The sequence below is a fragment of the Symsagittifera roscoffensis genome, chromosome 8 (genome assembly GCF_963678635.1).
Source record: "Symsagittifera roscoffensis chromosome 8, txSymRosc1.1, whole genome shotgun sequence".
Taxonomy (NCBI): Eukaryota; Metazoa; Xenacoelomorpha; order Acoela; family Convolutidae; genus Symsagittifera; species Symsagittifera roscoffensis.
The window spans coordinates 25,051,434-25,112,381 of record NC_087069.1 but is presented as its reverse complement, the minus strand read 5'-3'; the positions used below and the strand labels follow the sequence as shown (position 1 = coordinate 25,112,381).

Here is a 60,948-nt window from a genome sequence, read left to right as displayed (position 1 = left end):
AGTGAATGAGTGAATGAAAGAATTACTAAGTACCTGTTGGTCCAGTTTTCTCTAATTGGATCAATTTTATAAACTTATTTTTCCTTTTTTTCTTATTCGACTGTTGCCTTGCTCGTATAACTTTTTAAGAGTCAGTGAACTAGTAAAGACTCTTATTAAGATCAGGATGATTGTTTGTTGATAATTTCAGAAAAAAAAGAAGTTTTAAAAAATTGTTCACACCAGTTTGATTTTCACGGTTTTAACAGCAAAAGTGTAAAACACAAAAAAATGTGGCTGATTTCTAGTTTCGAAAATCGATAGTTACAATCGACTTTCGAAATTAAAAATGAGTCAATCACAATTTATTGAGAATTTTACGTTTTGCTGTAAAAACCGCGAAAATCAAACTGGTGGTAAAATTTTTTCAAACTTTTCTCTGAAATTAAAAACAAACAAAACATCAACCCGACCTTTATAAGATTCTTCACTATGTTCATTGACTCTTAAAAAGCAGCTCTAACACGGCAACATAGTTAAATCAGGAAAAAAGGGAAAAATACGCCTTGGAAAAAAATTGCAACCTGTCTGCCTCGAACATCCGACCTTGAGATTTTGAGTATCACTTCCTCGCATCTGCGTCATGTTTTCTCGAAGCTTTCAAAAGACTAGCCGTCGAACACAATCTTTTAAATTGCCATGCTATGCAGCAAAAATTCCCAAATTTTATTTAGGAGTTGGGTTAGAAAAAGAAGTGGATTCGTACTATAAAACTATGCTCGCTTGTGTAAAACCCAGTATAGTTATCCCGAAATTTTTTTAGACCTTTGAAAAATTTATTTAAAAATACTAAATTAAATTTAGAATCAAACGCTGCAAAGTGATCTATTAAATTTATAAAACTATAAAACAGCACTAACACTACTCGCACAATAGAAGATGAAAAGATAAATCTGATGTATAGACTAGTCTATTTTTACAACTCTGAATTCAAATAAAACAGTAAATTAGTATTCTTTTCTTTAATTGTAGTCATCCTCGAACTGAAAACGCTGATAACATTTTTCATCCATTTTTACTCGGATTTCTATTGCTTTGTTCTGATGTTGGATTATTTGAACTTAAACTTTTTAAATGATTATCAACTTAATAGGTTTTGCTACTGAAATAAGTTCGTTTTTAGTCAGATAAATCCAAAACTTGATCGACGAAACTTGCCAATACTTTAGGCCGCAGAAAAAATACTGATGAAAACTCGATCGAAAGTTCCTGTTTCTATTTTTTTTTATAGCCAGTTGTTTACACTTTGTCAAAACATGTTTCCAAATCTTGTTCTGGAATCACATTCTTATACAGCACCGAGTCTGCTCTGAATTGTGTGGAGAGCAGCGGCATGTATCCGTACACTTCAGCGAAGAAGTTCAGACATTCGTTTCTCTCCCGGATGTGACTGGGATCTATCCAGAGGGAGTCTTCTCCACACTGCTGGCACAGAAAAGTACGCTTGGCTGTGGCCTGAAACAAAACAGGCTTTTTCAAGTCTACTAAATTTTTGTGGAAAATTTTTAATTTCTTTTTTCCAAGTGTTTCATGGTATGAACACAGTTTTACAAGGTTGTCTCAAGTCCCAATGTTTTTGAAAGTAGTAAAACAACTATTGGTGGTTTTAAAAAAATAATAATGGTCCGAGAAAACAAATCAAAAAGGTTAAAACTTCCAAGCTATGTTTTTGAACTGTTCTGCTCAACATCATCTCAGTTCCGGTCAAACAATTTAATAAAAAGATGGTTAGTAACAAAAAATATCGTCATATTTTCAATCTCTCAAGGAAGTAAAACTCAACGGATCAATTATTTTAGCTAGCTTAAAATAAATCCAATACATGCTGAATTTAATTGATAAAGTTGACCATCATAATTTGGTAATTTCATACCTTCTTGAACAACCTCTAAATATACCATTCGAAAGCATCAGACTAGAGCCAAACTTGAACTTTTCATTATCTAAGAAAACAAATATTAGCATACCTGGATTATACATCATATAATAACTAACTCAAATATATCTTGTAATCTACGACACATTTCAAATCCTTCTCAGTAATATTTGAACGATTTGACTAATTCTGCCCAACAATACAACATTTGCAATTTTCAAACGATGTCTCAAATCATGCATCAACTTCTTAAGCCTTTTATATTACTAGTACTTGTAGTTAAATTCTGCTCGACTGACCGATCATTTCTAGTGGATTGGGAAAACAAACAATTTCTCAAAGATGGTGAGCCTTTCAGATACGTCTCTGGGAGTTTCCATTACTCGCGCACACCTAGCAGCCAGTGGCAGGACAGGCTGACCAAAATAAAAGCGGGAGGTTTGAATGCGGTGCAGACTTACATCATGTGGAACTTCCATACTCAAAAAGAAGGCGAGTATCGTTTGAACTAAAAACTGTTCATCAAAATTTTAAAAACTGAATAGAAAAAATGATTTTTTATCAAAACTTCAATAGAAATACTGAATAGGAAAATTAGCTAAACCTACATTAAATAAGATACGACAACTGATCTCATCCAATGAGTATCATGATGATAGCATGCGTACTCATAAACTCCTTGGTATTATGAAGTAAGACACTTACTCATCAGTAAAGAACAGGAGAAACGAAACTGTGGGATAATTTAAACTTTTACAAATATAGCGTAGATTCAGGAGATATTGAGATCATTGGAACTTCAGAAGAGCAAGAAAACAACAGACCATGTTCAACTCCTTGACATTAACGAAATTTAAAACCTCGATTAAAAGGACCAACATGCATTTTTCTGGTAGCTCTTGACAGAGAATTGCTGCCTCAGCCTCAATCAATTGGCACTTACTGGTCAAACTTCAACGCAAATTTTTGAAAAAAAAAGTTTTTTTTTCAGGCGTCTACGACTTCACCGGAGATCGCGACATCCAACACTTTCTGCAACTTGCCAATGACACCGGACTCCTGGTTATAATGCGAGCAGGTCCCTATTCTTGTGCCGAGTGGGAATTCGGGGGGTTCCCTTGGTTCCTCAGACAAAATAGTGAAGTCATTCTACGATCCTACGATCCCAAGTACCTCGCTTACGTTGACGCTTGGATGGACGAATTACTGCCAAAATTGGAACCTTATCTGTACAACAATGGGGGTCCGATTATAACAGTCCAGTTTGAAAATGAGTATGGCAGTTATCCCACTTGTGATAAGGCGTATTTGCAGCACCTGGTTCATAAGTTCAGAGAGCATCTGGGTCCAGATGTTGTTTTGTTCACAACAGATGGTAAATTTCCTTCGATAGATCTTTTATCTGTCTTCCAGATATTGAATGTTGAAGTAGATAAAGGCGTCAGTTATTACAGCGACGAATTATTTCTTTTTCACCCTTTGCAATCATTTATTTTAGGATACTCAACAGGCTATCTCGAATGCGGTGCTCTCAAATCCGAACTGGTTACTGTGGACTTTGGAACTGGCGGGGATCCGGCAGAAGAGTTCGAGGATAAGGAAAAGTTCCAGCCTTATGCACCACTGGTTAATTCCGAGTTTTACACTGGTAATTCAGTTGATTTTTCAACAAATAAAAAAACATAGCTCACGCGAATTAACATCTAAAAACCACAAACACTTTTTTAAAACAGTCATTTGCCACATAAGCAAACGAAGACCTTGATAACATGAGAAGCACTCATGGTAACTTTTCAAATATCTAAATCCTCGCCAACCTATGTTGCCAAGCATATTTTTCAAAAAACCAAGTCTGGCTAAGAGAATGTTGGAGTGCGGTCAAAAAGTAGATATGTCATAAAGTAGACAAGTCGTAAGCCAATCACAAACGAAGGTCATAAAGTAAAAAAAACGTGAGCCAATCACAACCGAGATAAAAAAAAAACGTACGAAGTATTTTCTTTCTTCTATTCTGATTGTATGAGCACATTTTAGGTTGGTTGAACCAATGGGGATATCCTTTCACCTACATTTCCACTGACTCTGTAACTGAAACACTGGACCAAATACTCGCACTCAACGCTTCAGTCAACTTCTACATGTACGTAGGTGGAACGAACTTCGCCTACTGGAGCGGATCTAACTCAGGTATCTTAGTCAAGATCATCGGACGTATCGCATTAATATCGCTCATCGATCAGATCGTACCTTTATCAATATTTGCGCTCGTTGTTTGAGATTCTGGACCAATATTTCATATCCCAGAAAACAGCAGTTAAGCGCTAATCAAAGGTTCAGCAATTCATTAAGCATTTTTAGGTGATGATGTTGATGTCTATGATATTACGTCATACGATTATGACTCACCAATCAGCGAATCGGGAGACACGACTTGGAAATATTTTGCCATCAAAGACACTGTCGCAAAATACCTTCCTACCCCTGTTGAACCAGTTCCTGCAAATTCGACCAAAACTTCCTTAAAAGGGGTAAAACTGGCCTCCAAAGGAACATTGTTGATCTATTTTGACTTCATTGCAAACGAAGACGACTACCAAAGTGCAAAGTATCCAAAGTCCATGGAGGAACTTGGGTTCGACTATGGGTTCGTTATGTACAGATACGAACTAAAGAAAGACTACCCGAAAAACGTCACTCTTGCATTTCCTGTGAACGGAATCGGAGATCGAGTTTTGGTTCAAACCGCCATGTCTCATAACCACTCCGCTGCAACTTACCTCGCGACCCTGGATAACGATCACAAGGAAGCCAGAAGCCTGGATATTGAGGTCGGGCTGCAGACGGGGCACTTTATAGTGTTGTTTGTGGAGAATAGAGGGAGGGTGAATTATGGGGGAGAAATGCAGAATCAACAAAAAGGGATTTTGGGCAATGTTACCCTGGACGGCGAGTAAGTTGGAGTTCGCCCAAACTCCTTAAAAATCAATACTTTTCAAGAAGAGGCTGTAAGTCAATCATACTGATATGAAACTTCAAAATGTACAATATTTGCACGTGATTCACAAGTCACAGAATTACTTTCTTGACGTTTTGTGCAGGTCAAAGTTCAAAACTGCGAAAAGCCATCGAAGTATTTGAAGCATTGGCGGAAAAACTTAGTCTATATCATCTCTAGTTCGAAGACAAAAAAAACTACATACTTCGGTCTAGAAATCTAAACTATTCTATAAAACAACAAGGATAGCCGGTTACTGTGCAAGTGGCACACAATGTTTTTTTTCCAAGTTTTGCAGTTTCTGAATTTTGAAAATTTTGATTCCAAAAAGGCGCTACAATACTCAAGTTAACTAATGTTACTCAAGTAAAACTAAGTTTTTACATTTTAAATTAGGCTATTGTAAGTTTTTAAGCAGTTAAAATAAGACTGCTCGTTCGCTTTATTGGCTCGAAATTAGACGAAAAATAAAAAACTTCAAACATAGTTTTCAACACGTAGAAAAAAAATTATCTTTTTTAATGTGATTCGAATCACGTCTGCAAAGGCTTTAATATGATATATCACTCAACCCAGTCCGATGATTATTTGTGGTATCTGGTTTTGCGTGGAAAAAAAATTAAAACACACCGAAATACAAAGTTCCTCCCCATTTTCAATGGTCGGAACAATGAAAATAGGTTTTGAAAAACAAGTAGCCCCGAACCTTACAAGCACTGTCTTTTTCGAAAACAAACAAAAATAAAAATATGTACAGAAACATGGGAGTACATTTTTACTCACTACTGCGCAGTACATTTAAAACTTGACATGAATAGCACAAAAATCAGCTCAATTTCTCGACACGGAAAGAACTTATAAATCCTTTTTATTAATCCAAATATACGACTGGAAGCGCTTCGATATGATACCGAACTTTACCCCTAAGAACGTTCTTCAAGTACCAACCCGTCTCGTAGAAAGAAAAGTACCTAAAGCGGAGGGTGATATTATTCACAATTTTAGGTTCCTCTCGCGAATCGTTAAAAAAACCACTATATTATGCATTTCAGGATTCTCGAAGAATGGGACATGATCCACCTCAAACTGGAGGGACTCGGATCCCAGATCCTGCCTCCCCCCGATGTACCCCCCTCAGTGGCCCCAGTGCCCATAGTGTACCAGGCGGAGGTGGATATGGACATGGAAGACACTTTTCTCAACTTCACCTCTTTTTCCAGAGGAGTCGCATTGGTGGATAACTTCAACCTCGGAAGGTGAAAAAATCATGAAAAGATGAAAATAATACCTGCTTTTTCAGTTCTTACATTTTTAAAACCCTGGATAGATTAAAGTAACACTGCGACGAATTCAACAAAACAAACGTAAAATTTTCATAAATTTGAAGAAAAACGAAGGCAGTAACTATGCAGAAGTGGTAAGCGTTTACGTGTAATTGTATCCCTGATATGATTTTTAGATCTGAAACTTTGCACTGCTTAAGGTTACAGAACTGGAAACCCGATATTTTTCCGCCTAACCCCACCCGAAATCCCCAAAAGCATAAATCAAACGACGCAATATAAAGTGACTATAAAGCCAATTTAAAATAAAACGAAACGATATAAACCAATTAAAACAAAAAAAAACATAAGCAAAGCCAAAAAAGAGTTAGAAAACTGTCAATGAGCGAAGTACCATGAAGCCGATTGCTAACCCTGGATGACAAAATAATCCTAAAATTTCAACCTATTCCAACAGGTACTGGCCCACCGAGGGACCCCAACAAACTCTCTATGTCCCCAAAGGCATCCGCAACTCAACTAAGTTCATCCTCACTCTAGTTGAGTTTGAGGAGAGAAGCGAGGCGGAAACAGTGGACTTCCTCGACTACCCCATTCTCAATGTACTCCCCAAATGATCCAGGAAAAAAGACGAGGAAAAAAACGTACAGAAAGTATACAGTCTTTAAAAATTTGAGGAAATACAAGTCTGAGAACAATCATTTCAATACTTGATAATTTATACTCGCTTAACTAGTATTCAACTAGAAATTCCAAGAAAAACTTGATAAGCTCTATAAAATTCTAGAACAATTAATGAATGTCACTTTTTTGATAAAGTTAACCCTATTTGAAAAAACTGGATCAAAATAACCTTATTTAAAAAAAACTGGCTCAATATGTAGAAAAAAAAATTTCGCTAGGAAATCTGATATTTCACTTCATTTTCGAAATTAGAAGTCGATCACCTTTTTCATAACTTTCCATTTTCACTACTCGATGATGGAGTTTGACTTGCTTTAAACAAAGAAAATGAGCTGAAATCACCAAGAAATCGAAAGTCATACAGCAAAAAGATTAAGTTTGAGCGTGAATATTTTAAAACTTTCCTTAATAAAATAAGGACCTTTATTAGCGTCTTCAATACGTTCATCGACTCTTAACAATAGATAAAATGTCGTACCATAAAAAACTTTAGGCAAAGGATACTGAACCGAATTTCCTGAACCATAACTTTGAACTGGTTTTGAAAATTATATATGGGCATAGAAACCAGCAGACGAGAAAAAGAACGGCAACTTTGCATTAAACTTGCTAAGCTCACATGTGATTTTAAGTTTTAACCCAGCTCCTCTCAGCTTCAAGCTCATGCAAAAAAATATAGCACTATTCTTTGACCTGCGACCTTTGAGGAATCTTAGTCCTGAGATCGATTGAAACATAGTGATAAAATGTTACTTTGTTGTAGCTAATTCTAAATTAAAACTATTAAAAAGAATAAGAAATAATATGAATTAGTCGGTAAGTTAAAACATTAAAACAACGAGAGATCATTCTCTCCGCCGGAGAGAATGGCTAGTGAAGGTCATAACTAAGTGACCGGTTAATTAAATAAGTATGTTTAGCAATAATTGCAAAACCTGATGTAAAATCACAACATTCCCCTAAGCAGGAAAAAATTTAAATTGTAATAAGTAATGCACAATAACTAACTATGACTGACTCCTTTCTCCCCCTTTAAGGACTAGGAAAGAAAATTAGAGCGCCTTGAGATGAGGTACTAGCACTAAGTAAGCTCCACTAGTGTTAAATGAAAGAACAAAGATTATCCAGATTCCGATGGATAAGGGTTATGTTAAGATGAGGTACGGCATCACGTTATGGCATAACGCTGAAATTTAAAACCACGTTTTATGAGTGAGGTCATAGTTTATAATGCGTGAGTGAAGAGGATATGATTTAAAGAAATTATGGGATCAACAGATAATAATTTCTTTTGACGGGTGAAATTTATCCGAAGGATAAAGTTGTCAAATTTAGCAAACACTTTTTGGTAACTGGAAATTAGCACCGGTTTACAAGGTAAAATACCTAGATAGCACAAAATTTTGATGGAGGAGGTCTTGGTTTGTAAAACACAAACTGGAGTGTATGCGAATTAAGGAAATTAGGAGGACACTTGAAAATGTCTTCTACATGAAAATTTATCCGCAGGATTAAGTTCTCAAGTTTAGTGAGCAGATGTTAATATCTGAATGTTAGCACCGGTTTACTCAGTAATGTGTGTTATTTGGTAAGCCGGAATATCAGATTAAAGTATATCTACGTGGTTATAAAGTTTTATAATCTTTTAAAAAGTTTTCAAGTTCGGTGTTGAAAAGTTCACTATCAAGATCAGAGTGTTCGCCGAAATTTGCTATTTCCATTCTCAGTGATTCGTCGGTTGATGAGTTTGACATTTGATCTGATGAAGATGATGAATCTGAATCTAGAACAATTAACTCCGCCGGATTCGTCCTGTTGATAGTCTCATGTGGTTCCTCAATCTCTAACACAATAGGCTCGGCCGCCGAACCAGAGGCTTCTTGGACACTCTCTACGGCATCAATGAAGTGACGTTTACCATAAAATTTTGGTGGGCCGACGTTTCTACTAGAGCGGCGAATAGTAGTAGGAATTTTACCGGGTATTATGGCAGGACTGTTGGATATAGCGCACTCATCCGTTGAGTCGCTTATCTCATACACCGGAAAGTTTATGTTTGAGTCGGTTTCCGTCAGATTATGCTCCACTTGTGGGTCGTTTTGTCCAATGGTGTCATTTTCCCCTCCCTGATTCACGGTTCTCTGATCCGTCGGGTTAGATGTTCGGCTGGCTGGCACTATACTTATTGGGCACTCGTATGATTGATCCATGGGTTGTTCACAGATTGGGAAACTGTCGTTTTCTAAAATCTCAGATTTTATTTCAGGATTGGTTATAGAAGAGTTAAAGTTATTTCCGAGTGATATGTGAGGTGTATGTGAATCCGAAATAAAGCGCTCTCTGGCTACGTCTCTACAAGGAAAACCGCCCGCTATCCATTCCCATTCGCTAGTATCCGAAATATCCGAAGGAATTAGCATAGATTCATCCGAAGCAAGGTAACCTGGAGGAGTTGGTGGCTTCTTTGAGCGTCGTGTCTGTCTTCTTGTCGGGATGGATGATGGTCCAGAAATGCGTGTCCTAGTTAGGTTGTCCGATGATGTCTGGTCTAATTGTCTGTTCCTTCTTTTTGTTGGCTTCTTGGGTTTTGGTTTTCTTTTTGAGCATTCCAGTTTTTGACCTACTTCAACATTAGGGTTAGAAAAGTAAGGGAATGAAATGTTTCCTCTAAAAGGTCTGATTTTATTTGAGGTAGAGATAGGAATCGCAATGTCGGATTTTCGTATTATTTTTCCGTCGGATAACTTAACTGTCGAAGTCGAAGAATTTATAATTCTTTTGTTTAGTTCTTTATAAAAACAATCTCGGTTGATATTACCATTAGTTTTCCGAAGGATTTTACCTTTAAAAGGGCTTTCGATTGGTCTTCTGTTTTGAGTCGTTTTCGAGGATGAGGCATAATCTGTATCGTAGCCTTTTTCAGTCGGATTTTGGTTCTTCTTCGCAATCAGATCGTCCTTGTATCCGTCCTCGATTCTATCATCCGCGTTCCAATCCTTAGCTCGATCCTTAGACAGTATTGATTTCCCTTTGTCTAAAATTCCAAAGGAAGGTTTACCCGAAGCTAATTGTTTCCAAATAGTATTTGGTTTTCTGTTATAGTGGATCTCGAAAGGTGAGCATTTAATTTTTGATTGGAAAGTAGAACGTAGGTTCCAAATGATTTTTGAAACGGCATTTTGTAGCGTGGTTTTATGATGTTCTTTGGAGATGGCCAGTAGTTTGACTTTTACAGTGTGTACGAGTTTTTCGACTAATCCATTGGATCGGTGATCGCCTACTGTACAAAAGATTATTTTGATGTTGTTAGAATCGCAGAATGATTTGAAGTCTTGACTTGTAAAGCAAGTAGCATGATCCACCCTTATAGAATAAGGTATACCGTGTAAGAATATGTAGTCTTGTAAAAATTCTATAACTGTTTTTGAAGAGGTGGATGATGTAATTTTTGCCGACGGAAATTTAGAAAATCTGTCAATACAAAGTAAAATGTATTTATTTGACCCCCAATAAGAATCCAAAGGACCCGCGAAGTCTAAATCAAGTTCTTCATTTGGTTCTGATAATGGAGGAAGTTCACTAATTTGTGAATTAGGGATAACAGATTTTATGTTCTTACCCGCCGATGTACACTCTGAGCAATTAATTCCATGAAAGCAGATTTGTCTATTAATGTGCGGCCACCAAATGTATTGGGCCAAATATTTCATTCCGAATTGACCTGGATGGGTTTCGTGGAGGGTCTTCATCATCGCGTTTCGTAGGGTAAATGGAATAACGAGTTTGCCGTCCATGTAAAGTAATCCATCGGATTCGTGAAGATCTCGGGTGAAATGTTTGAAGTAAGGAGAATCTGCATTAATCTTCTCCACCTTATTTTGAAGTGCTTTAACAATAGGGCTTAACATTGGATCGTCTTCTGTCAAGAGAGCCACTAACTTGGCGTTAAATAAAATATTTAAATCCAAGGGTCGATCCGGCAACTTCAAGTTTTCACGGTATTTTTTAACGAGATTGATATGATTTGGTAAAAGTTTGAATATTAAATCTACGGAAATACCGGAAGTGGTGGGATTAATTACAATATTCTTATTATTCATATTAACAGTATCTACAATTTTTTTATCTACAGGTGAATTAATTAGGCTACAATTAAGAATTAAAAAATAAAGAAATGCGGAATTTGAAATGGAAATAATTAAAGTATTTGTGTTGGAATAATCCGTTGGAATACAATTTGATGTACAAAATTCTGTTCTTCTGTGATTGAATGAGCAAATTGGAAAAGACGAGTTAATAAGTTTTAGTACTGCTGCTATTAAGTAATTACGTAATAAGACGTAATCGGAATTTTCCAAATTGTGACCAATGGCTGAACAGGTATTTCTTAGTTTCTCCGACGGATTTAATGATTTATTAATCTTATTAATGTTTGCTACTACGAATTCTTCGTCGTAATGTGAAGTTGGAAGGGCTTTTCCGGATGGGATTCTAGAAATAAGGTCAGTGAAGCCCATGTCTTTTCCTGCGATATGTTTGATTGAGAAATTAAAAGGTAATAATCTGTCTACCCATCTTGTTAATCTACTGTGGTAGGTTTTATTTCCGTGGTTTGGTGAAAGAGCGGATAATAGGGCCTTGTGATCAGTAATTATTTCGAAATCAGAGCCGTAAAGGTAATTTTTATAATGCTCAACAGCCCAAACAACCCCTAAAAGTTCGAGTTCGTTAGTAGAGTATTTGGACTCGTGAGGATTTAAAAAACGTGACGCAAATGAGATTGTTTTCCAATCGTTCCCATGGAGTTGTTCCAGCGAGGCTCCAAGTCCATTGTGTGATGCGTCTGTTTTCACTCTAGTTTTTCGTTTTACATCGAAATGTGTATTCTCTGTTAAATTAACGATTTCCTCTTTTATTCTTTCAAACGCTTTTGTATGATCATCGTTCCATTGGAATATTGATTTCTTATTTAGGAGCGGTCGGAGTGGGCTTCCTAAGGATGCAAGGTTTGGGACAAATTTAATGTATTGGTTTATAGAACCAAAAAATGATCGTAATTCTTTCAGATTCTTCGGTAAAGGTAGGTCTTTGATAGCTTTCGATTTGTCGAATAACGGGGTAATTCCTGATTTAGAGATTTTAAATCCCAACCATTCTATTTCTTTTTGAAAGAATTTACATTTTGACCATTTTACGGCAAAGTTGTATTCGTCGAGGGTCGATAGAATTTTTAATACAATATTCTTGTGGTCTAAGAATGTTCCTTTGGAAGAAATTAAAATGTCGTCCAAGTAACAATTTGTAAATGGGATTGAACCTAACGTAGAGTCCATTACTCTTTGAAATTCGTTGGGCATATCCCCTAAGCCGTAAAAACCAGTTAAAAATTGGTAAGTACCAGTAATGTCACCGCCCACAATACTGAAGTTACATTGGTTACTAGTAAATTTGTCTAATGCTAATTGACTGTATGCATTTTTTAAGTCTAGATTAGTAAACCACACTTCTCCAACGGAATCATTAGTAATTTGTGCCGCGACGTTGTCTACAAGTTCATGGATGTTTGGCATTTGATATTTGTTCTTGTAAATCTGTTTGTTTATGAACTTGGAATCTAATGCCAGTTTGATAGATTTGTCTTTTTTGCAAGTGATGACTATTGGGCTAATAAATCTGTCTTCGTCGCAATTTTCTAATTTTTTAATATGTCCCTCTGCTTTTAATCTATTGAGTTCTGTTTTTACCGCATCCAGTAAATGTAGGGGGACACGTCTTCCTTTTAGTTGGATTGGTTTTAATGGTTCGTGAAAATGGGTAATTTTCATTTGATTCTTAATTTTTTCAATCCGAAGGAATAAATTTTTAAATGACTTTGATATATTAAGGATTTCCCTATCTTGGTTTGTTTGGGAAATGGAATTTACTGACTTACACTGCTTGTTGGTCTGGAAGTGTGGAAAATGTTTCTGAGAGACCTCTATTCCCACTTTTGGAAGGTTGTCGTTTCCTAAGATGTTCCTTTCATGTCCCTCGGTTAAGAAGAATTGACAGTCGTTATCTGACCAACCATTTGAGAATATCGGAATCTTGACCTTTCCAGTGATGTTTATGGCATTATCCGTGAATCCACAGTAAAGGTCTCTGGTTGTCTTATCCACCGGATAAATTTTCAAGTATGGATCACGTAATTTCAATTCGTGAAGTACGTTTTTCTTAAGAAAGCTCACTGGGCTAGCTGAATCCACTTGAATGTTTAAAATTACTTGGTTTTCTTTTCCGAGTCCGATGTTTAATAATTTCTTCAGTTCCTTTCCATCGTTATCAAAAATTGTAGTTATATTTAGTACAGAGTAATCGTCGTTTTCACTTTGTCCAGATTCCGACCATGCGTTTATGACACCGCAACATTCTCTATCCGTGTGGTCGGTATTTACATCCGGGAAATCCGACGGATTAAAATCTGTATTATCTACAATTTGGGTATTTACAATGTTTACATTTTTACGTCGAGATCTACAAAGTCTGGTGAAATGACCTTTGAATTTACAAGAAGTACAAGTTGTGTCCTTTGCTGGGCACACTGCTAAGTGTCCTTTTGAGAATGAACCGCCACACTTCATACAGCTGTTACTTCTTTCGATGTTGAGAGTTGGTTCTCTTTTGACGTTAAAATGGTTGTTTGGTTTATGTACAGATGATCCGTTGGATTTAAAATTATTAGTTAACTTCAAGTGATTTAAAATTCCTTTTTCATCGATAAGTGCTACATTTAGTGCTTCGCGTGGAGGGAGGGTTTCTGTTAATAATTTCCTTTGTATATCGTAGTTTTTCATATTATTTATGAAAATATCTCTTATCCACTCTTCTTCTCCTGCGGATATGTCGCACTTTTTAGCCATTTCAGCTAAGGCACCCCAAAATTGTTCGAGGGATTCTCTGTCGCGTTGTTTTCTATTTAACAGTTTATGTCGTTCAAATGTGACGTTTGATTTTCTTACGAAAGCAGTCGCTAAAAACTCCCAGAATTGTTTAAAAGAAATTTGTAAGACTTTCACCTTGGTAAATTTCTGTCCGAAGATCCTTTTTCCTTCATTTCCCAATGCCAGATATAAGACTGATCGTAATTTCTTGTCTGCTTCTTCTATTCGCATTCCGTTAAATTTCTTAGTTTCGGTTTTTATCGAAGCTGTTTCTTCTTCGTCATATCTTCTTTGTTCTTGGATATTTCTCTCCAATCTCAAGCGTCTTTGGGCGTCTGTTTCACCGTCCGGTGGGTTTTCCAAATTTGGTGGTAATGGATGTTGTCTCTCCGACGGATTGAGTAGATTTTCTATATCTATGTTTTCTTTAGCTATAATTGCTAATTGAAACAGATCACTCCAATCTTCCCAAGGGATGGGTGGGTCTACCGTATGGTTTTGCCAAAAGGGAGGTATTCCTCTCACGTTAGATTCGTTAGATGACTGCGCCATGATAAAATATTACTTTGTTGTAGCTAATTCTAAATTAAAACTATTAAAAAGAATAAGAAATAATATGAATTAGTCGGTAAGTTAAAACATTAAAACAATGAGAGATCATTCTCTCCGCCGGAGAGAATGGCTAGTGAAGGTCATAACTAAGTGACCGGTTAATTAAATAAGTATGTTTAGCAATAATTGCAAAACCTGATGTAAAATCACAACACATAGGTCGAGACAAAGTCTAAAAACAACATTAAAACCGAAACTTAGTCTGACCAATAATAAGTTTGTATATTTACAACCAACATAAAAACATATTCAGAAAGTAACGGAATTTTGAAATAAGAAAATTTGCACGAAACGTACGCTAACATTTTGTTTAACTCATCATTTGCTAAGGGTCATTTTATTCCAAGAAGTGACTCTATAAGTTGGTTTTAGCTAGAAAAAGTCTCCTTCCCGACTGTTGCTCTCTCAATTGTACACAATTTTATTCCAATCCGATCTATAAATTCCATCATATTGAAAAAATTAAACGTAACCAACAGACAGTTGGAAAAGAGTCAACAAAGCCAAGTAAACAGAAAAAAATACTGACTTATTTATTGAAACAATCTCAATTTTCAAATTTTAAAGAAACAAAAAAGATGGCCTTAAAGCATTTTGAACTTCTAAAACAATTCATGATTGGCTCTTGATAAAACTAACCCAATTTCAGAAAATTGGATCAATAGGTATTTTTTGCTGGAAAATCTGAAAATTAAAATCCACTTTCGAAACTAGAAGTCGATCACGTTATTGTGACATTTACATTATTGATAATCGATAGAGAAGTTTGCCTTCCTTTTAACAAAGTAAAGGAACTGAACTTAAAAGAACTCAAAAGCCAAACCGCGAAAAAGTAAACTTGAGAGTCTGAACTACATTAAAGGCCACCTAAAAAACAACAGACAATTTGTGTTCATGAAACAAAAAATAGTACTACGCTTACCTATGGCAAATACGAAGGGAATTCAAACACGCGAGTTGCCTTTAGCTGATAAGGAAAAAATAATAAATTTGTGAATGTAGGATGAGATCTTTGGAAAAAGGTGGTGCTTGAAAAAGCTCACACGAGGGTGCCAAAACACTTGTTACCGTCTGTTTGGTGGAATTAGAATTAGTAACCTTGATTGGTGGTTTTCTGGTGATGTGTGACACGAGGAAGTTGAGTGCGATGTCCTCGCAGTTCATGTACTCATCCACTCTGTCTCTGATGACACTGGGCATCGAGTAAGTGTACAGGTAGAAGTAGTACTGCACAAAAAACACACTATTATGCATTTCCACTCAGAGCCAAAAAGCGGAATTCTTTCATTTACAAAAAAAATAATCAAACTTAAGCTTAGTATTGGAAAAGATCAGAATAATGCTACGTATAATATCTCTGCCGTTAATAATCAAAGATAGCCGGTTGATGTTGAAAAAAGCTGATATTGTTCCGGCCAAAACACCCATCCAACGCCATAACTCCTTCCGGTCACTTTCAGTGACCTGTTCGAAACAAAAACTACATCAACTAACTTTGTGAACGAATGCAGCGCCAGTGAGTACTAGAGATATCTCGCAGGTGAGGAAGTTGTTGTAAGTCCATGAGAGTGAGTCACTGTCCCACGAGTGCACCCTAGCAGGGATGCCCACTATCCTGTCCCTGTTCTCACGCCACACCCTAAAATCGTGAAAAATTTTGAGCGTGAACAAACTTAGTCTATTTACAAAAAAAAAATCACCACGAACCAAATAAGTGACAATCATTTCATTCTTTTACATTTTAATAATAGTTAAATCAGATTTACAAAAATTATGTGAAGATTCATGCTATAAATTAGAGGGGTATGCATGTTTTGAAAGTACTTAAATTTAAAAATTTGTTTTACGAAAGTTCGACAAAATTTGCGCCAAGCACACAAAATCAGTAGCGGGAACATTGTCTGCTACTTATCTGCACAGTAAACAAGTATCTTTAATATCTCTAATGATTTATTCATATCTTTATAGACATTTCCCCTGATTTATCATGAGCATGATGAGGACAAAACTATCCATACGTAAGCTAACTTAAACGTGTTATATCTGACCTGAAAGTGAGCAATATCTCTTCGTGTGTGAGTACCATGTCATCGTCCAGTGACAGAACTGCTTCTGTTTTGATCTCATCGTAAGGCAAGAATCGGTTGTTCAAACTATTCTTTGGTCCCTTCACTACCTGATAAACAATGACAAAACCTTGGAAGAAATTTATTAGGCAAAAGTTGTCGCAATACTCATGACAGAAAACAATTATTGATTGTGTTGAAACTTGAAAGCAAACTTAGGGCAGTTTTACGAAGCGAAGAAAACGAAATATGAAAGGAAAAATTTCAATCATATTCGGCAACAATTACGTTTCAAAACTTTTCTAGCCAATTTTAGACCCAAACTTTTGTTCAACTAAAGCCTTATGCAGACCCTATTTTGCCAAAATATGGTCTGAAAACTTAGCTCAACTAAAGCACTATACAGACCCTATTTTGCCTCAGGCAAACTTAAGAGAAAATTGCCAAAATACCACTTGAGCTTTTTTGGAATGTCCGACAAAATAAACTTTTTATCGGACACACTCCACTCTCAAAATTAGTATATGATGTATTGTCATTTATGATCCGGTATCTAATCTCGTAAATTAAAATTTCACGTACCTTTTTTCCAATACATTTTTTGAACATTACGAGGAAGTTCAACAATTAACTCAATTTCCAGGTTTCAAAAACGTTCAGTAACATTCATTATAGGGGAACTCATTAAGCATCAGTCAATTCATTCAAAACAAACGCAAGTTGGAAAAGAGTCAATAAACGTTGCAGTCAAAAATGATAACCGGTTCGATAAAAAGTGCTGATAAATCGACGTTCATCATTTATCTTAATTTCCATGTTTAAGAGACATTCATTGTCGGCGGCCTTCACTAAAATCAATCAGATCATTCAAAACATAGCCAATCGAAGATTGGAAAAGAGTAAGGAACGCAAGTAAACATAAAAAAAACACTGATTTTTTTAAAAAAAATCTCAACTTTCGAATTTAAAAGAAAAAAATTAGATGCTCTTTAAGCCCTTTGAATTTCTAGAACAATTTATGATTGGCGCTTTTTTGATAACATGAACGCAACTAGAGAAAACTAGATCAATAAGTAAAGTTTTTATTCCGCTGGAAATTTAAAGATTAAATTCCACTTTCTGTACAGGATTCAGCAGATGAAATTCAATTGAACTCATAAAGTGCATATACCTAAGTGCATCAATACTATTTCCTGAAAAAAAAAACAAACAAAAAAAATCAGCAAAACCTATATAAAAGTCTTCACTGCGTTCATTACTCGTTCAAGCAAATGCACGTTGGAAAAGATTTAATGAACGCAAGAAAACATAAGACTTGTGTTGTGAAAAAATGTCAACTTTCGAAGTTCACTGAGAAGAATATATGCTCTTTAAATTCTAAACTTCAAAACAAATTTATTAATGACACAATTTTGATGATATTAACTCAGTTGTGAAAAATCGATCAACAGATAAAAATTTTATTCCGCAGGAAATCTGGAAAACAAAATCTTCTTTCGAAATTAGAAGTTGATCACGTTTTTGGTGATCAACTTTACTCTTTTTCTGTTCGATAGCGGAGTTTGACAATCTTTTATCAAAATCAATAAACTGAACTTCGAAAAAATCAAAAAACAAACCGCGAAAAATCAAATTTGATTGCGAACAGTATTTAAGATTTATATTAAAAAAAAAAAAACAAGAAAATCATCATGACCTATATAAGACTCTTAACTACGTTCATTGTCAAATAGTCCACAGCATCCAAAATATCGTAATCATATGCTAATACATGGAAAATTTACTTTGTCGCGATTATTATCCTAATGAGTGCGTTCACAGGCATCCCCCAAAAAACACAAAACTCTTTTTTTATATATTTTTAGATAACACCGAAGATAACACCGCCTATAGCAAAACTTTAGTCGTTGAGCTAAAATGTCATAATTTTAGGCCTTAAGCTAATATTAGAACAAAAATAAAAAGTGGTATCTATGCTGCCACAACTTGTTTAGACGACAGTTGCTCCGAAGAAAATATGTCCTCATAACCTGAGTAAAACAAATTGAAAATAGATTTACCAAAAAGCCTCGCCCTCAAGCAACGAGTACGGAACTTACATGTATGGGCGCTGATATGCTTGGCCAGACTAGATTGTGCGACACATTGCCAGGTGCATTCCACACCACAATGACACTGTGCAGATTTGGCAGTTTGTCGAAGTCCTTAATCATCTGCATCAACATCTGTTCCCTTTTGTAAGTTAGAATCAGAATTGTGAACGATTCCGCTTCGATATCTCCACCTAAGTATAGTTCATGCCAATTTGGTACAAAAATCCCTTTAGATCAACGAATCTGAACGACGTTAACTAACCTAACACTGCTCATTTTGACACCGGAGATCATTGTTAAACTCATTTGAAAGCGTAGAAAACAGTGTCGAAAACCTAATTAACCCAAAAAAGGTTTTTTGACCGTTTAAAATGCTCAAGGTCAATGTTCCTGTCAGAAACTTAGCAGTAGTCATAACACAAGCGGAAACGCTTGGCAATCCTACATCTCCAGGATCGATCCGCATACTGTCATATTTCTGTGGAATAGGTGTGAATAAAAAAACCACCCAAGCGTATATATTCCTGATTTTCTTTGAAATTCGGCACAAAAAAAAAACATTTCTTTGCATTTGAACCATCTTTAACTGATCTTAAGTTAAAAATTCAGCCGTAAACTCTTTGCAGCAGTCCAGGCCAACTACTTTCAGAGCGTGAATTAATATCTAAGAGCGTGAATATATATCAAAATTCTATTATTTTCACATGTTAGATATTTGATAAACTTCAGTTCTTCGATTCCTCGATTGGGAAAACTAATTCGGTTGCCAGGTACCTCGTAATACTCATGCCATGAAATCATTTTCATAAAACAGATAACTTATTTCAGGAGTTAGAGGACCATATCGTCTCAAAATTCATAATCTTGGCGTTACATAAATGCTTAATGAAAATACAGGTGAACAAATTGTGAATTTCGTTAATTACCTAGAGCTAGCTTGAAGTACTTCCCGTCGCCTCCCTTTCCGAAATTAATTGGTCTGAACCCCTTTTCAGATCCTTTAAATTTCGCTTCACTGGGTAACAATGCTCTAGCCGGATCCTGAGGGTAAGCCCAGAATGGACCAGGGAAGTTGTTCCACAGTTTGTGCTGGTTCATGAGGAAAGAGTAGTTTGACGGGTATTGAGGTGAGTCTCTGGCGTTGAGGAGGTAGTCCGAGTTAGATGACAAGCCAGGATGAGAAATTGTTTTCTTCTGAAAACCAAGCAGTTCAATGCATTTTTCAATAATCTATTTGATACGGGTTCAAGCCAGCCGCTAGATGTTGAAAACAACTATAAAAACACTTTTTATTTCAATTTGAAAACAGACTTCCAAGGCCTGTTGATATTTAATTGAAGTCCATAAAAATTGATTAAAACGATGTCAAAGTTTTATCGTCAAAAATTATTGGCTTATTGCCTCAAAGTTTAGAATTTCTGTTTTCTATCTAGCTGCAACCTTGTCTCTATTTGATACAACCCTTTTTGAAGGCATTGCAATTTTGATTGAGTAGAGCCCACCGAAAAACATATTTTTTTTAGACAAAAGTTTCTACAAATTGCCCAAAAACGGCATTGGACTTTTTTTAAAAGCTATTTTGAAAAAAAAAGGAAAAAATCATTGCACAAACGGTATTGTTGCAATCAATCAATTGTAGGTAACTTACATGAGGCGAGAAATAATTCGTCGCTGCGTTTGCTTGCAGGCCTAATCTGAACCTCCAAGCCTCAAGTGACGCATTTACAACTGCTTCGGTATTGAAAAAATACATCATGTAGATATCGCGACATTGCTTCTTTAACGCCATCAAATCGTTGTCGGACAAAGAACTCAAAATATTTGATAGGTTTGGAATTTGCTCTTCTGCTATTACTACAGCAGCCAAACTCCAATCAATGAACTCGTAGAATGGAAGAACTTTTACATCAGAAGATAAAACTATTGGCACTGTTGATTGCGATAATGACTCGATCAAACGAGCTTGAATTGAGGATACGGAAGAACCAATCACTAATGCAAATGTTGAATTTGACAATAAACTGATCCGCGAATTTAAAGTTCCGGTTAGATCAGTATAATTCAAAACTTTTTCATTGCTTTGTTTACTCTTAAACCGTAGAACTATTTTATTGCCAGCAACTGCACGCGATAACTGCTTGCTTAATTCAGAATATTGTGAGCTATAATTCATAGGTAAAGAAGATTCGAAAGACACCAAGATGTAACGCTTTAAAGGCACGAACGGAGATAGCTTTTTGAAGGACGATTCATCACTTAGATTATTGGTCAAGGTAAGAATTGGTATAACTAAATCGAAACTAATTCTACAATTCACTATTTCGTGTCCAACTAAAGAAAAATGAGGAAAACTATGGGCGGTTATTCGTTCGAAAGAAGGGACGAAGTGGACACGGTTATAATGATTTACATTTTCTAAAGAGTCGAGATTTTTTGAATTTCCTGTGGATATAACCAAACATGCTGATGTAGGGTCAAGTACTCTATACTTTGACCCTTCTAAAGCGTAAATAAAATCTCTGTGCATTTTATCGTCTGGCATTAATTTTGGCTTAATCAAGTAAAATGAGAAAAGGCAAGCTTGGCAGCACGAGTATGATTTGTGATCCAGCATTTGGTCGAGTGTTAGTGTATCTTTATTTGTTTTTCTAACCAATTCACTGGACTCTATTGTTATATCAGCTTTGCTAATCGATAACTCTTTCGAAGAATAAATCATTTCATTTTGCAGTCTTTGAAAAGAGTTGGTTAAAACAGCCATTTCATTTGATAATACAACTTTCTCTTTCTTTATTTTAATCATTTCTGCTTGCACTTGTTTATAGGTAGCCAAATCATTATTTCGCTTTCCCTCTAACAGTGCAACTTCGTACGATAGTTTTTCCTTCATCAAATTAAGGTCATCAATTTCTTTAGCAAGACGTTCACTAATAAGACCACAATGCATAGAATAAAAATCTAACCGATGTATGGCTTCGACATTTGCAGTCACCATAGAGGTGTAAATAAACCAGAAAACACCAAGGAACACTGTCACGGACAAACCAAAGATACATAGCAGTTCATGGAACGCTATGTACTGGCGTAAAATTTTCCAAATTCTCTCGGGCAACATGGCTCTAACATTATGGACACGACTTCAACACAGAAACATTACACAAAGCAAGCATTTCTACCTGAAATTTGAAAAATCAATCCGGGAATTGCAATTGCAAACAAACACAACCAATATCAATGTCAAGGTGCTTTTCTTCACTACCTGAAACCGATGTTTTTAAACTATTGAACAGGTCAAAATTTGCGAGGCTACAAAAATTACTTTTAAACTACATTTTCAGTATCAAGCAGATTGGGAATAAAACTTAGGTAATCGAGCTCAGATAATACTTTACACAAAGATTACAAGTTTCCTGATACGGACCGTATTTCATCAAAGACTTTAAGCTACCAAATGAAAAAAAATTTGCTAGTATGCTTCATATTTACTTTGTAAAGCAATGCGTCTTTTCTGAAAATATGTGCCGGGGCTAAGTCTTTTACCAGACCGACTTTTTACCAGACCACAATGCAATAACTCGATTAGTATAAGTTAAAATTAGTGGACGATTTGAAAAGGAAGCGGCTAGAACAAATAAAACTTTTTTGAGAAACCGTGAAATCATTGTCTTTAACCATACTAAACGGCGTCATTACATCTGTCAATTAAATTTGTTTATCGAGTCTGGTAAAAGGTCCATGTTATAACTTTTGTGGTAAAAGGTCGGTCCGCTTAAAGGTCGGTCCCCGTATGTGCCAGTCGCTCATGATAAGAAGTTTTCGATGTGGATTAAAATTCTTGAAATTTCGAATTGGACTTGCAAACATTTTTCTCGCAAAAACAGAAATCAGAAATCAAAACAGCTGAGTTTACAATCGCAGGAAACACGCTAGATATATCGCAGAGATTTTTGGAAAAAAGTGAATTTCAAACGTTTTCGCAACTATGTGCATCGTCAGGATTTTTAGAATAAACTAATCTAAATGACGATAAAACATCAATTTACAAAAATTATTTACAATAAATCACAAAATTTTTGTATCTAAACTATCATGTTAAAAAATTTAGCCAATCAGTTGAGTTCCAAAACTATTATTTAGATTAAAATACTTTTAACTTCTAAAGTTATTTAAACAATTTCAAATTAATTTGTCTGGAAGTTTCTGAGTCATAATTTCGATTTACACATGAACGTTTTAAATTAAAAACCAAAAACATTTTGGGACTAAATTTCCAGTGTTAACTCCCTGCTCCTAACTCATCGCGCATGTTCAAGCCCGATTTCCCTTTCCTGATATGTATTGCCTCTAGTGTTAAGTTTTGTTTGATTTTTGACCTATCTATATTTTTCCAACTAAGATCTGCGCTATTTCCCCCAGGAGTGCATTGCTGAAGATGGAGGCCTACCGGTGAGTCTGCTTTATGATCCTTCTTTCTATTTGTCAAATTTCGAATAGTTTGTCCGACATAGGTGGAAGTGCATGACAGTTTATAAACCACTCTTTTCGTCACATGCTTGCAAAATATTGGTTTTGGTTACCTCTATATTGCACCATCAGCATTGAAGGCTTCACACCCTTTAGTGATTGAGTTGACAAACTCCTCTCACTATCAAGGGGCTTGCCCTAGTCCTCGATAATTTTGCACAAGGTCTCTGCCGCCACCTTTGCGGATAAATTTTCATGGTACTGAATTTTCAGCTAATGCGCCCTATTAGTTTCTATTGCCTTATCAAATTGCTCCCAGCTAGATGTACTCATAAAAATTCTGTGTACATTGCCTTGAATAACCTTACGCTTAAACTGAGCTGGGGCGCAGCTTCTACAGTTCAGTTTAGTCGCAGTATATGTTGCTTTTTGATACCAATTTCAGGTTACTCCCTATCCTGCGATACATTTATGTTCAAACCAGGAACGGAAAATTACCCTCTGATTTAGTTTCCTCTAGAGTGAACTGCAGATTTGGATGATGAGAATTGACGGCATCGAGAACACAACTCGGCTCACCTCTGACTGTTCTAACAATGTCACTCACATACCAGAGGAACAATTTTACTTGTGGAGTATCATTCTCCTTGTTATTAGCGCGGCAGCAGTTTTCACAGTACCCGACTATTTCGGTTATTGATGCGTACACATCATCAGAAATTTTTCCGCATTTTAGATGATACCAGTTTCCGCAACTCTCGCATTCAACCCCCTTTGATCTATATGTTACTTTCCTGCGGCAACATGGGCACAAATCGTTTTTGTCATTCATTAGCTGTATCTCCGTGTGCCACCGGTATTTCTTGAGTAGGAGCAAACTCATAGTCTATTAGCCATAGGTTTGCCTGAATTACAGCGAGGGAAGCGCCCGTTACTAGACTATCAACTTGCACATACCATGAGTCATTACACTTGAAATATACTTGGCTGACCGCCATATTCAAAGGTTTTTCATGGTTGAGACTCCTAGCTGTACAGCTTTTGTAAGGCAATTGCAATTGCTTCCTTCAGGGGAAAATTCGTGTACAAACTTTTCACATCAAGAGATGTTATGGTTTCATCCAGATCTAGAGCAATGTTTTCAATTGTTTCTCTGGCATCTTTAGTATTGGTTTCTATTTTGGCTCCATTGATATTGTCAAAAAACTATGCAAGCGTTTTCTTAAGGTTCTCAAACGAGCTGCCCGGAGGTGATAGTACTTGTCTCAACCTGGTGTACCTGAGCTAAACCGTACAAACGGACGGGTTGTCCCACTGTTGACCTCATCTTAGAATATAATTGATCATTTATCTCGTCTCTTTTGTTCATGGCAAGTAATTTTTTTGTTAAATTCTTTCTCAATTTTCAGTATAAACTCACCAGTTGTTGCATCTTTTTTCAAAAACTGATCCGATTGCAACAATGATTCCAGCCTCGATTCATACGTTTCTTTTCTCATTATGCAAAAAATAACCCCCTTATCAAAAGGCACAGCCAGCAACCCATTATCTTTGAGTTTTTTTCTCGATTTTTCAACGGCTTTGTCTCTTGGGTTTGCCTTACTTTTTTTGCATGTGCCTTTGCCGCGGCTTCTATTTCACATAAAGTTTCACTAGATGTTTGTTGGTTTTTCAACTTCACCTTAACTGATCGCTCATTTTTCCCCCAAGAGATTTATCTTGTCTCTCGGACAGTTTTTTCATCTCTTTTCTTTGACTTTTTGATGCTGTTTTTAAGCTTGCCCCAACTTCGCGCCTCACGAAGCGTAAAGTGGATGCCCATTACTGTTCGTCGATTTCTTTTCGCACCAGCGATCGGGCTTTCACTAACATCTCCTCATACCTTTTCCTGTACTCATTTGCCCGAGAAGTTTCAGTCCTTAGTAGCATTAGTTGAAAATTATGCACAGCAAGGTCCAAAAAAAACATTCTCGGGGACCCTAAACTTCAAAAAATCCGGTGTTGGATCGTTTTTCAGAATTTTTTTCGGAAATTTCAACCTATGTACAGAATTTTAAATAGTCAACACAATTTTCCAAATTAGTTTTCTTTTTAACATTTGTCTGAGCCAAACAGCAGGCAAAAGTACTTTGGTCATTGTTTTGCAGGCCACGAGTAATGATACTCAAGGGCACAAAGCAAATGAAATCACACTCTCCTTTCCCTGTCTTTGAAGCGCAGACACTTCTTCTGCCTTCAGCTTCTGCTCACTTCTTGCTTTCGCCTTCCTCTTTTTCTGCGACGGTCTCTGTTGTTTGCCCCTGATATTGCTAATCAGTTCTGACAGTCTTTCTATGTGTGCCACTACCAATCGCAGAGACTTCAGCTCCAATTCAGCTTTCTGATGCAGCTTCAGATATTCCTTGAGCTGCTCCGGGTCATTTTGTTTACTCTTGGAGAGTAGCCGTTTTAATGCTGGAATAATGAGCACTCCTGTGCTGAGTAGCTGACTAAGTCGGGCGTTCCTTCCCTGCTGAAATACACGGTCGCCAATATCTGCAGCCTCTTCGACTTCAAATTGTCTTTCAGCTCCTCTACACAGGCTGGGCGATAGTTGTTGGTTCTGTGGCTGCAAATGGTGTTGTTCACCACGTCGTGCCACATAACCACTTTTTCTCCTTCAATGGACTGTCCTCCAGTAATCGTCGGAGGTTCTTTCGTTAGTTCAGCGAGTTGTTATTCAGGATAGGCCAGGAATTGCTGTAACAAGGCTCTCGTATCGCTTTTTCTCACGTCTGTTGAGAGTGTTGATGCAGTGAAACAGGGTGCTAGCTGCTACAATATAAACATTTCGGTAACTCAAATAAGAACCAGCCATATTCTACGTATCGATAAAAAAAACACTAAAAAAATTCCCTAAACATTGATGAAAATCATTAAAGTTTTGTAAATACTGGCCCTTTAATGGGAAAACAGCAAAAATTTGAAGCTCTTCGCTTTTTGGTTTATCGCAGGTTTACAAACAAAATTGAAGAGATTTTTGATTTAAAAAAGTAAAATATCAAAAGTTTTTCCAACTATGTGCATCGTCAGGACTTATACAAAAAACTAACCTAAATGACGATTAAACATCAAATCACAAATGTTATTCACAAGAATTCACAGAAATTTTAAACCAAATGCGCGATGAAATAAGGAGCAGGGAGATAACACTGATAATTTAGTTGCAAAATATTGTAGTTTTTTAATGTAGAACGTACATTTCTAAATCGAAATTATGACTCACAAACTTCCAGACAAGATATTTAAAAATTGTTTAACTTTTTTTAAGCATGATGGCTTAAAACCAAAGTTTATGTGACTTACTGTAAGTGACATTTATAGATTGATGTTTTTTTGTCATTTAGATTAGTTTATTGTATAAATCCTAACATTGCACATGGTTGCGAAAGTGTTTCAAATTTACTTTTTATCAAAAAATCTCATTTTTTTTTAAACTTGCTAGAAACATTACTCTTGAGTCCAATTGCTTTTCAAAAGGGTAAATTAAACAAACTTGAAGGCACATTTTTAGTGCATCTTCATGTTTAAAATCCAACTAAAATTTATCGAATGATCAAAGATCATAAAAAGTGTCAAACAAAGTCTTCATAAAAATTAACAAATATTAAATTGCAACAAATATTAAATTTTCCCGCCAAAAATTTTTAGAGATGTTTGTCCTTTTTCTAGTTTACTCAATTCAACTTCTCTTATAGAATTTTGGTGAGGTCCCTTCTGTACTAGTGTTCATTTGTACCAAAATGAAAAATCGGTCCCATTTGTACCGAAATTATCAACTTCAAAAAAACTACTCGTACCAAGGCAAAGTTCTATGGAGCAGTAATAACATGAAAAACTTTAATGTAATAAAAATGAAATCAATTTTTTTTTTGAATTTGAGATGTTTTGTGAAAACATCCCCCCACAGGCCATACTAGGAGCAGTGATAAAATTCGCTCCTATTAACATTTTTTGGAACGATTTCTAAGACGGATTAAATCTCTGCTTACGCTTTAATAGCGCAAAAATGATCGCGATTAGAATTTTAAAATCAAATAAATTTAAATTGTTTCCAGGCGGTATTTCTATAAGTTGCCATAGAAGGATCTTCACGAAAAATAGTTAGGAACATTCCATAAACTTAAATTTCCTAGTCTTGTTTGTTAAATTGCTGCTGTTTATGTTTGAATTTGCATTTTGAATTTGGTTCCAATTGAGAACTGATTTTCTGAAAATAAAACAATTTTCGATATAATGACTGCTGAATCTTGGTAAAAAGTAGGTTAAACATCCAATACATATGGACAAAGGTTATTTATTACAAAACAGAACGCGTTTCATGTACAGACACTAATTCATATGAAATGGACGTGACTGACAACGGTTACCCAGCCGGGCCGTGAGCGCTCTCCTGCTTCTGCCAGCGGTTACCCAGTGACTTACATCAGCTACAACAGGCAGATTACTATAGACTGATTCTTCAAGAAAAATTTCTGCACTCAAGAAGTAGTTACGAAAACTGTGCTGAAACCGGCTACAGAAAACCTCATGATCACACTTGAGCTGCAAATCAACATTGAGTACGCACAAGAAAAATCGCGCACAAACCGATCTCAACAAACTAGAAGAAGCGGTTCGCGGTATACCCCTGGAAAACTCGATCTCAACAAACTAGAAGAAGCGGTTCGCGGTATACCCCTGGAAAACACAGTAGACGATCTGTCTCAGAAACTGAATGAAGCTTTTCAAGTATCAGCCGCGACGACAAAGAAAAGACACTCAGCACCTTGGTTCGTCAAAGAGCTCTACCAGCTTCACAAACATTTGAAAAGTTACTACAGAAATATATGAAGGGCAAAAGATGAGTTCGTGGTTACCAAACCAAAGTTCAAAGCACTGCGAATGTAGCACTGCAAATGGAATGTATTGGAAACTGAAAGAGAAGATTTCGTCATGTACACGGCTCAAACGGACCATCGTACCTTTTGGAGTACCCTGCTAGCAAAGCCCAAGGTCGCTGAGCATAGCGCCATCACGTTATCGACATGACAAGCTGTTTCACAAACCAGATAGCGAGCTGAGACCTATTAGCGCAAACACTAACTTTGGAAACCACGATTACAGTTTCACCAGCTGGGAATGCTCAAGCGACCTCAGCAGTGACATCCAATTACATGAAATCACAGCTGAGATAAGTAAAAGCCCGAACAAATCCCGCCCCGGGTGCTGACGCTGTTATAAACGAAGCTTTGAAACGTTCGTTTGGTACCTTTTACACGGTTATTTTTACTATCTTCCAGATGTGTTTCAGCTTTGCTGTACTGCCCTAAGCGTGGAAAACCGCAATCGTAAAGCCACTCTACAAAAGCAAAGGCTCGAAAACGGACCGTGATAGAGAAACCAGTTTATTGTCGAGTTTCTTTAAAATGTACTCTAGGATCATACACAGTCGTCTAAATCTCTGGACATAAAAAATGTGATACTACTAGAAACACAATTCGGTTTCAGGCGAGGACGACCCACCAATGACGCAGTTTTACGCCTCAAAGATCATATTTACAAGCCTATAGATTAAGGCAGGAAGTGTTACGCGTCTTTTGTGGACTACAGGAAAGCATTTGACACTATAGACAGGCAGGTATTAACCGCAAAACTTCAAAAACTCGAACTCCAGGGAAAGCTATTGGCAACGGTACATGCTATTTGTAAAGATAGTTTCCTCAGAATAGCGGATAGCGAATTTGTCATACAGATAATCACCCAATATAAAAGTGTCGCTCAAGGAAACAAGATATTGCGTCTGCTTTTTGCTCTATTTGTGGCAGACCTCTCAAGAATTTTGGAGCGAACGGGTTGTGATCATTTTTGCTGATGATTTAGTTTTTACCCACAGAAGGCCCAAGAAGCGCTTATTTTTTAAACGGTTTATTGTCGTGAAAACTAGAAGACAGTGAACCATGAAAAGACCAAACTAGTCAAATTCAGACTAAGAGGACAAATAGCGTCCACCGATCAATTTTACTAGAAAGGGCATAAAATTGAGTATCAATACTCTATCCGCTATGTTGGTGTTACTGCTGAATCTTGCTTGAGAGTGTAGTTTTTTAGTTCTTTTGTTCTCATAAATTGTGTAAGCCGGTTGATTTTGTTTAAGCCGGTATTAGTTTATCTTTGATTTTTCATAGATGGAAAATTATTTTCCAACCGAGAAACAAGGAAACCGGAAGTACTTTGTATTCCAGCTTAAGATCGAATGAAGAACCAATTATTTTCTGCCACAGTCGTTCATTATTGGACAACTCAGTTGCTTTTCAAGCGGTATTATTAGATTGGATGTTAAATTGCTTAATAACATTTCTGGGTAGCGCAGATGGCTTATGACTGAAGCGTGAATCAATAGTAATCGATTTTTGACTGTCAGTGGTTTTTTTATCGATTGTAATCTTTTGATCCCGCGAGCCACTTTTCCTAATATATTTTTAACTTCTCCCTGAAAGGTTAGAAATTGATCTAGAGTTACCCGCAATTATTTAACTTTTTGCTTTTCTTCTATTTTGTTATCATCTACTATTATACTGAATTTTGAATTATAGTTTCTACCTTGATGTTTTTAGCTAAAATTTATTAACTCAGTTTTCTTTGTGTTGAACTTTCAATAGTGTTTTGTGAAAAACAAAGAAAAATTTTGACAGGATTGTTGCAGTAGCTGTAGAGCCTTTTTTTAGGTCATTGTCATCAGAAAACAGAGGTTTATCATCTGCATATATTACCATTTCGCAAGATTCAGTTACATTTTTGTTCAAATCAGTTATGTATAAGTTGAAAATTAGGGGTCCTAAAATTGTACCTTGAGTTACGCCTTGTTGAAGTGAGATTCAATTGGGTTCAGTATTTTTTATTACAGTTTTCTGTTGTCTATTGTTTTTAAAGCTATGAATCACTTCAATGGCTGATTCAGAGAATTCCAAATCATTCAATTTACTCTTTAAATGTTCTGGTTGATAGAATCGAAAGCTTTTGATAGATCTAATAAAATTATGGCAATATACTTTTTTTCATCATTGATTTGCGGAAGTACTCAGTGCAATAAAGGATGGCGTCTATCGTTGAATATGAAGGTCTAAAACCGAATTGGGTGTTGCTGAGCAGGTTATTAGATAATAAGTATTCATTGATTTGTTTGTATAGTAGTTTCTCAAAAAATTTAGAGATTGCACCTGTTATTTACATTGGTCTATAAGATTCTGCTACTGCTGGGTCATCATTTTTTATATGGGGGTAACAATCGCTCTTTGAGTCTACTTGGAAATAAATTGTGCGCAAAAAATTCATTAATAAGAGAAGTAAGGTGTATATATATTCCATTGTACCCATCTTTCAGAGCCCAGGCTGCAAGATCAGAAATTCCGAGTGGTTTATTTGCGCTTTAGTTTTTTTATTTTTTTACATTCAATTTCACTTACACACCGGATACAGAATTTTTGTTTGCGTTCCTTTTCGGTCCTTGTGTTTTTGATGTTTCAATCAACTACGTTTTCATTATCTTTTTCCTGGAAAAAACATCCGAATCTAGAAAACTCAAATGAGTTCGATATGAAACTATGGTCTTTCAGGTTGACTTTTGTTTTGTCGTCACGAATAAAAACTGTTTCAAGTGGTGCGCATCTTTTCGAGCAGCTAACTACATTGGAGTTCAAAAGGTTGAGCCAAACCAAAATACCGGACTTTTATTCCAAACCCTTTCAACTAAGTTCAGCGATAGTAACTCTCACAAAATTAAATGAGGGTTTTGGCGCACAGCAAGGTTATTGAAATTACTTCATGAACATTGATAAGGATGGATCCGAAATTCAGAATTGATTTGCTTCTGATTGTTGAAGTTTTGTATATTTTTGGGCGGGGTAGAGATTAAAATATTGGCATATGAAAATGCTGAGGCAGTTGCGTAAAAGAGGGACACAAAGATCGTCATTTTAATGGTTATTGTACCTATAGAAAAAGCTCCAGTTGTTGTTGCTTTTTATCATTACTTTTAGTTTCAGTATTTGATAACCAGAGTAAGAGCCATATGTACAGTTAATATGTTTATTATACAAGTCCACGTTTTTTTTGCCTCTACGGTATCCAACTTTGGTGGTATTCTGCATATTACAACTATTTCAGGTGTGAGTTTTTACACTTTTAATTCAACCAATTCCTCAAACTTTACCCTAGAAGCCATTCAAAGTTTCAGTTTTCCTCTTTAAAATAGAGTTAGTGCCGTCCAGTATAATTACGCTTTTAAGTTTTTAGCTTGAATGAATATTTAGTTAACAGTTTCACTTTTTACTCTGTGCTACTGTCCCTAAATGAATGGATTAGGGTGTCGTTGGGCGTAGTTTCTGCTCTGGTTCTAGTTGTGATACTAGAACCCATATCTAAAATTTTGTGTCTTAGGGCTCAAACTCACGAATAACTGGGGTCCTGGTATTGACATTTTTGGTGCTCGATTCCTGGATCTGTCCTAAAGTTCCATTCCCCCTTCTCCCTGTTTGGTTAATGATGTTGATAATCTTTCTATTGTCCTCCTTTTTGTCGTACAGATCTGCATAGATTTTGTATAAAGAATTTTTACTAGGTTTGTCAAACACACCAAACGTTAATTTGTGGCTAGACATATTTATGGTCAGACCATTTTAATTAGTAAATCAGAAGACTTATCATCTGAAAAGTTTAGAGTTAGAGTGTAAGTAGTTATCATATGTTCGTAATCAGAAGTAATCAGAATGAGTGTAGACCAAATAGATTTTCGGAAATCAAAACTTTTTATTTCGTAAATATCGGAAAATATATGAACTTACTCTCAATCTGTTTTTTTTTCTATTTTATTGGATAATATGGAAGAATATTTTATTTCGTTTTTTGTTTTCGATACTTCGATTTTCGAAACATTTTAGAATTTTATAAGATTTGATTTGAATTATTTGTTATTTTTGAGATTTGGGAGTTATTGCTGAGTTTTGAAGGTGAAATCATGAAAAAATTAATGAAAATTCCGACTGTTTTCCAGCAATTTGTGAGCGAAATGTGAGCGAACGAAATATTACATTACTTTTTTTACTGTTTAAACATGAGAAAACTAAATAGAAGAATAGTGGCGGCCGCAGTCGTGCTAAGGTGTTGAGAGCTTGCCAAAAGAGGGTAGGACTCTCTACGAAAATTAGAGCCAGTTATCGTCGCGAAGCTGCAACGCGTTCATAGCGCGCCCACCGGCGACTCTCAACCAAGAGCTTAAAATAATCGGATAGGTGTTTTTCGGCCAATCAAATATTTTTTCCCTACGCGATTGATTTTTCATTTCGTCATAAATGTGACTGACTTATCTTTTTTGCACTTGTGAGTACCCATCAGATTTTGAACAGTCCGCTAGCAAGTCAGTTCTTCAATAGCTTATGATATTTTAGTAAAATTTAAAACTTTGGATTTATAGATTCCATGTCACCTCCCTGCATCTAATTTGAATATGCTTTTCTCTGTTTTTTCGAACTGTAGGTAAATTTTACTGAATTAAGGGTATTTTTGTCAACAGTTTTTTGTGAGTGTAGTCAATTCAGGAGTTTATGAGCCAGAAACTTATTTAAACTTACACCAGAGATGCGCGCATGACTAATTCATATTGTTGAACAACTCTGACTTTTAACATCAACATAGAATATGTTTTGATCGGACTCCAGATTTAGTACTTTCTTTTATCCTCCTGGCATCCAATGATTTTATTTCAATGTTGGAGCCCTCAACACCTTCGAGAAATGAAGCTAGGGTCCTATTCGATTATCATAACAAATTCCTGGCGGTAATAGGACTGGTTTAAGTGGTGAATCTCATTTAGGCACTTTAGCCAGGTCATGGAGTCTGCAGGGTTACACAACTGTTGATCTTAACCTATTGCAGAGGTTTTTTGTGATTTTGTCTCTTTTTGTCGCCATTAGTTCTTGATATCAAATTTTTTGAAGTTTTTGAATCAGTTTTTGTTTTTTTTTCACTGAATTGAGCCGGATCAAGCAAACCCAATTATTGAGATTCAAAAGTGGTTTTGCTCCAATCACACAAAAAAACAACCTCTTTGCCACTAACCATTCGTTCTTCTGATACTTCGTCACCCTTCAATGCTTTTTTCCCACAAGCCATTTACCTCGTTTACTGTAGGCTCTTGCTGCGGCCTTGATCTCACAAAGAGCTTACCGGGGAGACTAATCTGATGTCTCAGAACTGAAAAAAAGCTGAAGTATCCTATTTCACTTTACACATTGTTGATTCAAATATCGTAACTCTGTGTTAACGAGGGTTTTCACCGATATCTCATCTTTTCTTCCTAATGGTCGATCTTGTTTTCTGACAGTTTCTAATGATTTTGTAATTTTTAGTTAAGTTTTTAAACTTGAAGATGCACTAAAAATGTGCAAAAACAATTATTTAAATAAAAGTTGAGCATTCGAAGAAATGTTAGTATGGTGTTCAAGGTGATTCAGTTGCAACTATTATCAAGGCATGAGTAGAGTTGCTTTTCTTCCTGTCAACGAATTGGACAAGTGGATCCAGAAAGAGGTCAAAAAAGCCTGATTTTTATTTACCAATATTTTCAATAGAGAGCTTCTGAATAAAATGAACTGACGTTCAAATTTTTTCAAGCCTAAGAAACTCTTTGAGCATACTCGTTTTTTTTTAGATTAATTACTTTACTGGATTTCTTCCAGACTTGTCATTACGTCTTAAGCTACTTAAAAATTTTAATTCAGCAATTTTTGCCCAACAATTCTGAAAAGAAGAGTTTTTATTTAATTCGATTGAAATGGAAAAAAATTACACTGTTCAACAAAAAACATTATTAACAATATATTTCCAAACCTGTTTTTGACAGTAGCCGCCAATAAACTTAAAAATACAAGCCTGATAAACAATCAGGAGTATTCTTAAATTTTTTTTACAATAGGAACAAGCAAGCTAAAATAAAAAATTCGAGCAAAAATTAGAATATAAATAGAATTTGATATTATAAAATTTAAAAATCTCATCATCATGAAAAAATTCTGAAAAGAAGAGTTTATATTTAATTCGATTGAAATGGAAAAAAATTACACTGTTCAACAAAAAACATTATTAACAATATATTTCCAACCCTGTTTTTGACAGTAGTCGCCAATTTTAACTTTTAGAGACTTGATCATAGTGTTGTTTATTTCTATCTAGAGTGGAGGTTTTCTGGTAGTCGTCTTTGAGCTTCAATGATCCTAAGACTTCACGTTCAAAACGAATGTAACAAATGCCCGAAAAAACATAACAATGAAAACTAAAATTTAATTTTAAAACGATTGGCCAGCGCCAAGAGCAAATCTTAGGTTCTTCTTAACGTCTCTGTCAAAGACAAGTCAAAATAGTTTTGTTAGAATTGCGTCAACAAGCTAGCTTGTGATGATCTAAAAACTAGTGAGCGAACAAAGCAAGTTAACTAGTTACACGCAGAAATAATGAGTTCTTGGCTAGGTCTCAGCTTCCCTAGATTACAAGGCCACTCCTAAAAACAGGGCTAGTACGCTGATGTTAAAATTGCTATTGTCTTTGTACAGTAGGGAAAACTACACGATCCATCGGAAATGGACTGACCATTTCCTAACTCCTTGTTCCATATACTCAAAGTAAACTCAGATAATTTTTAAATTGAATTCAGGACTTACCCGGAGAGCTAAAGAGCTAAAAGTTAAAAATAGCACAGTTTGAACGTTCAACGAGAACTGCCATTCTTCGTTGAAGGAGTGTAAGTCTTCTTCACCACTGGGAAGGGTTACTTCTCAACACCCAAGCCTTCCTGATTGGTAAAATAAAGTCCATGCCATTGTAACAGCAAAATTGTTTTTCCTTGGAATGTTTGTTTTCTTCTTGTACCTAGCTGATCAATAGTCCAATTTTCTGTCGTCTTCTATGTTCGTCGTCTAGTTTATGTTAACAAAAAAAATTGTTCTAGTTGTTGAAGTTTTCTCAGTTGTCGCCAAAAAAAACATGCCGTGTCAAATCGAAAACCTAAAAATATTTAGATATTTCTTTTTTAGTCTTCTTTTTTTAGTCTTTTCGACAAACAACGCTCCTAAATACTGATTCTTGCAAATGGTACAAATTTTTCAAACAAAGTTAAATCGCATTTTGGTTGTAAGGTACCGAATCACGACTTGGCTCAGACAGATTGAGGTGTAAAAGCTTAAGGGAAAGTGTCTCTGGCCCTTGAACCAATGCCGACAGAGCCTAATTTTTTAATCTCATATTTGAACTAAGTGAAGAACGGTTAGGAAAACAAAAAATTCGGAACGTAGTTTAAACTTAAAAATACAAGTCTGATAAACATTCAGGAGACTTCTTAAATTTTTTTACAATAGGAACAAGCAAGCTAACATAAAAAATTCGAGCAAAAATTAGAATATAAATGGAATTTGATATTATAAAATTTAAAAATCTCATCATCATGAAAAAATAGACGCGCCAATGACATAGAGTAATCGAACAGTTCCAAAACATCTCTTATGTAATCAACTTTAAAAGTTCTCGCCGGAGCTTTTTTAAAAACATCTGATCTCAAACATTTGTCTGAGTTTTTTTATTAGAAAATATAAACTACGCAAAAATTCCATTTTTTGATTATGTTTTGATATTTTAAAAATTTTGTGTTGACTTTGTGTCTATAAATTCACTGTCAGCTTCTTGCTTCTTATTTTGTAGCGGGTTTTGGGTCTTGGCTGCTCCTTCCTAATCTGCAGTGCTTCTCTTATCACAAACTTAATTCTGCTAGTCGCCTGGTCAATGATTGTCCAACTTAAGTCTGAGCTCAAACTATCATCTTCACACTGTGTTAGATGTTCGCCAACGGGAGTATCTATTTTACGGTGCTTCTCAACTCTAGTGTTAAATGCTTGACCATCTGGAAGACATAGATTGGGTTTTATCCACTAGATTTTAGTTCGTATACATTTCTGGATTTCACTTCACCTGAAAAATGTGAACTAAGCGATGGCAGACAGGTTTTTGTTCATAAAACTAGAAGAAAGACGAAAGCGGAACCAGAACTGCTGGTGGGTTACCGGGAGCTTCATTGGAACGGTGACGTGGAACTGAAATCTCTGAGAATTGTACAAAAATATGGGAGCAACATCCAGTATTTCTCTCTGAACTTCAAAACAGCGCAAAGAAGACTTCGGTGAATTGAATACAGCACGAAGAATAATTGAATAAAGAAAAAAATTGGCATAAGCTGGCATCTCTTTATCTTACAAAATTCTCATCAAGTTCAAATCATGAAAAAATCCATCAAAAAACCGACTGTTTTCTAGCAGATTGGTCGAATTGTGAGCAAACGGAATATAACAATACTTTTCTACTGTTTAAACTTAGAAAACTAAATAGCAGAATAGTGGCGGCCTCTCACAGTCGCCCCAAGGTTTTGAGAGCTTGCCAAAAGAGGGTAGGACTCTATACAAAAATTAGACCCGCTTATTGTCGCGAAGCCGCAAGGCGCGCATAGCGCGCCCACGGGCGACTCTTAACTAAGAGCTTAAGATAATTGGATAAGTGTTTTTTGGCCAATCAATTTTTTTCCCTACGCGATTGATTTTTCATTTCGTCCCCAATGTGACTTATCATTTTGGCACTTGTGAGTACCCACCAGAATTTTAACAGTACGCTAGCAAGTCAGTTCTTTAATAGTTTTTGATTTTTTAGTCAAAACTTTGATTTGAGAAATATAGCTTCAGTGTCAATACGCGGCTTAGTTTTGGTTGTTTTTGGGAGTCCTGAATTCACCTTATCCCAACCCATCGTTACTAAACTAAATCTTTATGTTGCTGGTGACCTGGTCGATGTAAGCGCTTTTTTGCACTTTTTTCAGACGTTGAAGTTACTACGCATGTCCTTCATCATTTGAACCAGTAAAATAAACATTGGGTTTTGTAAATTGGAAATGGAGTTATATTGTGAAAAAAAAAGACATATTTCGACGGAATATATGTTGTGATATATAATTAAAGAAAGTGAAGGATCAAATCCATCACGACAGAGTCTAGATTTTTTTTTTCATCCGAGCCAACCAGATTGAAAAAAATGACTTTTGCTCAGGCCCTGCGAAGCACAATGAACGAGTTTGAAATTTTTAGAGCGCATAAATAGAAAATTACCTTCCAAATTTTCATCGAAGAAGTTGTGAAACGGTAAAGGCAAAAAATTGGCAGTTTTTTAAATAAAATTTTGATAGTGGGTAAGGACACACGACGACGATTTTTTTTAACGCCAACTGAGAAAGGTGCAAAAAGCAGACGTCCACAAAAGTGGACAGTTATTAGACCACAAAGCGACGTTAATAGAGCCTTGTAATTTTTGAACTGTTCTTCAAAAGCATGCAGCTAAAAAATATATTAACGATTGATCTTTTACAATCGTTACTTGTCCTATTCTGCTAATTGGCAAGTCTGGATATTGCGGGTCTACTGTCAGACTGCATTTCAAAGGTCATTAATTTTTAACTCTCCGGATTTAACCTGATTTCAATTTTTCTTTTTCAAGACATGCAAATCTAAGAGTTCAAGAAGTTAGGGTTGCTATGATCCATCCATGAGCCAACTATTTTTGCAGTATCTAGCTAGTATAAAATGTTTGTCCGCTGGTCGTCTAACAGCAACACACACGTTGCCTCATTTTACGAAGGGTTATGTTGAAAATTGAAACAAATTGATGCGGCTTAAAAACCCTAACCCTCTCTCTCGCTCGCTCGCTCGCTCTCTCTCTCTCTCTCTCTCTCTCTCTCTCAAAACTTTGTTTTTTTGAAAACCCGAAAAAAAAATTGCCTGGTATTCCTCGCAGTCATTTACAAAAAAGATTTCGAAGATTTCCGGGACCGGGCGCTTGTTTTAGCTCTTGTTTGAAATTTTAGATAGCATTTTTTTAAAGTTAGGTGTCGAAAACTGCTCTTACGTGTCATTGGAAGAGTCAAGCCTTACTTCTTCTTTTATTATTTTTAATATATAGTTGGTACGAATAATCATATACGCAGGTTAAAACGACCTAAAATTACCTGTTGATTGTCAGTTTGTTAATTTTTTGATTGATTTTCGCAGTTATCTGGCAAACTGTCATATCCGTAGGCATAATACTATCAGTCTATGTTGTAACGATTGTGAAGCTGGTACCTGCTTGGAATGCATCGACCCACTACACTCTACTCACAACTTAAAAAGCTACAATGCAGAAGGTAGACAAGACGAGGCCATAAGCTTAACCAAATGTCCAATCATAGCAGTTTTAATCAAAGAGTCGAAAAATTGACAAACCATTGGCCGAAAATGGAGAAAAGATAGCTGGTTTGAAACGATTACAAAAATTAATGAGCGCAATGTAGAAATTTGAACTGAGCAAAAGCTAAACAACAGTTGAAAAAAGTTGTAAGCAAAAAAATGCTTCAATTTAGTGGCATTTGGCCAGCCCATCAACAACTCCAGCTGGCTACAGCAGACAGGTAGAATAAAACTGAGAAAATTGAATCGTTTAATCCAGATAGAGTGGAATCATTGATTGAAGAAAGCTGTGATGACACTACTATGTTTCTGAATAATTGAGATTGGGAGTCTGGCTAGCATCGCTATAGTTTAAATGACATCCGAATTCACCTTCAGTACAATATCATTGACGGTCAAAGCGTGGCTAGAATTGTTTCTATTTTCTTTACAGCAATCGTTCATGTGGATATGCTGAGTAATTTCAGTCGCAATTACAAACTGTATTATTGAATAATTCTGGTAGCAAATCTAATTCCACCTCTGCTCTGTGTCCGTGGTTATGTGCAGCAATTTGAGCTCGTGTTCGGGCAACTCACAGTACATGAAATGGGACACTCTCCTGGATCCTTGTGTGGATGGCATAAAAACTACAGCATCAGAGACAGAGTCGAAATCTTTCCATTTGTGCTCAAGGAACGTTTGTGAGCAACTAGTCATGAAAAATAGTTAGATTGAATTGAATTGAATTGAATTTAATCATTAAATTGAATTTCTGGTACAAGGATTTTTCATGCAATTGGATTCATGCAGATGAAAACTGGATTATAATTATTGATTCTGATTGGATGAAATTTAGTAAATGCGAAGAAAACTTGAAGCTGAATTGCCAAATTTCTTGGCGCATTCAGCGTTTTATAATTTTAGGCCGCATAACAGAAATTACCCCTTTTCCAAAAATTATCCATCCTTCATCAACTCATAAGATCGAGGTTCCCACTTTGTTTTTTTTAATCGTCTCGGCCAATGTTTTGACCGTCTGACTTTGAATTCTTCTGTGTTCAGTCATATCTCAGTTGAATTAAATGAGTTTCAATTTGTTCATTGAATCAAAAATGGTTTTTGGTCAGGCCAGCTTAAATTAAAACGAAACAGCTTAAAAATCAGAGAGGATGTAAATCAGTCAAAAGCTACGCTATTTTAGTTGTTGTTGGTCATTTTACTTATTCCGCCCCAAAATTATCATTTCAACTTCTTAAACAAAAATAATTTTGCTTCGATCTGATTGGCTAGAATTAACCAATCAAATTTCAGTACCATCTCAAAGTGTTTTAACCACAATTTTAAGTCGAATAGTAAATAATCCGAATTGGCCTAAAATGAGGACTGTTGGGTTAACTACTCAAAATTATTTCCAGTTCGCTACAGAGTTTTACCCAGATTAGAAAAAAAACAGAAAACAGCTCCAGGGAAACATTGTCTACCTTCCATAAGAAAAAAGACATTATGCTGTGGATACCGACATTTTACCAAAGCGATCTTTCAATAGAAAAATTATAACATGGTATTTTAACCAATCTTGATAAATGTTATTGACGGATGTTATGACGCCGTTTAGTCTGGTTAAAGACAACCATTTCATGGCTTTTCAGCGAAGTTTTTCTTGTTGTAACTGCTTCCTTTTCGGTTCCTCTACTAAATTTACACTTATCTTAATTGAATTAGTGCTTTCTTGTCTGATAAAAAGTCGGTCTGGTAAAATTTCGGTCTGGTGAAAGACATAGCCCCCGTTTCCGTTGATCCATTTTTACATCGGGTAAATTTTTTTTATAACGTTAACTCATAATGCAAAAGAAACAGTTTTCACCGATATCTCATCTTTTCTTCCTAATGGTCGATCTTGTTTTCTGACAGTTTCTAATGATTTTGTAATTTTTAGTTAAGTTTTTAAACTTGAAGATGCAAAAACAATTATTTAAATAAAAGTTGAGCATTCGAAGAAATGTTAGTATGGTGTTCAAGGTGATTCAGTTGCAACTATTATCAAGGCATGAGTAGAGTTGCTTTTGTTCCTGTCAACGAATTGGACAAGTGGATCCAGAAAGAGGTCAAAAAAGCCTGATTTTTATTTACCAATATTTTCAATAGAGAGCTTCTGAATAAAATGAACTGACGTTCAAATTTTTTCAAGCCTAAGAAACTCTTTGAGCATACTCGTTTTTTTTTAGATTAATTTCTTTACTGGATTTCTTCCAGACTTGTCATTACGTCTTAAGCTACTTAAAAATTTTAATTCAGCAATTTTTGCCCAACAATTCTGAAAAGAAGAGTTTTTATTTAATTCGATTGAAATGGAAAAAAATTACACTGTTCAACAAAAAACATTATTAACAATATATTTCCAACCCTGTTTTTGACAGTAGTAGCCAATTTTAACTTTTAGAGACTTGATCATAGTGTTGTTTATTTCTATCTAGAGTGGAGGTTTTCTGGTAGTCGTCTTTGAGCTTCAATGATCCTAAGACTTCACGTTCAAAACGAATGTAACAAATGCCCGAAAAAACATAACAATGAAAACTAAAATTTAATTTTAAAACGATTGGCCAGCGCCAAGAGCAAATCTTAGGTTCTTCTTAACGTCTCTGTCAAAGACAAGTCAAAATAATTTTGTTAGAATTGCGTCAACAAGCTAGCTTGTGATGATCTAAAAACTAGTGAGCGAACAAAGCAAGTTAACTAGTTACACGCAGAAATAATGAGTTCTTGGCTAGGTCTCAGCTTCCCTAGATTACAAGGCCACTCCTAAAAACAGGGCTAGTACGCTGATGTTAAAATTGCTATTGTCTTTGTACAGTAGGGAAAACTACACAATCCATCGGAAATGGACTGACCATTTCCTAACTCCTTGTTCCATATACTCAAAGTAAACTCAGATAATTTTTAAATTGAATTCAGGACTTACCCGGAGAGCTAAAGAGCTAAAAGTTAAAAATAGCACAGTTTGAACGTTCAACGAGAACTGCCAGTCTTCGTTGAAGGAGTGTAAGTCTTCTTCACCACTGGGAAGGGTTACTTCTCAACACCCAAGCCTTCCTGATTGGTAAAATAAAGTCCATGCCATTGTAACAGCAAAATTGTTTTTCCTTGGAATGTTTGTTTTCTTCTTGTACCTAGCTGATCAATAGTCCAATTTTCTGTCGTCTTCTATGTTCGTCGTCTAATTTATGTTAACAAAAAAAATTGTTCTAGTTGTTGAAGTTTTCTCAGTTGTCGCCAAAAAAAACATGCCGTGTCAAATCGAAAACCTAAAAATATTTAGATATTTCTTTTTTAGTCTTCTTTTTTTAGTCTTTTCGACAAACAACGCTCCTAAATACTGATTCTTGCAAATGGTACAAATTTTTCAAACAAAGTTAAATCGCATTTTGGTTGTAAGGTACCGAATCACGACTTGGCTCAGACAGATTGAGGTGTAAAAGCTTAAGGGAAAGTGTCTCTGGCCCTTGAACCAATGCCGACAGAGCCTAATTTTTTAATCTCATATTTGAACTAAGTGAAGAACGGTTAGGAAAACAAAAAATTCGGAACGTAGTTTAAACTTAAAAATACAAGTCTGATAAACATTCAGGAGACTTCTTAAATTTTTTTACAATAGGAACAAGCAAGCTAACATAAAAAATTCGAGCAAAAATTAGAATATAAATGGAATTTGATATTATAAAATTTAAAAATCTCATCATCATGAAAAAATAGACGCGCCAATGACATAGAGTAATCGAACAGTTCCAAAACATCTCTTATGTAATCAACTTTAAAAGTTCTCGCCGGAGCTTTTTTAAAAACATCTGATCTCAAACATTTGTCTGAGTTTTTTTATTAGAAAATATAAACTACGCAAAAATTCCATTTTTTGATTATGTTTTGATATTTTAAAAATTTTGTGTTGACTTTGTGTCTATAAATTCACTGTCAGCTTCTTGCTTCTTATTTTGTAGCGGGTTTTGGGTCTTGGCTGCTCCTTCCTAATCTGCAGTGCTTCTCTTATCACAAACTTAATTCTGCTAGTCGCCTGGTCAATGATTGTCCAACTTAAGTCTGAGCTCAAACTATCATCTTCACACTGTGTTAGATGTTCGCCAACGGGAGTATCTATTTTACGGTGCTTCTCAACTCTAGTGTTAAATGCTTGACCATCTGGAAGACATAGATTGGGTTTTATCCACTAGATTTTAGTTCGTATACATTTCTGGATTTCACTTCACCTGAAAAATGTGAACTAAGCGATGGCAGACAGGTTTTTGTTCATAAAACTAGAAGAAAGACGAAAGCGGAACCAGAACTGCTGGTGGGTTACCGGGAGCTTCATTGGAACGGTGACGTGGAACTGAAATCTCTGAGAATTGTACAAAAATATGGGAGCAACATCCAGTATTTCTCTCTGAACTTCAAAACAGCGCAAAGAAGACTTCGGTGAATTGAATACAGCACGAAGAATAATTGAATAAAGAAAAAAATTGGCATAAGCTGGCATCTCTTTATCTTACAAAATTCTCATCAAGTTCAAATCATGAAAAAATCCATCAAAAAACCGACTGTTTTCTAGCAGATTGGTCGAATTGTGAGCAAACGGAATATAACAATACTTTTCTACTGTTTAAACTTAGAAAACTAAATAGCAGAATAGTGGCGGCCTCTCACAGTCGCCCCAAGGTTTTGAGAGCTTGCCAAAAGAGGGTAGGACTCTATACAAAAATTAGACCCGCTTATTGTCGCGAAGCCGCAAGGCGCGCATAGCGCGCCCACGGGCGACTCTTAACTAAGAGCTTAAGATAATTGGATAAGTGTTTTTTGGCCAATCAATTTTTTTCCCTACGCGATTGATTTTTCATTTCGTCCCCAATGTGACTTATCATTTTGGCACTTGTGAGTACCCACCAGAATTTTAACAGTACGCTAGCAAGTCAGTTCTTTAATAGTTTTTGATTTTTTAGTCAAAACTTTGATTTGAGAAAGATAGCTTCAGTGTCAATACGCGGCTTAGTTTTGGTTGTTTTTGGGAGTCCTGAATTCACCTTATCCCAACCCATCGTTACTAAACTAAATCTTTATGTTGCTGGTGACCTGGTCGATGTAAGCGCTTTTTTGCACTTTTTTCAGACGTTGAAGTTACTACGCATGTCCTTCATCATTTGAACCAGTAAAATAAACATTGGGTTTTGTAAATTGGAAATGGAGTTATACTGTGAAAAAAAAAGACATACTTCGACGGAATATATGTTGTGATATATAATTAAAGAAAGTGAAGGATCAAATCCATCACGACAGAATCTAGATTTTTTTTTTCATCCGAGCCAACCAGATTGAAAAAAATGACTTTTGCTCAGGCCCTGCGAAGCACAATGAACGAGTTTGAAATTTTTAGAGCGCATAAATAGAAAATTACCTTCCAAATTTTCATCGAAGAAGTTGTGAAACGGTAAAGGCAAAAAATTGGCAGTTTTTTAAATAAAATTTTGATAGTGGGTAAGGACACACGACGACGATTTTTTTTAACGCCAACTGAGAAAGGTGCAAAAAGCAGACGTCCACAAAAGTGGACAGTTATTAGACCACAAAGCGACGTTAATAGAGCCTTGTAAATTTTGAACTGTTCTTCAAAAGCATGCAGCTAAAAAATATATTAACGATTGTTCTTTTACAATCGTTACTTGTCCTATTCTGCTAATTGGCAAGTCTGGATATTGCGGGTCTACTGTCAGACTGCATTTCAAAGGTCATTAATTTTTAACTCTCCGGATTTAACCTGATTTCAATTTTTCTTTTTCAAGACATGCAAATCTAAGAGTTCAAGAAGTTAGGGTTGCTATGATCCATCCATGAGCCAACTATTTTTGCAGTATCTAGCTAGTATAAAATGTTTGTCCGCTGGTCGTCTAACAGCAACACACACGTTGCCTCATTTTACGAAGGGTTATGTTGAAAATTGAAACAAATTGATGCGGCTTAAAAACCCTAACCCTCTCTCTCGCTCGCTCGCTCGCTCTCTCTCTCTCTCTCTCTCTCTCTCTCTCTCAAAACTTTGTTTTTTTGAAAACCCGAAAAAAAAATTGCCTGGTATTCCTCGCAGTCATTTACAAAAAAGATTTCGAAGATTTCCGGGACCGGGCGCTTGTTTTAGCTCTTGTTTGAAATTTTAGATAGCATTTTTTTAAAGTTAGGTGTCGAAAACTGCTCTTACGTGTCATTGGAAGAGTCAAGCCTTACTTCTTCTTTTATTATTTTTAATATATAGTTGGTACGAATAATCTTATACGCAGGTTAAAACGACCTAAAATTACCTGTTGATTGTCAGTTTGTTAATTTTTTGATTGATTTTCGCAGTTATCTGGCAAACTGTCATATCCGTAGGCATAATACTATCAGTCTATGTTGTAACGGTTGTGAAGCTGGTACCTGCTTGGAATGCATCGACCCACTACACTCTACTCACAACTTAAAAAGCTACAATGCAGAACGCAGACAAGACGAGGCCATAAGCTTAACCAAATGCCCAATCAGAGCAGTTTTAATCAAAGAGTCGAAAATATTGAAAAACCGTTTGCCGAAAATGGAGAAAAGATAGCTGGTATGACACGAGCACCAAAATTAATGAGCACAATGTAGAAATTTGAACTGAGCACAGCTGAACAACAGTTGAAAAAAGTTGTAAACAAAAAGTGCATCAATTCAGTGGCATTTGGTCAGCCCATCAACAACTCCAGCTGGCTACAGCAGACAGAATAAAACTAAGAAAATTGAATCGTTCAATCCAGATAGAGTGAAATTATTGATTGAAGAAAGCTGTGATGACACTATTATGTTACTCAAGAATGGAGATTGGAAGTCTGGCTACCATCGCTATAAATTAAATGACACCCGTGTTCGCCTTCAGTACAATATCATTGATGGTCAAAGCCTGGTAATGATTGTTTCTGTTCATTATAACTATCGTTAACGTGAATGTGTTGGGTAACTTCAGTCGCAATTACAAATTGTTTTATTGAATAATTCTGGTAGCAATTTTAATTCCACCTCTGCTCTGTGTCCGTTGTTATGTCCTGCTATTCGAGCTCATGATTGGGAAATTCACAGTTCATGAGATGGACACGCTCCTGAATCCTTATTTGTAATGGCATGAAAACCACAGCATCAGAGTCAGAGTGGAAATCTTTTCAGCGCTTGTTCTGGTGTTCTATCACCAACTGGAAAAAACTTCATACTTGTCAGCAAGCAGTTAAACTTGAAAATATATTAATATTTAATAGTAAGAAGTTAAAATGTATCAAATATTTTAATCTTACAAATTGGTTGTTTTAGGAATTATGTATTTTCAGAGCTGACGATTTTAGTAGAAAATCAGAACTTTTTTGGTTCTTTTCTGTTGCAATTCATTGTTTTGCTATTTTGAAAACTGCATTATAATTGTTGATTCTGATTGGACGAAAATAACAAATGCGAAGGAAACTTGAAGCTGAATTGTGGAACCTGATCTAAACTACATTTTATGATTGGATAAATTAGATATTTTACCACTGTTAAGTATTTAATATTAACCAATCATGATCCATCTAACTAACAACCCACTTATTTGTAAGTGCTGAAATTACTTGTAATTTCAGCACCAGAGAGATTTGAATTTAACTTAGAAATTAGTTGCCTCTCCAAGAGAACTTCAGCAGCCGCAATAAACCAGTATACCCTAGATCTATTGAGCCTAGCAGAGACTAGTTAAACAACCTGAGACTAGATAGTATAAGAGTAAGATTAGGATCGGTATTAGACCAAGAAGTTGCACGAATCTATCCGGCCGAAAATAAGATAGCGTGACGAGCAGACGGTGTACCCTATCCGAAATTACTCTATGAGTTAACCACATCGGTTCTAACTCATCTGGTGCGACCATAAGTCTCCAACAAGACCTTAATAGCTTAGAATTAACCAAAAATAGATTAGAATTTAGACAAAACATTTTCAAAATGTTATACGACGATAATTTAATCGAAATGTCTCTACGACTCAATAGATCAGAGCCAATATTCCGAACGATAATAGAACTACCCGGAATTGGAAGAAGACCTCGAACCAGAGACGACATACGACAAAGTAGAAACTTACCAAATAGTTATATGATAGTACGGCAAAAGCCAACACAAACTTTTATATTTAGAATTTTATTAGCAATGAATTTAGATTTTCATTTGCAAACATAAAATTTTGAAGTCAATCTTCATGATCATTTCAGGCGCTAAACAAAATTATTAATATACAATAACGATTGATAAAAAGATCTCAGATCGTTTTCCTAAATTCTGCAGCATTATATAAAACATGTTTGGAAAATATTTATTCAAAATCAAAACAAAAATTAGTAGCATGACAATAAATTGTTAGTAATCATAAAATCATCAGTTGTCCCAGCTTCATCACCTAAATATAACAGCAATCATAAGCTCACTAAATATCAAAAACTAACATTTTGAACAATTTAAACCATTTTAAACTTAAAATATAATTTTAAAATCAGATCATCAAGGCTTATCCTTGGATCTACATTAAATTTTTCTATTTCATTAAATTTAAAACCTGATCATCAAGGCCTATCCTTGGATCAAAAAGAACAATTTTGTTCTCCCCCACCCATTTAGCAAGTGTCTAACGACCTCAAACGTCGATTCACTATCCAACCCTTTCAAAAAACCCAAGACTAATAGAAATTTTTGAACAAAACTAATCATTCAAATTAGGATAAACAGTGAAGAACTTCGGTTATTCATCCTTCACTTGAACCCTCCTCTTACCAGACCCAGGATAAATCTTAGACTTAGTAAGTTTAAAATAGTATCTAACGAACTACTTGCGTTCTAATTATACCTGAACCTTGTGGATCGATTTACTATTCTCCAACCCTTGAACACAACCACTACCCCTAAGTAAGATTAAGTAAGTTAACACCTTAGCTTGTACTAGCCATGAGAAAGTAAAAAACCATTCTTCGGAATCGATATACTTTTCTCTCCAACCCTGAACAAATAGACCCAGGTTAAGCTTACCAAAAAATCGTAAGGACTAACAGTTTAAGAAAACAGAAATCATCTAACAACTTTTTGCATCCGTCATCCTAAACCTTATGTCATTTAAAAATCTAGGAAACAAACAAACAATCGTTTTACACAACTGTGAAATAGATAACAAAAAATACGACCTTGTAATCACACCTCATACACAAACAGTTGGATATATTAGAACAAAACGACAAACACTAAAAAGGAAAATAATAACCAAACAAAGACAAATCACACGAAAAAGATTTTCAAAAAATAGAAACGCACTTTCAGAATCAGAAGCCAGCAATTTAGACGAACTTTATAAATTAAAAGAATCCATTGATAAAAATTGCCCCATTCACGATCAATTATATTTTTCCGACTCAGAAACAACTTCAAATTCATCAAAAAGAGGAAAAAGAAGAATAAAAAAGCAATATAAACACAAACCAGTACACTTGTATAATTGGAATCAACCAATTAGACACATCGATAATTACCTATTAACAGTCATTAAACGAAAAAATGAGCCAAACACACACTCCAAGTGAAGATAGTCCAGATGATGACGATATCTTTCCCTTCCTCGTAGATGCACCCGATAATAGAGGACAACATGATCTTTGCAAGAATTTCCTCCTAAATTTGTTTGAACCCGGAATCAGCCCATGTAAAGCAGAGTTCCCAGATGTAAAAATCAAAAGACAAATTATTGATCACTATCTGAAAGATATATGTAATTTAACACAACAATACGGAATCTACACCATAGAATTCAGTACAACAAACCCGAATCACCGCCGATATGTAATTCAAACAGACGATCTTGACTTAGAATTTTCAAAAGTATTCTTAGAATATATAAAAAGCTTACAATATCATCCCTCACAAAGAGCAAACTCCATATTTACTAATGAAGTTTTTGCAATAATATATTGTTATATTTCAATATTAGAAAACGAAACCCCAATCTCAAATGTCTCACCGACAGAGACATCCAAACATATAAGGGTACGACATGAAATCACACTATTTTCAACTTTCCTACATATAATTAAAGAAAATTTCACTAAAGATGAAGTTTCACAACATACAAAACATGACTTACAAAAAATTTTGGCATGGTTTATAATAGATTATTTCACACATAATACAGATTTAATTTCACAAGCAAGAAAAAATTTCAGACCTCAAAATTCAAACGATGATACCGCCATCACAGAACAGTCAGACTACGTTTAGGACCCGGAATGGTCTCATTATGCATTCATAAATATCCCACAATCAATCTCAAGTCAAGCAATAAGTACAATATCTTATGCAAGAGATTATGTAAGAGTAGTACCATTAACCATTGATGCAACACCATTAAACTACAATACATTTTTACCTGATACGCGAAATAACAGTTTAAATTCGACCGTCATACACAATGAAAACCTTAATGGAACTAGGAATCTCACTCAACAAGATATTCAAACGCCATCACACTTCATAAATGAAGAAATCGTCCAAACAACAACAACTACACAACAAAGTATTTCACCGATACGTCCAAATTTAACAACACCAAGAAATACAAACACTTCACTAGCACAGGTAACCTTAAAATCAACCGTTAAACCTTCGGTTGCTCCAAAATATTCACAAATGGATTATCAAACATATAGACCCATGACAATACCGTCAAAAACACGCAGAACGTTCACAAGAAACACTTTTGCGGAACACAATTATAATTACGCACATTCATCAAAAACAAACTATCCCCCACGAAAAAATAATCATAATCAGATAAGATCTCAATATTGGGATCACCCAATGGCAACAACCAACTCAGTAAATTTTCAAACTAATTCACATCCTCCACAGGATCGTAGTGAAAATTACCCATTCTTTCAACAGAATAAAAATAAAAAACAAGCACCTCATCAAACGGATTATCTATCCTCTGATGATGATTATTTACAACCAGATATATTTGCACCATATACTCAAGAATATCGTGGACAAAGAGTGCAGAAACCACATACATATCATAGAATTTTTTCTCCACATCCAATAGATACACAAAATCAACAACCAATACAAATGCAAAACCCAATTAATACACAATCTTTTCAACCAATTCAGCCACAAAACCCAATGATTACACACTCGTATCAACCAACACAAATGCAAAATGAAATACCACTCCCATATTACCTTCAACAACACGAAATAACAAAAAATCAACTTTCAAATTTTTCACAAATGCCAAATGCCGCAGAATCATTACAAATGACAATGAATCCATACCTTATGGGTGGATCATCAATAACATCAAACAAACCATTAATGGTATTCACAGGAACAGACTCTGAATATTCTGTAGAAGATTAATTAACTGCAGTAACAGCAAATTTAATTTTAAATATAGGACCTGAACCAATTAATACGCCACTACATCAAAATTGGAAACATCGACGCACAGCGTTGATACAGACAACCTTAGACGGCGCAGCCCAAAAATGGTTTTCAGTATTGCCTATAGAAATAAAATCAAATTGGAAAAGATTTACACAAGAATTTTCAAAAATGTTTGACTCCGAGAGAAATAAACAACAACAAAGAGTTTTATGTAATGAAATTCACAGATTACCAAATGAAACCATCAAACAACTAGCAGTACGTATCGAAACATTAGTTCGAAAGGCATATTCATTAAATACACACGACTATAAAAACACAAAAATGACAGAAATCTTAATGATGACCTTAACACCTCAATTAAGGAAAATAGCAATAAAAAAGAGAGCATCCCATCCCTCCTCAATTCGAGAGCCCGATTTAGAATTTCGAAAACTAGTAGACAAACTAGAGCAAGCGGAAATCACAATGAAACTTGAAGAAACAGAAAATCTGAAATTACAATATGTTAATCGAATTGAAACAAATACCACAAATATCAACAATATACAGGAATCAGATACAGACCTCGTTGAAAAAATCACTGAAATACTCAATATTTATGAAAAACACCCAAACTTTAAAGGCAAACCATCTTTCAAAAAATGGTGTAATTATTGCCGACGATACGGACATAGTATTTCTGAATGTAGACAAAAACAACAGGACAATCAAAACAAACCTCAAAAATATAAAGAACCAAATAAATCATTCTATCAATAATGAAGAAAGATCAAAATCTTCCAAACAAACATGTATACAGCAACAACATTTCAGGAAAACCACTTCCGAACAATACCAATTACACGAGAAATCAATCACCATATAACTCAAGTTATAGAGGAAGATCACCAGAACGAAGAAATACACAAAATTCTTCACAAAATCATTACAATAGACCAAATAGTCGAAATAACTACTCCAGATCAAATTCAAATACAACACAATTTGTTTCTAGATCTAATTCCCAATCAAGAAATAAATACTATCCAAACAATCAATCACGAAACTCATCATATAATAGAAATAGAAACTATTCAAATAATCGCAATAGAAGTTATTCAAACAACCAAAATCAGAATTACCCAAAAAATCGATCAAGGAATAACTCATATAACAGATCAAATCATCACAGATCAAACGATAATTATCAAAACCGATCACGAAACAATTCACAAAATCGACATTCAAGTTATAATAATCGTTATAGAAATTATTCCCAATCACCACACAGAAAAAATAACCATTATTATAATTCTAACAATCGCCACAGAAGTAGTACACCTAAACATCAAAGACATATTAATCAAGTACAATCAAATCCAGAAACAACATCGGACCCCCCAGGTATTGATGACACAGTAAATGACGAACTACAACTAAATCAAATAAACTGTGGATCATCAGATTCAGAAAGTGATACAGAAAACACTATCTCCATCAATATGATAGCAGTCGAAAATGACTACGAACCTATTATATATGAACAACCTTTTTCATCACATATATATGAAAATAAATTAGAACTCCTTCACAATTATTATATTGAACCCATCCATACAACACAAACGGCACAAGAAACTAACGAAATCAACACTGTAAATAAATCCAATGGAAATGACAAAACAAAATGCTTGAATACAAATCACATCTATCAAAATATACAAAAAGATCAACCCAAAGAAAAAATTTGGACAATACCATTTCTTTTAGAAAGTCCAAGAAACAAAGAATTTCAACCACCAGATCTTGAAATTGATTTTTTAATTGATTCAGGAGCAGAATCAAACATAATAAACATTCCCACATGGAATGAGATAAAAACATTACACCCAAAATTAACACCTCTTGCAACCTCCAGTAAACTAGCAACAGCACAAGGATTAACATTGGGAAACTATGGAAAAGTTCAATTATTTCTTCTCCCCACAAGAACAATAGAGCAAAATAAAATTTTAAATAAACCATTTAAACAAATATTTCATATCACTGATATTAAACACAATATCATTGGAATACCATTTATCTCTAAATATATACCAACAATCAACATCTTGTATAGTAAAATACTAATCAAAGATAAGTACACAAAAACAAAAGACACATCCCTAACATTTTTTCAAAGATTAAATAAACAACCACCATTCTTTTCAAAATTTTATCCAATATATAACCAACAAAGAAAACACCTGAAACCACTATCAGGAAACATATATAATTTTTCAATAAAACAAGTTCACCAATATGATAAAAATCAAAATAAACAACAACTCTATATGTCAGACTTTGAATTCAAACCTATCCATAAGTTTTTCAAAATCACAATTTCATCCATAAAATTTTTGAAAAACTCGAATTCAGATATTATTTTGTTACATGTATACAATAATACACCGTATCAAGTAACATTACCTTTAGGACTTTTAGGATATTGCAAAACCAACGCTACGATATCACCAATACATGAAAAAGCATACCGCGTAAATAATATACTCCAATTATTAGATATTTGTCAATCCACAATTCTTAATGAAGAATTATCCATAAATAATATAATAAGTAATGAAAAAAGAAATACAGATTATTTCACAAAAACCCCATATTTCAAACCTACATTCAACATAAATAACTATACAGAGGATCAACAGAAATTTTTAACAATGTTTAACTTCCAACATTCACAAATAACACAAGACGAATTTGATAAGTTAGCCAAACAGCTAATAAAATATTCATCAGTCTATGCAACATCCAAATTTGATGTTGGCAAAATCAGTTCATCACTACATCTCCCATTAAAACCTGACGCAGTTTTCAAAAAACAAAGAGCAAGTAAAGTACCAATTCATTTACACGATAAAGTGAACAAATTACTCGATATTTTAGAACAATACAAAATTATCTCACCGGTAAACAAAGAAGAACAACCAAAAAGTAACACATTTATCAACCCTGTTATCATCCTAGCAAAAGGAGAATCATTAAAAATAGTTCTAGACGCTAGATATCTTAATTCACTAATAGACGAATCAAAATGCAATTGGCCTATTGAACCAATACAAGTTATTTTAACAAAAATAAACGGAAAATACTTTACAACCGCAGATATGAATAGTGCATACAATCAAATGCCACTAGATGAACAATCGCGACGCTTAACACAATTTGTTATTGGAAACCAACATATTAATTCAACCGCCTATTCTATGGAATATCCATAGGACCAGCAGCATTTTCAGCTTTTATGAGCAAAATTTTTAAACCACTAATACTCAAGAAAAACGCAATCAGCTATTTAGACGATGTTTTTATGCAATCACAGACAAAAGAAGAAATGTTCAATGCTTTAGAACACTATCACAAAATACTTCAGAACGAAAATCTGAAGGCCGCCCCCGATAAATCACACTTCTTTTTAACACGAGTTAAATTCTTAGGACACAATAGAGAAAGAAAAACAATCACTCCATTAAAATCACGCATTGATGCTATTCAGAAGGTTCAACCACCAACAAACAAAAAGAAAATCCAAGAATTCCTTGGAATGTTAAATTTTTTAAGCAAATACGTCTATAAAATGCAATTATACTTAAGACCATTCTATAATATACTTAGACAACAAAATAATTTTGAATGGAACACAGAACATCAAGCACAATTTGAAGAAATTAAAAAACTCTTAACTGAACAAATTTCGAATACAATTCCAAATCCAAATCAACCATTCTATGCAATGTGCGATGCTTCGAATTTTGGCATCGGCGCAGCATTATTACAATCACAAAATGGTACAAACAAAATGAATCTTATATCAGCAAATTCTCGATTATTCACTCAAGCAGAGCTACGACTCTCAACTCTTATGAGAGAACGTACAGCCATAATCTATACACTTACAGAATATGAATTTCTGATACTTGGATCAAAACATCCAACAGTTCTATTCACAGATCACAAACCAATCATTTTTCTCTTTACACAAAAATCCAATCCAAATCACCGAGTTTATAGATTTCAATTAATTCCAATGAAATTCCCAAACTTACATATAGTTTGGACAGCAGGAAAGAATCTTGCATTACCAGACACATTAAGTCGAAATACACCACCTGAATTACTTACACGTAAAACTATAGTTGAAATACCCAAAAATATAAAATTTTACCTTGCAGAAAACGAAACATCACCCCGACTAGAATGCAAATATGCAGTAAAAACTGACGTTGAACAATCACAGATAAATAATCTACAGCACTTCCCACTTTATTTAGATTGCCAAAATAACCACTACGAAGTTGATCTACTTGGAACATCAACTTTCAAACCAATTCCATATTCACAATGGATAAAAAATAACACCCAACAAAAAAGAGTAAAACAACACTCGCATAAAAAAACTTTTTTCCGTTAATTGAAAAAGAAAATCTAACTGATAAAATAAGTTTATCAGGACCACAAACAAACGATTCAAAATACACAATAAATCAAGTTTTTGACCTCCATGACCCACTTGATACAATTCCTTTATCTAAATTAGAAATTGAAAACATTTTTCTCCCCCCAACAGCTAAAACTACAATTAATACCTTGAAACAATATCAAAATCTTGACCCAGTAATTAGACAACTAAAATCATGGCACAAATATAAAACTAAACCCGTAAAGGCAGATACAACAATTTTAGGAAATAAAACACTCCTCCGATATTTTCGAAAATTTAATAATACAACAATTAATGAAAACACAGACCTTCTAGAACACCAATTAAATGAATCTACAGTTCCCTGTCTCCCTTTAAGTATGATTCTCATAGCTTTTAATATTTCACATACACAAAACATTAAAGGACACTCTGGATCAGAGAAAACATATTCAAATTTCATACAAAACTTTTATTTCCCAAATGCACCAATTTGGATAAAAGTACTATGCAATGATTGTATAGTATGTCAGCTAAATAAACCTTATCCAAATCAAAAACAAATAGCACAAAAACAAGATTTTAAAGGACAAAGTTTGTACTTTAACCACCGTATTTCATTTGATACAAAAGGACCAATTTCACCATCATCCGAAGGAAACTCCTACATTATGGTAATTGTTGATGCATTTACACATTATGTAGCACTTAACCCAGTACCACATTGTAATGCTTATTACGCTTACACAACACTTTATGAACACTGGATAGCCAATTTCGGACTACCAGAAATTTTAGTTACAGACAACGGTACAGAAATCATAAATAATGAAATCATCACACTATGTCATTTATATAACATCAAACACAAACCACATACATCTCACGCACCTTGGACAAACGGCTTAGTCGAAGGTATGAACCGTTCACTACAACAATATCTTAGATGTATCATCAATGGAAATGATACAAGATACACCGAATGGTCAGCAGATGTAAAACTATTTCCCTTAGCATATAATTCACAAATCACGACAACTCTAGGAATGTCACCATATGAAATGGTTTTTAATCAAAAGCCACGCAAACCAATTATGTTTACAGCAAACTCTCATAAAAATGCACAAAGTCATTGTCAACCGAATAAAGACTCAATTTGTTATAACCTACCTTTACACACACATGATGAAGATCATTTTCATCACCCACAAATTCTTAAATTAGCCTCCGGTACACACACCGAATGGATTTTAAATAGAGATAAAAAACACAATGAAATTTACCAAAAAGTAACAAAAAAGTTGTTACAAAGGCAAAACATTAATGAACAAATAAATTCACGCTTTACACCAGCCTCCGATTTAAAAATTGGAACATTTGTTTTAATACCTAATTTTAACACTCAAAAACGAATTTCTAAAAAAGTACAACCCCTTCGTAAAGGACCATACCAAATAATTGCCAAACCCACTGACGTGACATATAAAATCACCGACTCAGACCAAAAAGAAATTATTCAGCATCGAAACAATCTATTACCTTATTACCCAAAAGAATACGCACTACGCGAACTAACTCAATTATATTCTTTCACAGGTTTTAAAGTTATTCGAAATAACCCACATACGGAAAATGAAACAAAAGAACAACATGACATTCACCTCGAAAACCAAAATAAAAACTCAACTACAACGAAAAACAATACAAAAAAGCTAGGTCAAAAAATACATCAAAAAGAAAGAAAAAATGGAAAAATGACAGAAAAAATTATACCCCAAGAACAAATCGACAAATCAGAACATAGAGAGTCATCACGACTTAGAAATCAACCACGCAAAAACTATAAAACATTCATCCCACAATCTAAAATATTAAAGAAAGGTGAATTTCAAAAACAGCTTTAAATTTATATTTAATAATCTTTGCACCTCTGAAATAATTTGAACTTTCATTTTTCAAAATAACATGCTGACAGACACGCAACGATTCTAGTTCAAAATTAGCCAATAGGATTCATCCAATCCGTCACCTTCTATAACTCTAACACAAACCAACTAGACGAAAGATATTAAACTCCAGGCATATCTATAACTATAACTTTGCGACCTCCAGGTCAAAAATAAAGAAACCATTCCAACTTGACAACTAAAATAAATATCACCATAATATCATAACCCTCCCTTATCTAATAACCCAAAGATCAACAATATTTCCCCAACTCAGACCTCAAATACCCCCCAAACAAATATGTTAAATTAGCCTAAAGTAAAAGAACGACCATTTTAATTAGCCTAAAGTATAAAAATCTCAAAAATACCCCAGATCACTTGACAAATAAAAATAAAGACAAAGAAGACCTCCCGATCACCATAAAATTTGCCCCCAACAATTTTTCACAAAACTCAACCCACTTGTCAAAAAACCAATAAATAATTCGACCACACTTGAAAATTGCCTCAAACAACAAAAAATATTCGATCGAGAAGCCATTTCTGAAATGCTCTTCTCTCGACCAGTCAACATAATTCTTAACATTCTCATAAACTTTTTAACGATATTTAAACTTTTAATCATATTTCTTTTTGATACCTTTGAAACTTTTGTAATAATCTTAATCATTTTTTGCAATATTTTTTTAATTTTCTATTCCATATTTGAACTATACCTCCAACTTTCAAAAGCTATTGACTATATCCACAGGTACGATTCACAAAACTTATCTAAATGATACGAACCGTTTTTAGTAGAACAGATATTTTTTTACTATTTGTAATTTTTATAACATTTCTATCATCCCTCATCTTGACAATATGCAAATGTATAAAGAAAGCAATCATCACATTCGCCCTAGCAACAGTCCTTCTAATTCTTTTTCTAGAAGAATACTACAATAAACATAAATTTTTTCACTAAAAGAATAGATCAAAAACAATCAAAAATTGCTAACCAACAATCACACAGTCAGTCTTCACCGACATCAGCCCAAGATAACCCAACACCACCTACAACTACCCAAAACCCCCAAACATCTACACGAATTTCTTTTCAAGATAACCCATATACCTTTGAAGAACGACACGCTCGCTTATCTGAACCACTAGAACCAGTTCAACGACAAGCACCTCTAAGTGAACCAACATATAACTTATACCCAACACTACCACAAGAATTAAGTAGAATACGAAATCTTAGTCAAAATCAAAATACAGTCGAAATAAATAGACAAATTATACATCCTCGACGAAACAGAAATTTTCAAACCCCCCGAGTTCATTTTGATATACCCCAATCCCCATCACAAAGTACTCCAGAAAACCCCATTGGTATATTACCAGAAACCCCTACGCTTCTTTCACAACGTAGCACCTCAAGCCTACCCTCAGATTACTTAGGTTCAACACCAACATCTGCACAAATACGTGAAAATCCCTTTAACCCCACAAACCAAACATCACGACTACCATATTGAACAACACAATCATTCACACAAGGTGAACCAAATTTAATCAATGATCCAATAGATATTTCTACGGATACAACAACATCCTCATCACTACCAGAAACATTATCATTACCATCAACACCATCAATAAGCCAGATTTCACCAACGCCTTTTAACTTAAATTTCCCAAATAACCTCGACGCTAGATATAGAGAACAATCATCAACAAATATTCCTCTAAGATTAGACTGGAATACATTCACAGCACCCCCCCCCCCATTATTTGAACAACACCCAGAAAGTAACCGACTCCACAACTGGGCACTCAATAGACTACAATATAGACAAGACATCCACGAAGACATTCGTGATCTTAACATCCAAATACTCCAACAAAATAGTCTACAATTAAAATTTGAAATCACGGTTAAACTAAACATAATTGCTCAACATCCCTACCCATTAAACCCACCAAATATAACAGCTCAATCACTACCACCACCATTTATAACAACTGAAGTAATATACAAATACGACAGATATACCAAAAAGACAATTGGTTACATCACATTTTATAACCCATACTCAGGATTATCATACACATGTATATTCTAAAAATATTAATTTTTCTCCAACTCTTTTTTCTATAATCTCTAATCAGAACAAAAAACCTTCCCCCCGCACAGGACCCCAAGATTTATTAGTAACACATTACGATTGTGAAGAAAATGAACAAAAAACACTACACAAATATGCAATAAATCAAGTATCACAATGCGAAACAGAACCACAAGCTATAGAAACTACAAATGTAATAGCTACACTTTATTCAAAAGCCCGAGCAACAACAATTATAGGATATAAATTCACAGCAACATTTTCTGAAAAGAAAGTACATTGTTCACAAGTCTCAAATGGAAATAAAAACCGACTTGACCACGAATCATTCTACCAGAGTAATATCGAGCGACTTTTACATCTCAATCCTGAAGATTGTAAAAACGAGTTACTCAGACTAAATATCACAAGAAATAAAAACACAGATAAAAAGTTAGTATATTTCCAAAATTTTTTTCAGATTCTGTACATCAAGAAGATATCAAGGACATATAAAACTAGATGAAAAATACCCATACAACGGCGCACACGGAAGATTAACTTATGACATACACGATAAACACTGGATACCGCACATTGGTATAAATAACCCATCAAACTGCAAAGCAGATACAAAAAATAAAGGATATCAAGAAATAATGTTTTTCGATTGGAAAATACAACTCGAAAAAATACAACTCACACGCGATTTATCTGACAACACAATGATCTATCAAGGAATTAGATTACCTTGTAAAAACGATCAAGGCTATTGTGACCCTACAACACGAACACAAGCAACAATTGTTTGGTTCCCCGAAGACACATGTACAACATTTCAAGTAGCAAAAATACACGCTCGAATGATAAAATTTCACGAAAAATATTTTATACAATCAATTCCATATGAACAAGTAAATCCATCACGAAAACAAAGTTCTAATTTTAAAAACATACACAATATAGAAAATAAATTGACACGTTTTCAAATATATCAAGAAACAGAACTTGCATGTAAATATGTAAATACAGAAACCCACTTCACAAAACACAATACTCCGAAATATTAGTTGAATACGAAAAAGGATTCGACATGACCACTGGAAAAATAAAAATTGACCCATACGCCACAAGTCATCCTATAAACTAAGGAACATCATATATACCAGTTAATTTTCAAAAAAGTAAAGTTCAACCTGGTGGACATCTAAAGCCCCATGACACTAGAAGCACACGTTTACAAGAACTATCACTAATGAATATTACATATTTCGGTAATATCCACTGGGATATTCACTTAGATATGAAATTAGACTACACAATTAGCCGAAATTTTCAAGAAATGTCACTCTCTGAATTAGAAACACTTCACCAACTATGCGAATTAGAAAGGACACAAATCCTACAATCACTTGCACTAGCAGTATTAAAAATACCCTACGCAGGATATTTACTATCAGGAAAAAGATCAAATTTTTTAGACTACGAAGGAAACATTTTATGGTTTTATACCTGTACCAAAAAAGTAACACCACTATATGTTTTTGAAGATAAACGATGCTATAAAAGAATCCCTATCTTTTATAAGAATAAAGTACATTTCGTTGACACACTTTCAAGACGAACCTATTTCTGGGATACCGCAGTCCCATATGGATCAGAAAATAGCCACAATGTAGTACAACTGAACCCTGATGAAGATAAATATTACCTTCTTACCCCATACCCCACATTAATGCAATCACTCAAAAAATTTTCACCTGAAAGCATTAGAGCTATTGCTCGAAACCCAAATATCGACCTACAATCAATTGGAATATATTCAAAATCCGATATCCATCATCACATTAGAACACAACAATTCCAAGAATTATTAACACAAATGGACACTATACAAAGACAATCATTTGACCAAAACTTACGCAAACTTGCCGAAACCGCAGGATTTGCAGATATTTATACACAAGATTATAGCGGATATTTTAAAGACATTAAAGACTATATATATCTAAACGGTGAAAAATACAGACCACAAGATATTTCACCTATAAATATTTTTAGCTTTGTTACACTAAAAAATGAAATTCTTGATTTTCTAGGATGGCCCTATTACATCTTAGAAAAATTAACTATTTTATACGCAATGTTTAACTTTATAGGATTTCTTTTTTCACTTTTAAAAGGAATCTATAATACATGCGCTATACACACACAAGTAAATAGACAAGCAAGTGTAGCACGCATACTATTTGCAGGATTTTTTGGAATTTTTTCATCATCAATAAACAAAATTATTTTAGACGCACAAATAAAAGAATACAACACAAAAATAGCAACAAGACAGAACACATACAACGAAGAACATAACAATGTAGAAATAACGCCTACAGCACCACAGTTACCACCCCTACCACATAACCATCCATTATCCCTAGTCCCACAAAATTTTCGAAATTTAGCAATAACACATAATCCAAATTTCAGACCAACCATATCACAAAGTCCCATACAACATATAATGACACATCATTCACAAGATGAAAATACATATGAAAAAATTATAGAACAACCCCATACCACCGCTTTTCAGTCTCAAAATAATAATTTTTTTAGCCCACGAT

General features: G+C 34.9%; 2 protein-coding genes across 2 annotated transcripts; one reads left to right on the top strand and one right to left on the bottom strand.

Annotated features, from left to right (window-relative positions):
• Positions 1-856: 856 nt before the first annotated feature.
• On the bottom strand, positions 857-21,740 carry LOC134852799 (exostosin-like 3). Its single transcript, XM_063868585.1, has 7 exons — positions 20,217-21,740; positions 19,495-19,762; positions 18,575-18,759; positions 16,458-16,585; positions 15,904-16,048; positions 15,508-15,636; positions 857-1,494 (listed from the first exon to the last, which is right to left on the bottom strand). The coding sequence occupies exons 1-7, from the start codon at positions 21,681-21,683 to the stop codon at positions 1,279-1,281; spliced, it is 2,538 nt and encodes an 845-aa protein (XP_063724655.1). The 5' UTR covers positions 21,684-21,740; the 3' UTR covers positions 857-1,278.
• Positions 1,956-6,970, top strand: LOC134852800 (beta-galactosidase-like). Its single transcript, XM_063868587.1, has 7 exons — positions 1,956-2,407; positions 2,907-3,290; positions 3,414-3,563; positions 3,950-4,102; positions 4,274-4,865; positions 5,963-6,166; positions 6,651-6,970. The coding sequence occupies exons 1-7, from the start codon at positions 2,140-2,142 to the stop codon at positions 6,808-6,810; spliced, it is 1,911 nt and encodes a 636-aa protein (XP_063724657.1). The 5' UTR covers positions 1,956-2,139; the 3' UTR covers positions 6,811-6,970.
• Positions 21,741-60,948: the final 39,208 nt, after the last annotated feature.

What these genes read in the sequence shown, in the direction of transcription:
- LOC134852799 (XM_063868585.1), bottom strand. Translation starts at nt 21,683, where the DNA reads ATGTTGCCCGAGAGAATTTGGAAAATTTTACGCCAGTACATAGCGTTC. An exon ending in CGAATTATTTCTCGCCTCAT is followed by an intron (nt 19,763 to 20,216) that starts GTAAGTTACCTA and finishes CTTGGTTTTCAG; the next exon opens with AAGAAAACAATTTCTCATCC. An exon ending in GCGCTGCATTCGTTCACAAA is followed by an intron (nt 15,637 to 15,903) that starts GTTAGTTGATGT and finishes TTTTTTGTGCAG; the next exon opens with TACTACTTCTACCTGTACAC.
- LOC134852800 (XM_063868587.1), top strand. Translation starts at nt 2,140, where the DNA reads ATGTCTCAAATCATGCATCAACTTCTTAAGCCTTTTATATTACTAGTA. An exon ending in TAATTCCGAGTTTTACACTG is followed by an intron (nt 3,564 to 3,949) that starts GTAATTCAGTTG and finishes AGCACATTTTAG; the next exon opens with GTTGGTTGAACCAATGGGGA. An exon ending in CTGGAGCGGATCTAACTCAG is followed by an intron (nt 4,103 to 4,273) that starts GTATCTTAGTCA and finishes AAGCATTTTTAG; the next exon opens with GTGATGATGTTGATGTCTAT.